We start from the raw sequence: 72,089 nt of genomic DNA, 5'->3' as shown, positions 1-72,089 counted from the left end.
ATTTTTTCATTGTTTCAAAAATATAGCATATATAGTTTTTTATTGACAGATACAAATGTTACACAACTTTTGGTGTGCTCGGCGATTTTCTGCTATAAAAAAATTAATCAAAGAATTTGCATCAAATTTTGTGTAAAAATGAAATTAGAGCTCAAAAACATTTGAAGTGTTGACAGTGGTATCCCGTGAATCTACTCTGAGTAAAAACATATCTATTAATGGTGCAAAATCTTCCAAGATGGCCGAGAAATTGCCAATAACTAACCTCACTCTGGATACCTCAGCACGTCAACAACACATGAAAACGTTGAATCATTGGAGAAAATTGTTTTGAAAAATCCTCAAATCACTATATAGAGAGGTTGCGGCATACTACCTTGATCAAAAATTTCCCGGAATTTATTCAGAAAATTAAAAATACAAGTTTATTCATCTAAATCTATATTGTCCCCTTCAAAGTAATCCCCATCGACTGCAACACACTTATGCCAGCGCTTGATCCAATCCTCGAAACATTTTTTATATTCGGTTTTCGGTATGTCCATCAGTGCTTCCTGCGATTTTTCCATTACTTCCTCTCGGCTGCCAAAACGCGTTCCCCGTAATGGTTTTTTAACTCGATTGAACAGAAAGAAGTCACAGGGAGACAAATCAGGTGAATTCGGCGGCTGTTGGATGGTATTTGTTGCATTTTTCGTCAAAAAATTACGAATAATGATAGCACTGTGCGACGGTGCGTTATCATGGTGCAAAATCCACGAGTTTTCTGCCCACATTTCTGGTCTCTTTCGGCGAATTGCTTCACGCAAACGTCTCATAACGCCCAAATAATACTCTTTGTTTACTGTCTGGCAAAAATTCATGATGCACTACACCGTTGTAATCCATGAAAACCGTCAGCATTGCCTTCTTTTTTGACTGAAAACGACGTGGTTTTTTTGGTCTCGGCTCATTTGGTGAACGCCATTCACTTGCCTGATGTCTGGATTGCGTGTCGTACTCATAAACCCACGTCTCGTCTCCAGTAATGATCCTTTTGATGAATGTGGGATCGGATTCAGCCTCGCAAATCATGTCTTTTGCGACGTCAACACGGTCTCTTTTTTGCATGAAATTGAGGTCTTTTGGCACCAACTTTGCTGCTACACGACGGAAACCCAAATCATTAACCACAATGTCTTGGGCGGATCCATAGGCAATGTTCAAGTCCTCCGCTATTTCTCTGATGGTTAATTTGCGGTTATTGACCAACATTTCTTTTACTTTATCAATTTTTTCACCGACTTTCGATGTCGATGGTCTGCCACTGCGTTCATCATCTTCGATTGACTCACGACCACTTCTGAACCGCTCGTGCCACTGGTAAACGACCGTTTTTTTAGAGAATCGTTGCCGAAACACTTTTCCAACATTTCCAACGTCCGTGCGCCACTAAATCCGTTTTTTACGCAAAATTTAATACAAGTTCGTTGTTGCAAATTTAAATCCATTTCTGCAATTGTAAAAAATCGCCAACACACACAGAGATAGATGTACTCTTGGCTACGTAACTTTTGCAAATGTCAAGTTATGACACTAAGATTTAAAGGGAATATCAACAACAGATGTACCAATTTAACAAAAAAAACAGAACTCAAATCGGAACGATGGGAGCGCCACACGGTGGTTATTCCGGGAACGTTTTGATCAAGGTAGTATATTGACATTACGGTTGGCTAGCGCCATGCAATTTTTTGGATGTTTTGGGCATGAGACGTGTGTCAGCGAAGTTCATTCCGAAACTGCTTAATTTTGACCAGAAGAACCGTCGCATTAGCATCGCTCAGGAGCTGTTGAATGATGTCAATGATGATCCTGATTTGCTCAAAAGGATTATAACTGGTCACAAATCATGGGTATATGGTTATGACGTCGAAACTAAAGCCCAATCGTCCCGATGGAAGAGCCCAAGAGAACCAAAACCGAAAAAAGCACGCCAAGTTCGATCAAATGTCAATATTTTGCTCACAGTTTTCTTTAATTACCGTGGCAAAGTGCATCAGGAGTTCTAATCTCAAGGTTATACGGTAAATAAGGAGTATTAACTTGAAGTTTTGCGCCGTTTCTGAGAAGCAATACGAAAAAAAGTCCAGCTTTTTGGAAAAACCTTTCATGGCTTTATGCATCACGATAATGTAACTGCTTACTAATCGTTGCTTTTGAGAGGTTTTCCTGGCCAAAAACAACTCAAAAATGTTGCCTCAGCCACTATATTCACCGGATTTGCCCCCCTGCGACTTTTTCCTGTTCTCAAAACTGAAGAGACCTATGAAATGACGGAGATTTTCAACGATTGAGGAGATAAAGATTGCATCGCCGGAAGAGCTCGAGGCTATACCGAAAAGTGCTCATCAGAACTGCTTCGAGAAATGGAAAAAGGGTCTGCACAAGTGTATTATCTCTGGGTGGGGGGTTAACTTTAACTTTAACCTTTACACGGGTTAACTTTAATATTGAAGAATAAATGAATATTTGTTCATAAAAATATGAAGTCACCTTATTTTTTGAACACACCTTGTAGAACCTATTTCTAAATACAAGTTAGGCTCCGAATTTTTGCGTCAAAAATTTCATTTTGTTTCTCAAATCCACAAAAATTTTGTTCAGAACACTCCTGAGGTTTTTACTCTCTTTAAACTCACATGTAGGTTAATTTTTTTTCAAACGAGACGAATTTTAAATAATTTTATTTACTCTAAGAAATCATGTCTATTCAATGTTCAATTAATTTAAGGAATTTTTAAAAAGTAGAATGCAAGTAAATTTTCTTCGAAATTTAAACTTCCATATCAACAGCCAAACATGTTTACCAACATTCTAGGTGCGACATTCTTTTACTTTATTACTGGACACTGGTAAAATTTAATTCAAAAATCTAAGAGCCAATTGAAAAGTGATTCATCCCTCAACTTGACTTAAGTGGACCTTTGTCATGTGCATTCACTTCGAAATCATATCTAAATAAAAACACCCCAAAAGCCCTCGGAAAGGCGTGTGGCAGGAGATGTTAAGGTACCAGCCTTACATGTGAAACATTAGAGCATACATGCATTTGAATTCGTATATATTGAATAATGTAGTCAAATATTTGAGCACATGCAAATATGATTATCTACATACATTATGGAGTAATTACTGAGTTCGACTAAATTCTTAAAATTTAGTCTTAAATACAAGTGGGTGCTTGGGTGAATTGTTTGATGATTGCGTATGGTATACTTATTACTTTGCTAAAAGTATTACTTTAATCGTTTTGCTTTTATCATTTACGAATATGCGTACTATCTTTACCATTTCAGTAATTAGAGGGAGTAATATTTTAAGCTTCCTTGCTAATAATCTAGGAAATGTAGAACGGGAATCAAGCAACATTTCGCACATTCAAAGTTAGTAATATGAAACAAAAACCGCCTTAGGCCGAAAAAAACGGATTCGGTGGAAAAGTCAATATCGCTAAAATATAGAAAAGAAAAAATTCTAGAAACGGCCTAAGACTGCCTCGAATTGCGACCATTTCATGGAAAGCATTTGAACCTATTCATCTGGGGAGGTGGAGAGGTGAGGGATGAAGGGTAAATGGAAGACGGGTTGGTTTGGAAGTGTATGATATGTTTGTTTGTTCCACTCTATCTTCTGTTGACTCAGACTTGAAGGAATCGCATTGCCCACTTCACCGAATTCCCGAATGAAACGATTCCAGCTATGCTAGACGTTCCATGTCAGTCTGAGATAATTTTCAAAAGTGTGAGTCGTACTCTCCTTGACATTAGCATAAAATCACAGGAAAAAGGAGTGTTAGTTTTTTTTAGCGCAAACAGCGTTGTAATTAATTCTTAGAGAACATGGAATAAATAATGTCTAAAAACTTTGTAATAACCGTTCAGAATAATTATATTGATAATTAAAATTGTTGTGAAATTTCATTATTGAAATCAAATTTCTTCCAAAAAATCTCCTCCCGCTAATTTGCTAATCCAAACAAGAGCTGGTAAAAGATTTGAAATGTCACATAAAAATTGTCTTTAGAGAGTCTTAGGGTTAAATAATTATTCTTTTAGAAATTCTGCACTACTTCATGAAACCATTCCGAAAAAGGGAACACATCAATCGCAAGAAAGGCTTAGTAACCTTACTTGATTTACTTTTTATGAGGGTAAATACTTCAGGTATCAATGTTACGAATATTTTGGTCAAAGCATTGGGTCAATTGTAAAATAATCGAAGCACTAAAGCTCGCCACTGCATAAGCAACGATTTTTTATTTTAATTAGCCTGTTCCTAAGGAAAACCACAATTGAATCATGAAAAGTACATGATTTGTACTAAGTTAAAATAAATATTGATGACTATTCATTTAACTTGTATTTGACTGAGATAGTTCTTGACTATTTATGCGTGAAATGCAGTCCATTGCACCATTTATATGTTGCTAAAGGGCACTACCTTGTGCCCCCAAAATTTTGAGTATCTTAAACTTTCTTATCAAGTCCAATGCTTGGGACAAATCGAATGTTTTAGGACATATATCCCGGTATCTAAATTTCGCAAGTTGCCCTTGCTTTATCTAGTTCTATCCTGATTTTATTAGCGGAAAAACAATATGCATTAGAGATTTACACCGTCCTTTCATTTACCAAGTAAGAATTTGGGTTTAGGCATGTCAATATTTCTTTAAAATATGTGTGTGTAGAACTAACACATGCATGTAGTGCTACGTAGAAATGAGTAAATATTCATGAAAAATGTCTATGTAGAAAAATTATAAGTGGAAAAGCACACATACATAGACACATACACATATACTTATTTAACAGTCATTGAAGGAAGCATTGCAAGATGCATGTATATCTGAAATATTATATTAAAATCCGCGAGCAAGATCTCAAAAAGAACCGCATAGTTTAAGGCTTAAATTTGTGGAAAATTAACATATTGGAGAGAAATCATATTAAATATTGATTTCCATTTTACCATTTTTATTCACACGACCCAGATTTTGACATTTTGTGTCGAAGATGACAGTATTGAAACTCTTATTAATAAAAATGGCATATTGGATATGACAAGTGTAAAAAACCATTAATCTCCAAGATCTCAACAAATTGTGCGATTGTTTGGGCGATTCATCGTTAGCAAGATTTCTTCATTTAAGGTTCTTTCTAAGTATGCCTGGATCATATATTCATTCTTTTAATATCTCCAACTATCATTTCTCCTAAACAGTACATTTGTTTTCATTGCCTTGTTTTATACTTTCGATAATCAACGGCCAGTGACGGCCTATAGAATAAGCATATCTTAGCATCACAAAAATTTAATTTAATAATTTACGATCCTAGGTCTCTCAGGACGCATTTCACTATCTGCAGTGGAATTGAGTTTCTACACGACAAGCTGTGACTCAAGCTTCAATCCAGCGCTCTTCAGTGAGGAACTTGTAATTAAATTGGAAACCTTTAAATGGCGGCTGCACGGCGACCTCCAATAAGGAAGAACGTGGTCTCCTCATCTAGGGAAGACTCACTTCTTCCAGATAGCAATCCACTCTCATCTCGCACAAGACGCTTTGTAACTAGTTCGTGCTGTACTTGCAACCGGAGATACCTTAACATCGCTATCAACTCCATCCGGGTATCAAAATGCGAGTCGTGTTTATGGGAAGACGGGATGGGTGCGGCGGAGGATATGGAGGGAAGACAGAGAACGCGTAGAGAGGGGGGAGGGGCGGGTGGGATTGCGAACAATCCGGAGAAACTTTGCACACCGTGTCAGCGACCACGTTTTATTTGATCGAATCACGAACTTGAGTTTCGGATGGAATATCAGGGTTCGTCTGCGTCCCACCAAAAGGCAAACACACCCAACGTAGCGTGCGACAATCGGCGCTTCAGAAAGAATCCCGTTATTCACCTTACCTGGGTGGGTGAGGGGGCGGTTTAGGGGAATGCCATGGCGTTTTCCATCGTACTCAACCTCTCTCTCCCTCCCGTCGACGCGCGTATAAGTGAGAGAGAGATGGGGTTTTCTCAAATTTCCAAACCGTGAGCCTTTCTTCTGTCGGAATTAATTCGGTTCGTCGTTGACAAAAACAATGTAGGGATGGATTCTGTTTGTTCTTCTTCAAACCCATCGCTTCTCCTTTCCGCTACCAGCCCACCCAATCTCAAACTACGGCCCCCGCCTGAAACACCCCCTCGCACCCGATCCCTGGTCCTCCCAACGACCCCTCATTCCAACCCGATCCATCCCGAGCCCTCACCCCCGTGACCACCCCTCCTCCCCCCGGGGCCAACCCTACTACTTTTCTCACCCACATCCCTTGCCCCTTCCCCGCTTCCCAGCACTTTCAACCATCCCTCTCACCCCATTTTACGCAACCTTCCCTGCACTCCCCCAGCAACCTATGAGTTTGCGTTCCCAGGGTATTTCCGCTCCCCTACCTCCTCCCCACCTACTTTCCCCTCTCTCCACCTACCCCTACTCCCAAACCTTCTCCTTTCTTATTCCGAAATGATTCATCCAGACAAACGGAGAACCATACTCGCTCCTTGTTTAAAGTTTTCGGGGAGCGGGTAGGATGGGGGGGGGGGGGTGACGGAGTGGGTAGGTAGGGAGGACGGTGGACTTTGGATGGGGTTGGGATGGGTTAAGGGTGCGGTGGAATGGGAGATGCTGGAGAATTTTAAGGGTGGAAACTTTCTTAACTAGTCGTCTCTTTCGTTCATTAGATTTTCACTAATGCGAATATGTCTTCGAGTTTATTCGGCAGCTCCGTTATCCCCCTCTTCGTCATTCTATGTGCATTTCTCTTTCTTAGGACCCCTTCTACCCACCTATGTTCGTAAATCCACGATGAAATTTGATTTTCTAAAAGCTATGAGGGCATTGGGTGGTTCGGAACTTCTTTTTTTTTCCCTCAACGCCACTCACTCCCATCTCCAAGGGGTCTGTGCTCTTGTGTAGCCAGCCAACCAATATATCCCTGTAGACTGATTAGGGTTTATGCCTTTTTTGTTAGGGTGCCTTATTACGCCGCATCCAGGAATTATGGGAAGATGCTTTTTTTAACTCACTCCCCAGCCATCTTGAATATATTATAAGTATGTAGTTTTTATGAACTGCACGTTGTGATGAGTAAAATATCCGTTTTCTTTTAATGGTATCAAAACAGGGTAGAACTTTAGAAATATTTCCATCAAGGGAATGAGGATAGTTAAAGAAGGGTGACTTGAAACATATTGCCATTTGTCATCAAAAAAGACTCTTGAGGCTACGTCGAAAAACAGGTTTGATATTTGGCAGAAGTAATTATTATTACTGATAATCTTCCGGCTAAGTTAGGTTTTGAATGGGCTCTAAGCTACCAAATAGCCGCAAAGGTGCATGCACCATTGGGATGGGTAAGGGATAAGGGAGAGGAAGGAAAACGGAAAATAAATACACCAGGAACCTCAAAAAATCGTTTCAATTCATAAACATGATGGCGGAAAACTAGGTTAAAAAAAAGAAAATTTCACCTAACAAATTATTTTGTTCACTAAAGATAAACCTGAAATTTTTACTGAAATAAATACATTTACGAAAAATTTTAACAAAATTCCTTTACTAATCAGCCATTACTACATAAGATATAAGCATTTGTCATGCAGTAATTGTTCTGCATGACTAATTGATTAGGATTCTAATTTTATTTTGCGGCTCTTAAGCTTGATTTTTTTGATTGCGTATCGTGCGAGGGAAGAACGACAATATAAATCAGTCAGTGAAGGTTTCTATATCTTTTATTTTATTTCGATGGTCAAATCTGCTAAAATAATTCATTGCCTCAATAAATACATCTGTGGCAGGAAAACTCTTTGAAGGAAAGCTTTCCGGTACCTTTCATAAAGATAGGTCTTGCCTACTCTCTTTGAGAATCAAGAGACTCCTAACCTAAATTCTCCTACATATCGTTGGCACTTGCTTCTCGTAGCAAGTTTTTAAAAATTTAATGGATTTTTTTCGTAACCTTATCTAATTCATTAATTAACGTGCCCTCCCATTAATCCAAGACGCCGTATATTCTAAATGTGGCCTAACAAAAGCGAACTACACCTCTCTGATACCTCTTTGTTAAATTTTCCTACAACTTGTGCAATGGTAACGCCTCTTTAGGCTGAATTGCATATTTTTTAATCTTACTGACACCATGTAAGACCTAATATCATTGTAGCATGAGAGCATTTGGCTTGTTATTAAATGGTTCATTCGACCCAATCTACTTTATAATTTTCGTGTTATTTAGTTTTCCTTTTATGGCAAAATTTTATTGCAGTTCGTTTTTGGAAATTTAATTCTAACCATTCGTTACGCTTCTCAGTTCTCAGACAGAAATTCTTAGAGAGTAGTCCGCAATTTTCCGTTATCTTTAATTCTCTATGAATAACTGCGTCGTCTAAAAATAACGTAGGATTGCTGGGAAAGTGAAAGCTTGGAACGTTAATGTACAATAAGGAGAGTTGGGACGTAATAACACTCTCATGTGGCACTCCCGAAGTTACGTCTGCCTCCACTGAAATCAGTGTATCGACGAATACTTTTTGTTTATGGTTATGCTAGAAATATCGAAATCTAGTTGGTCACTTTCTACTTCACTGTTGAATGATGTATACATTCTATATCTTCAAGGGAAATGTGTTCATGCACCCCACTTGTCTATGTGTTAAAATTCATCGTCGTCATTGTACCTGCCTCAGAGATGTAACCTAATTTCACTCATAACTCGAGAACCACAATAGATACCTTACGCATGCATTGTTTTCACGAGTTATCTCCCATGTTATTTAGATTCGTTCATTTTCATTTACCAACCGACGAAGTACTCTGTTTTGGAAAGTAGGAGGGATTATTATTTCCATTCAAAATGGATTAAGAATGTTAACATTGTAATCTGTCATGAGTGTAAGCATGGAAACGGTTAGCTTACTGTAACGATTTCTAAAGCAAAGACTTCTCATGGTGTAACGACAGTAATGCTTACGATTTGGGTCCTTCGTGAGACCGATAAACGTTCGTTGCGACAAAGAAAATATTATCAATTTACGTTGAGAATTGGTGAAAGCGATATTTGGAATAGTATGATTTATGTTCTGTGAGAACTTGCTCTGTAACAATAAATATGCATCCTGAAATTATCCGTTTTTAGAATATATTTTTTCCTTAATGAGTTCAAAACTTGTGTTTTAAAATGCAACTTATCAGTTCCAGTTACAATGAAATCAATCAGGAATTGTTGATACCCCAGTGGATTTTTCTTTAGTTAATATAAGAATTGCTTTTTCGTTTCAAATGCCTTTTGTTTTTTCCAGTTCAGTAATAAGATTTTTTTTAGTTTTGCGTTTGGTTATTCTAACTCTTACCAATGCAATTTGTTGCATCATTTTCTATTGTGTTTTATAATTGTATTAGTTGAAACTGTATTAGGCCTTCTATTGATTTACTATTATGCTATAATGGCACTGAGACGAAAAAGGAGTTTGACTAGTAGAAAATAGTCTGACAGGAAATAAAAGTTTGATAAAGGTCGTGGAAACTGAGTTACCTCTAGGGCGATTTGATAACATGCTGGTGAGTGAAAGAAGACCAATGGAGTCTGAAGTTTGGAGAGGAATGCATGTCTTGCTGTTATGTCGCTAAGAGAAAGTGAAAGTAGATTGAATAAGCTGAAACCCAGGAGGTCCGAGAACTGAAGCCATTAAAAATTGTATTGTGTTAGCGCCGGCCAATGATGGCGTAAGTGTGACATATGAGGTCTTAAGACCACTAGAAAGTGAATTCAGCATATATTGTAGACTCTGTCAATTGTTATTTATGTGAAGTACCCGAGAACAAACTCACAGCGTTTCTTAACTGCCATTATCTAGAACGCTACCAAATCACCTTTCTCTGAATATTGGTGCGAACATTCTTTAAAAAAGTTAAACATTTTAGCCGGCTTCTAAAACAGTTCAAGACATGTGAAAGAGTTCATGTGTGTCAATATATTCCAACTAGTACTTAGTATTTGAAATTAAACAGAGTACTTAATCAACTAAACAGTATGTAAATTAATATCTGGAATCAAACAGGGAATTAATACAAAAAATGTACCTGCAGTCAACGGCCCTCGAGTTCCGTTTTAGTTTATTCTCTGCGATTTGAGAGAGAGGCTGGCTTTCACCATGACAGTTAATAAAACACTAAAATGTGTGGAAACTCTAGTACCCAAGTAAGCCATTACGCATGGTCATTTATAGGTATAAGAATAAGATAACAAATGTTCATGCCAAAAATCTTAAAATTAAGAAACGATTCAAGATGAAGTTTTCACAAAGAATTTTTCCTCATCAAGAAATTTTAATTGAAAAAATCAAAACGCCTTAAGTTCTGAAATGCATAGAGAATTTGTATGAAAATTATTTTATATCATTATTTTTGGTTTTGTTACTTTAGCTTTAATTATTTTCAATTTCTCACTTACTTATGTATAATAACTTTCATTTTGAATCCCTGATGTTCACGTTAAATGAAGTTTCCAGCCAAGAAAAACAAAAGCACAATCCTCAAGAGTGCGACATTTAATCGCTGCCATGTAGTTATATAATTCCTTCTCTTCTGGTATTTTTTTAATTCATTAAAATTTGCCCTGATTGAATATCTAATATAAATGTTAGAACCTTGATTATAAAGTAGAAATTTATCAAAGGGAAGAGCCCCTGGATGGACTCATGAGCTATGGCAGTGGTGAGAAAATGTTTTACATAGGAATGTCTTTCTTGCTCATATTTCATTTCTTTCATAAGATGCTGATTAAAACCTCATTTCATAATTTAAATGAATGTTTTTTATGAGCAGCTCGATTCGAAATGCATAAATGTGTTGAATTAGATCAAATTATGAAGTAAAAAAGGCAATGTTACACCGGAAAGCAGGATCTTCAGAGATTTACGCTATTACTACATTGTCATTATGGAATCAAGGTAGGTAATTTATGTGTGTGGAGTATCCATAAAGATGGAAAATAAGTGAATTCGTTAACAATATTAAAAATGAGGAGAATTTAGGAACTTTCGTTAATTCATAAAACGCAATGCATTCACATTGAGAATATATGTACTTATATGGAGAAATAAATGAACGTGGCCATGATAAACACAACAGTTTCAGGTTTAACTTTATGGGAATCCTTCATGATGAGGGTTAAAAAAGAAACTTTACACTTCCAATTGTGCTAGTGTAACGTTTCTTTTTTTTACCCTCATCGTGGTCATGGTATTATATAGCCATCAAATTAGGGGTGACAATGTTACTTTAACAGCATGATAAACAACTGCATTGCTTGCTTTGGAAGTTTTATTTCGGCGAAAATATTTTTTGCATATTTGAATTTTAAAGTAACAAAAACCTAAAAGGAAAAGCAGTGCATTAAGGTTAGTTAAGAAGAAAGCTAAAACATATTTTAACACTCATAAAGTAAAGAATTTAGGAAACCCTCATATGACTGGAATCATATATTTTGAATGAGTGGTAATAATGGGGTTAAATTTTATTTATGTTATTCAGGAGTGAAAATACAGCGAAGATAAAAAAAATAATATCAATGACAAAATTGATATTAGTACCCAAAAACGACCTCCTAGTACAATTGTAATCACCTGCATCATTCCTTAATCAATCATCAACGTCTGCGTCATCAAAGTGTCAGATCAATTTAAAGAATTTTTAACAACGGTATATTGAGTCTCATCTTAATGTGAAAACGAAATGTAGTGGTTTGAAATGAATGGGAGTGAAATTTTATTCAATGGCTCTGATTGGAACAATACATTGTGAAATGCAAAATAATTGGTAGAGTTGGATAATGAAAACTTGTGTTCTACAGATAGCGCAAACTTTGGCCATCATTAACGGAGAAAATTTACAGAAATTGTGGGGGTGTTGGTAAGGTTCCACAGGGAAATACACCATTCTAAGAAATACGCATCTTGGTTTACTTTAAATACTCTCGGAAGTGTCCTTTCGATAATGTTCTCTGCCATATCCGATAAATACTTTGACTTAAAATTTTATACTTGAATCACATTCAAATGCTTTTGTCAAATACGAGTAACGTTTGAAGTGACCACGTAAAAATTTAAATATGAACTTTTCATCCGATGTTCAGTGATTGGGAGGATATAGAATATTTCGAACCAATTCAATTGGCTACGGAATTAATCGAAAGTTTAATCCACCGTTATTTGGAGAGAGTACGCTCGAGTGTTAATTATTCAAGGCGCAAAGGTATAAATATGCACACAGATGAACTTCACATTGCAAATAAACGAGATTAAAATGTGGTAAAAATTCTGGTTACGCTTAGGAATATTCAAGAACTTGCTACTTCGGTGTTGAATGGTTTTAATGTTCTTCTCAAGCAGAATCTCTGCTTAGGCCATGGCTACTCTTGTTTAAATCCACTAAGTTCAATGTACCTATGTGTGAGTCATATTGTAATTTCACTCATAACTCTGGAAGCACAGCAATCGCTTAAATACGGTTTTCATCATATTTTTCCAAGGTTTGCGTAGATTTTCTCATCCTTCTTGAACGGCAAACAAAAATGATGGATTTAAGAGAAGGTGCAAGTATTTTTTCCATTAAAAATTTATTATGGAGATTAACAATGCAATGTGTCATGAGTTTAAATATGTAAACGGTTTGTTTACAGTTTCGATTTTGCATTGCAAAGATTTTTATAGGTCCTTTACGAGAAATATTATCGTTTAAAGCCATTTATTATTTTCTAAATGCATGGTTAAACTTAAAATTAAACCACTTGGCTTTTCCACCTAGAAAACTGGTTGGTTTAGGCCAAGCGGTTTAATTTTAAGTTCAAAATGAAGAATTACCACCAAGTGGCGCCAGAAACTGTTACATTTTTGGTGACAATGAAAAAGGTATAACGTGTGTTCTTTCAATGCATCTTCATTAAAATGATTATAGTATATCATGGATCTAAAAATTTTGAACCTACGTTACAATTCCAGTCATCCAGTATGTATTTAAAGAAAGAGAGCGTCTGTTTAATAGAAAAATAATAGCACTTTTCTAATTGATAAAAGTTAATTATAGACCAAATTACGATGGACTAAATAATGTTCGGGTATAGAATGATTCAGTCTCTGCATGACCTGCCTTGGCATGTTTGTGGTCCATCGTATAAGTGGTTTTCGTTAATTTTTAATTTCCTCATTTTTTACATACAAAAGAACTGTTAAAGAGGGTGTCGTTAATGCTTGTTTGCAAATAGATTTTCCTCTTGCATGAATATGAATTTTTACCCCTTATTTGGGTATTTAATGAATGTTTTCCTCTTTTATTAAACCATTAACCACCCTTCCTCTCCCTTATACCTTACCCATCCCTTTTGGTGCTTGAATCCCCTGCAACATAACTTTTATGCTAATCACGGGGGATGAATATTGGTTTAGAATGAGTACAGTTGCCGTCTTGTACTCGTGTTATCCGATACGCATGATTAGCAATCACAGCCTATTCCCTTTGCACTTTTTCACAGGACTATTAGAAATGGCTATACATCTATTCTCATAAAAACAGAAAAGGTTATCCTTCACTTTGAAAATATGAAAAGAAATCAGGTCACGGGCTTTTTAAATATACATTGCTATCATTAATTGGCACGCATAATTCCGAATAAATTCGAACTCACCCATAGTAATTTTTTACTGGCTCTCCAACGCAGGAGTTGAGTCAATAACGCTTCAATAGATTTAGTTTTAAAACGGGCATTTTACAGGCGGGGAATAGGTGTATTCTCATGAGTATCTTACCAAAACGACCGTAGGGTACAAATTAACAATACTTGCTTGTTGAAGTTTGGCAACCTCTAAGACATGTTCAACAAAGTTTTGAATTTTCAAATGCTTCTGTATAATGCAGCCTGGCTATGTGATCTGGCGCGGTAACGAACTTCCCCATTGAAAGCTTCGGTAATGTTTGAGTAATGCTCGAAGCTAGGCAAGTGCACCGCGATCGGACGAAGAGTGAGCCATGTGTCATGGAAGTGGAGCGGCGTTTAAGAGTTGGCCAGCACTCACTTCTGCAAATATTGACCATAGTGGCTGACTCGATGACCGCCCGCCGCTCCCCTGTCCTCTTCCATCCCTTCCTTCCCTCACAGCCACTCCTCGTCCATTCCCAAACCTTAGGCCGCTCCCCAATCCTCCCTCTCAAACTCTCCACCCCCTCACTCCCCGGGTATCCTACCCCATATCCTAGCCCAACTCCCACTTCCCCCTGCTTAATTGCACCTCCTTCCTTATCCCCCCGTCCCTTTGCATCACGCCTGTCCAGTTCAAACTCCCCTTCATTGTCGGCGGACCTATTTTTGCCGCAGTCGCATTCCCCCTCCATTGCCATCACATCTTTGGATCATCAGGGGAGTAGTTTAAGCGTCTGGTGACGATGTTTACGGAGCTGTAGTGTAATAACGGATGACAAACCTTTTCCACTATCATGTGATATCATCCCCACGAGTGCGAGACATGCCGTGAACGATCTTGACATTAATACCCTTTTCTGAGGAGGAAAGTAGTAATGGACACGCACATGCAAACACTTTGTTATCATTCCATCTAGTCTTCAGGGACGGAATCGTATGCTTACCTTGCTGTTCCAATGAAACAAACTTATAGATTCATAACGATCTGGGTATATTAATGATAAATTTTGTTTGTGGTAGCTATTCAACCTGGGATGATATTTCCGCAAATTTCGAGTGTGTTATGCTTACCTACCACGAAGTTTTTCTTCCCCTCCTTCTCGTATTTGACTCTTGTCTTCCTCCGTAGTTCTTCCACTCTCTCAAATCTCCTGTATCACCTATTTTGAGGAATATTGAACTTGGCAAGAGTCTCCTTAGTTTTTCTATCCTAACTCTCCCTTCGTGCAATCATTGGCCACGTTTTTGTTTATATTATTTATGCTGCTATGCTATTAAATTTTTTACTTAGCTGATTCAGATACTATCACTCAAAAACTCTTAATTCTAATAATTTAAGTCAAATTCTTCATAAATGATTCCATATAGGATACATGAGGATATACAAATACGCATTTGCTGAATTTATATTATGCCTTTCTTTGGATTCAATTCTTGATCTCCCTTTCTCCCATTCTATCACACCAAAAAAAACTCGTTTTTCTTTAGTATTCATGTATACCTCTGATTTTCATAACGTGTCCAAATATTTAATTCGGGGGTAGATAATTTGATACATATATATTCTCAATGTGTTAACTATCCGTGAAGTGGCGGATCACATTAATGATTCGAACAATCAAAATAATTTTGTGTGCTCTTTCATGTTCTTTTACATCAATGCTTGAACAGATATATTCCCATTGATCATTACTATATTGAAGAAAGAACTAATATTTATTATTCTCATATATGATATTCGAGTTTATTTTAGTTATTTTTACTACTACTCAGGTTAATAAGGGTAACATTCATGCATTAAAATTTTAATGGAGGGAGGTGATCATTAAACACATTGCATTTTCAAATGTGGAGCAACGCACACGATTTGGTATATATTTAAGATTAATTCATACAGGCACATAGTTAACATCTAGTCAAAAGTATTTGCAGTTCGGTTTGCATATTATGAAGATAATCATAAAAATTGCATAATTCATCAATGATTTCACCGACCCAATTAAAATGTGTATGTGGAGCTAAATATTCCCTTTTTAAGTTTGATAATCGAAATATGAAGGTATATATTTTAAGCTGCGAATATTCTTTTAAGTTTTTTCAGATTAAAACTGTGATTAAATTTCATTGTAATAACTGTATATATTCTGGTCAAACAATTGCAATGCAAATTATTATTAGTAATGTAAAGTTTTTATGCAAATTATTTACGGTGACATAGGTATTCATTTTTAATGAGAAACACGGAAGACTAAACCAAACCTCGCAAAATACAATGAATTCTCGTTGTTTGTTGAAAGCTAATTAACACCATGAAATGAATATTCAAGTATTGTTGAATTATGTTTAAAACCTTATTGAATTCGCAAATACAAATATGTATTTTTAAATACGATATGTATCTCAATTCACGGTATTGAAATCTTCATCCTGTCCAGATATCGTTCCCCTTTTTCCTTTCCCATATAATCAAAAGGTTTTTTTTTGTATACAACTGCAATTAGAGCACACTTGTAACTTCTCAATAAAAATCTAATTCCGGTTTTCAAAGCCCTATTTCTTTATGTAACTCTCATGACACTGTTAAAAGTCTAATAACTATGACAGTTTAATTCTGATTGCCAATAATTATTTAAAAAGTCTAATTACTATTATAACTGGTAACCTGGTATGTGTAAGCAAATCTTTCCCCTTTAAATATACCAGGGCAGTCAAGAAAGTAATTTACCTTTGGGCCTTGCGTCGTGGTAGGAAGTGAGGGCTTGAGCCACCAACTAGGTGGCTAAGCGTCATTACACTCAGATGGTATCCTTCTGTGGTCGTATACAGACGGTTGTCCTTCTACTCGTACTTTACTCACTGTAAACTGTTCAAATGTGCACTGCAATGAAAAAAAACCCACGAGTTCTCAACAAATACTGTCCGGAAAGTAACTTACGTGCTGAAATAAAATATGGACCAAATGAAAAGACCAAGTTTTATTGTATACATTCGTTCTACCATTAAAAAAAATTATTTTCAACATAATCACCATAAAAATGGGGGTATTTATCATGCAATATACAAAAGCTTTTCAATTCCGTCTCTGAAAACATCCGCCTTAAATTTGAAAGAATTGTTTACACTAGTTTGCAATTCTGCATCTCTGTGAAATCCCTATGTTGCAAGCCACGTCTAGCGAGATATCCGTAATCTCTAGTAAATTGGCAATTATCAAAAATGATTTCGTCGATTTTCACTGCCAGTTCATCCCCCACAAGGTTAGGCCGACCATTGCGGTCCTCTTCCTGAACATTGGTGCGGCCGTTTTTAAACTTGCATTCACCACTGCCTTTTCTTATTATTCCGCCTCCGCACTCAACAAAAAGTTGCCTATGAATTAAAATGGCATGTGGTTGTAAGCCAGTAAAAACCTAATCACAGATCGCACTTCACAACTCGCGGTATATTCTATTGCAGCGCACACTTTCACAGTGAGCAAATTATAAGAACTACAGTCTGAAAAACAACACAGCAGGATGCACACTGCGTGTAGGGACGTTTAAACATCAAGATAGTGGCTCTAGGCCTTCTCATCGCCATGCTAGGGCGTTTTATTTGCGCCACATTGCACTCCATCGTCCAAACATTCCATGTATTTGCATGGGGGTTTGAGTATTAAGGACAACTCTCTTTAATCATTCAAATGGGAGATTTTTGTTAAGATGGTCAAATAAATAATGGAATATTTTACGGTGATGATTTCAATTGAAGCTTTTTGATACTTATATATGGTTTCTAATGAGAGCAAGCTTTCCAGTGAAATAACTGGCATTCTTTTCCCCAGTACTGACTCAATATCTCTCAGTCCATTTGAATGTTCTCGTCATCCGATATATTTTGACGTCAAATTTCCATTTCAGATGAATATTCTTGTTTCCACTGCCATTATGAAGGCTAATAATTTTGTTCTATTCGCAGGAGTAATTTTATTCAAGAGTTTGTGGAGTTCCATTAATCATTTTAGAACTATAAGGTGTCTATGGGATAAGCAAAAATGATGGGATTTCTCTATGGGGGTTTATTACCGTGCGTTGTTTTATTTTAGCTATTTTAGGGTGGAATAGTCCCTTCTGCAGACTCTATCTGTATTGCCATACATTCAAGATCTTCTTAATTTTCCTCTTCTTCTCAGTTCGTATATCTTTTTTTCTTATAGCCCCTACCAATATTTTTCTTATAATCCTCTCCGTACTAGTCTTTCAAATGCCCTAGTTCTTATTTTTACCTAATTAAGTGGTTGGTTCCAACTTTCTATACTCTCCAAACTTCACATCTGAAATTTCATCAGTTTATCCTAATTTAAAAATCTTCTTGGCACACCATATGCCCAGGGATTTATTGCTACTTGTTTTTGTCATATGGTGCACAATATTTCCAACTATTTTAATAGAGTCGTTATCCCCTTCGATTTTAGATTTATCTTCCCTTCGAATTGTGGAATTATTTCTCCAGAATGCATCTTTAATAATGGCATCTCCCATATTTTGTTCTCCTTATTCTCACTTCCACATTCAGTAATGAAGTAGCCTGCATATCTGATCTTTAATACTTGTTAAATCATCTAACCGTTTATTCTACATTATTATTACATTTCCTGTTTATTCGGAGTTTCATATCAGGTGTGCGAGTAAAAATGAATGCGTAGCTTTTGTCAATGTGCTCGCAATTGTTAGGTTAAAACCTTCGTTCCTTTGATTGTTTCAATTTTATTTTATCAATAATACTGAGTATTCATCTTCAATAGTATCTGTACTTGGAGGAATTCTTATCCATTATCTTGATAAACACTCCGAACAAATATCCTAAATACTTATATTTTAATCAAGGCTGAATCATGAGAAATAATTAGGATTCACGGCGAGCAGACCTTTTCACAATATTTTTCTCCTTTTACTTTAATGGGTCGTACCTATTTGAGGGAGAGCTTTATTTCCCAAACCTTAAATTTATTCAAATTTATCTGTGGAAAATATGAAAAGGAACCTATCTCTGGCAAGTGGTATTAAATTGTTTATATTACTGCGGACATAGTGGTGTTTTTGTGAAAGCAGTGATTAGCAGCATACTTTCATGGCAGAGGTGCATAAATGGAGAGTTTAATAGAATCAAACTTTATCCACTACAAATGATTTAATAATTTTCGAGGAATGAATTGCATCAAAATTAAATTGTGTAATTACAAATAGAAAATATTCTTTGATGCGATCTAGGCTTCGCTGCGGTGCGACATCATCAGGCATAGTTAAATTTTATTTTCCATGTGGAATCAAATAGTTTTATTTTTACGTGATTCAGAATGGAATAAATTCAAAAATTATATGCATTAAGCGATTAGATACATTCTTGAGGAATGCTGATGCATATATTTTTTATCAGCTGCTTACATTTTTTTATTACGTGATGTCATTGTTATTATAAATTTCGAGTGATTTTTTCTCTAGGAACTTTCTGAATGGGTATACTTTCAATTTATTTCATGAAATATACGAATACGTATGCATGCAATAAAGCATTCACATTTTAATAATAGCAGATATTTTATCTCACGGGAATAAAAAGTTACAGGAAAGGAAAATAGTTCCATATACTAAAATATTGTAATTTAATTTCTTTCAATAAATCACCATTAAAAAAATCTGCTTTTCCATTAAATATCACAAAATAGTTCAGAGGAAAACTGTTACTAGCTGAGTTTGTGTAATTTCCATTATCTCTAGCATTCGCGAGAAAAAAATTAAGGCGCTTTGATAAATGAATGCTATTTAAAATAACAAGCAATTTCTACTTAATGCATGAACGCCTTGCTCCTAAAGACGTCCCACCAAATTTCTACGCACAGAGGCAGCATATCTGTCGCCTTCCGTCGATTTGAACGCACTCTTAATCCCCATACGCCTGCGACAATGTGCCTCCGGCTAAAGGACAACGAACTCGATTTGCATTATCGCCACGGGCTTGCAGAACCACTCTCCTCCCTCCCTTCAACCCCCCAAAACCGTACGCTGGCCTCACAGGGTGGATTATCCTGCGACACGATGTGAGCTGCAACGCAGTTCTGGATGAGGAACGTGTGTGAGGGTGTATGGTGAGCATAGGGGGGCGGTGGGCGGGCGGGCGAGGAACGGAGTGGAGCCGAGAGAGTTTCGGGCGACCGTGGCGGCGTCGACAAGGGCGGCCAAAGGCGGGAGACGGCACTGGTCAGGCGACCCTTGTAGCCGGCGGTCGTTGTGGTCCCAGAGGATAATCCGTCATAGTAGTCGTATCTTCCGGGGAGGACTCGGATTGCACAGGTGGAGGGAGCGCGGAGTTCTGGCGGGATTTAGGAAGATTGGGTACGGACGAGGTAGCGGAGGTTATGGAAGGAGAGAAAATAATGGGGGTTGGGTTGGTGAGGTGGGTAGGCGGAGGGGTTTTGTGGAGAACTACAGGGGTCACGGAGGGTTGTGAAAGGGGGGTGGGTTTCCGACTCGCCCTTGAAATACGCCCGGTGAATTCGTCAGAGGGTGGATGGAGAAGGGGGTATGGAAGGGTTTTGGGTGGGAAGATGATCTGGGAGTGAGCTGCCACCGACTTAATGGCCATTCATTACGCTTCCGTGAGACAGGCTGCTGTAAACCATAGGGCCGCCCTTTCAGCTGGTCCTCTTCTCCGGCCAATCTTTCCCTCGTCTGCAGGCCGCAGTGTTCTCCGACTTTGTCTGATCTCACTCACTATTTCAACGGGAGAATATTCTTTTCTACCCGAGGAACCGTGTTTGAGGGCTCTTAGTTTCGAATGAACTTCCTCTCTTTTCGGCTGAGGTGAACAGGGTTATCATTTAATTACCTAAGGCGAAATTCGTATTTTTACTCCCCTCCTGTTTAAGACACCATTCACAAGATATTAACTCCCCTCGCAAGATAACTATTATTCCTATCAATAATATATCAAACCGGAATTTTATTCTATGCTGAGGAAATCTCGTGTAAATATGTTTGATGAAAACGTGTTTCACTGCTATTACCTAATGATAATTTCAGTTACGTGTTTTGCATTGAAATAAGTGCACTAGCCTGAATGAGGTGTTATTTTTTATTATATTGTGCCTAAAATGTATAGGATAAAATAAATATTCTAGAATCCTTTTTAAAGTTTGATAAAGTCTTAAATAGCCCTGAAGCGACTTTCATATTAGTGAAAATTTGTTCAAAATAACTTCGATGGTGATAAAAATTCTTCATTGCAATGGCTTAAATAATGCTGTAATAAAATTTAATTAAGATTCCTAATGAAATTCCTGCCACTACCCTTAAAAAACTCAATGTCATAGAATACCCTTCCACAAAACACTTGCAGGTACCTTTCCTCACAAAAACCTTGCGCAATTTATCCATAGCCGCCGAGGTAAGGCGCGAGAAAAGCTGGGAGAAATATTGCATTTTTCAGGTTGGAAAGAATGTAACTGTGTTTTATATCTCACCAAGAAAATGGGTTTATCTCGGCCATGGTCTCATTTATATCTCTCTTTTATTTTGATCGAAATTTCCGAAAAACGGATCTTAATCAGGCGATTAAGTTATCTATAAAGAGAGAGATTTTAAAAGGTCATATTTTAATTATTTATGTAAATACAAAAAAGGTCATCCCTTAGTATGTACTGGCTTTTGAGCTAAAAAATGTTTTGAGTTAAATCACAGGATAAGAGATTGTTTTATTATTTAATAGCAAATATACAATTCTTTTGACATGTAGTGACAATTTCAAATAGAAGATCAGCTGGTAATTGAAAACTACCAGGTGTAAGTTTATAAATCGTAGTGTAACGATAGAGCCAGTCAGGACGGTTGAAATGAGATTTTTGGTGCTGAATTTAGACTAACAATGGTTAAAGCCCCCGTCTGGTCCTTGGTTTATGCTTTGATCCAGCCGACATAATGGCTTACTTGTTTATTGGTAACATATTGATTGTACATTGCAGTGCTGGGTTTCAAGTAAGAATCCACTTTCTTTGTACCGCAGAATGGGGGAAACTTTTTTGGATAAGTTAAACAAATACTTATTTAATTCAGAAATTACAGGAGGTACTACCTATGCCGAGTAAATGTCTTGCTGATTTACTTGAAATATTTTGAATAAGGGCATCGGTTAATGTCGGCATTCACTTAGCTCCATAGTTGTATTTATATTACACATATATTCGTGCTTGCATTCATATCTATTGTTCCTGAGGAAATAATTTTAGAGTGTAAAACATGATTTTTATCCTCTGAAATTAATGCTTTGAAATGCACATTAGCAGATGACTCCGTTAAAAGTTACTGTTGCGGTATCTCCCGCAGTTTCTTTGGAATCTATTATTGTTCCTTAATTCTGCTTACTGCGCTTCCCCAAACTGATCTCTTGATACTTAAATAGATATTCAAATTATTCCTGAAGGTGATTAATCAACTAGCTCAATTGTCTGCTTCGTCTATTTATTCCATGTTATCCATTCTGTAGCGCGGTATGCCCACCAACTACTGATAAACTCTCCAGAACCCCTCCGCCGATTTTGCCCTTCGATGCATTAAAGCGTGTTAGGGATTACATACCGCCCACGAAAATTAAAGCAAATGGAAATTTATTAGGGAAAATGAAAGAAAATGTGATTAAATATCGTTTATGAATCCATTTCAGTTTAATAAGAGAAATGATATTAAGCTAAAATTTGTCATGCAATGGAAACCAAGAATATATTTTAAAGTACAAGATAAATTGATATTAAACTGAAACCATTTACCTTAAACTAGATATTGACAAAAATTAATCAATCAATTTTTACAATATAATGTTAATTGGGAGGAAGATTGTTTTGAGAAGTACGGTAGCTGGTAAAATTTGAGTAAAATTTTGAATATTAGAGAACGAAAATTGATCGCTTTGAAAAGTAATACAGGTTATCCTGTAGGCTACAGGCTACAGTTTAACCTATAGGTTAAAAAGAATGTACCATCTGATTGGTCTTGCACTGAGGCATCAGTTCTTAGTAAATGCAAGAAAAGTGGAGAACATGCCGGTACTAGAAGCAATGAATGGCCAAATATTTGAGCTAAAAGGAAAAAAAGTTATGATATTCTTTAAGAGGCAAGAAAGTGAGGGCAATTACTAAAATAGGAGAATGTGAAGCAGTATACAAAGCAGTATACACATCTTTTTGTCAAGTATTTTGCAAGGAAATGGGCATGGGTGTTAGTAGAAGAACAGTTTTGGGGAAACACGGATTTTCCATAAAAATGGTCCTAATGACGATTTTTCTCAATAGAGAAGTACTAAGAGGTCTAATAAAATTTACAAATAGACCTTATATTTGTATATATCCGAAACAGCTTTGAAGTATGATGATAAATAGGAAGGTTATTAGATGGATGTACGGAAAATAATGAATTCACTATATAAACACTAAGAAGAAGAATAATGACGAAATTTTGGCGATGGTGAGAAAAGAGAGAAAGTTGCCCGGTGAAATGCGAGGACAGCAGAATGTGTGCGCAAACACTGCTGAGAAATACTAGAACCAAAAGTCCACTTTGGTAGGGAGGAGTTTTTTTAAGCTGGGGATATAAAGGAAAAAAAATTGGCGTTTAAGGATGCTTAAGGCAGCGAGGAGGCATGGACAACTTAAGACGGAAATGATCCATAGAAAGATAGAGAATTCTATGCAAAATATAGCGCATGTAATGATGGGAGCTGCCCACGATTGAGAAACAGGAATGTAGTGGTTGATTTACAAAGGTGGTTCTCTATGTGTAATGCTACTCCATTGAACATGTAATCCTTAAGTCAGTTTAGTACCAATACTTTGCCTGATATAAAAGCAATGATCTTAATTGTATTATATTATTCAGAAAACTCACTGTTTTATTGCAAAGCGCTATCAGCGAATTTGAGGAGCTCATTCGCTGAAAATAAGAATTTTGGTGCCGGAAGCAGGAGTACAATGTGAAATCCTGTTAAATAAACTTCTGCCTCTTTAAAGGCGATAGCAGAGATGATGTACATATAGATAGAGGAAAATAGATCATGAATTTCCACAAAATATATACAAACATAAAAATTTAGCAAAATACGGCATTTGACGTCCTTGCTCTATGGCGAATGTCCTGTCCTATCTTTTCTTGCAATACTAATCTTATGTGAAGGATAACTTAGCCGCAATTTGTAATGAATGGTAAAGAAAGAACCAACACAGGGACGATCTTGAGATCTGATTATCATACTCTGTAATCGTTATGTAAATATTCATCTAACACATTCACTGTCTCATTTAGTATTTCATGCTATCCCTTATTCTTTCATCCTTGCAAGATGTGAAAACAGTTCATTTTGAAATTAGCGTTTCCAGCTTTAACAAAATGAACTTTGCTATAATTAAGAGATATCCATAGAGATGAAATAAATCGCAGGCAATGAAATTTATTTTTACTCACGTTGAGTCAGAGTTTCAAGACTTTATTTTCGTGATAGTGATCGCGAAGCGATTTATTTTTGCGATAGGAATTTCAAAGGAATCATTGGTAAGGAATTGGTATAGTCCCGTTTTTCTACGACGTCGGTGATTATTTTAAGAAGCTGGGAAGAAAAGTAACCTCAACTTACCTGGATGAAATTTTTAAGGAAGTCCCGCATGGCAAAGCTTATGACGGCAATAAAATTAGCCATTGGACTTTTTTCCATCCAGCCTAAATCTTTTCACTCTTGAGATTAATTAACCAGGAAAATAGCTCCTAGTGAAAAGAAAATAATGTTACGGCCTCGAGTAACGAAGGTAGGTGGTCTCGTGATAAATAACCGATTTAATCCCTTCAAAAAGTTATGCAGCCATATATTAAAGAAACTTCTGCCTCTCAAAAAATTTTGCGAGGGGATCTAGGTAACTTCCTACCTGGCAAAAAAAAGAGGAATGAGGAAACGGAACGAGTGCCTTTACAATGGGGTTCATCATACATACAACGCGTTTGCATAATTACCGAAACATTCCACGCAAACAGCTTCCCAATTAGCTGATTTTTCACCCGAATTGCACCCCCGAGGTGGGTATCTCCTATTCCCTATCCCACCCTCCCCACATCACCTTCCTCCTCGCATTTCCCCGCACCCCTTCATCCACAACCCCTCCCCCCAATTAATAAGCGGACTCCCGTGATTTGCTAATTTTAATTAAACTACCCGCCGCGGTCGGAGTGGTAGCGCTGGTAGCCTCATGTTCCGGCCCGGAGGCGGCCAACCGGGAACCCCGACCTCCTCCCCCCCTTCCGGAATCTCGCCCTCCGCGCACGTATAACTCACCACCTCCGACCTCTCTCTCTCTCGTCCTCTTTCCCTTTCCCTCCCTGTACAGTCGCCTCTCCCACAAGCGAAGTTCTCCTTGCTCCCTCACCCTCTCCCTCCTTCCTCTTTCTCTCACCTCACGTGCTCTCGCTCCTTTTGCTCGATCCCTTCTTCCTCGAGGTCCCCTTCGATTCCTTCCCTTTTTACCTTCTCCATTTCTTTCTCTCTCGATCTCTCTATCGCTCCCTCATCCTTTTCATCCTACTCCTCCTCTCTCTTCCTCAAACATACGCCCACGCACATATCTCGACTCACTTTCCTTGGCAGAAATGCTCAAAACGCGGTAGTGGTCCCCACTCCACTTGCCGGGGGTAACATTCATCATCCCACGGAGCACTTCATCTGGGGCCCTGGTTCCCTTTTCTCACCTTGTTCCGGAGCCCGCCCTTACCCCCTCCGAACCGAAAACCCCTTCTCTCACGCATCTCCGGACTCGTCTCAACCCTCCTCACCCCCACCGACGTCGTCCCTCCACTCTCTTGCCCTTACCCTCTCGTTTCCCGCCAAGACTTTTTTTCCTCCGGTCCGTTCCCTTCCTCCCTCAGTTCCCGTGTGTGAGTTTCCCACTTTCACCCCTTCGGTTTGCCCCTCGTAATCCTCCTAATGCCACGCTCCTAGTCTGCTTTTCGTCATCCATTGCTTCCCAAAGGCGGTTCGATAGTATTCCACCATCAGCAGCTTTTCGAGCCCGTTTGAATTTGGGAACTTAACAAAAGGGTCAGTGATAGAATCAGTAGCCGTTTCTGTTCGCCCAATAAAAATAATAAGGAAATTATTATCTAGCTTTATCACAAGACGGTAAGTACAATGGCTTCAGCAGAAGGGAAAAAAGACTAGAAATTGGTGTTCATTGTATTGCGATGCTTTTGATCAAATGGACGAATTTCGCTGCATAGGTTTGGCTGATTTGCCAACGTAGGTAGAGAATAGATGTGAAACGGAAAAATGGAAATGAAGAATGGGAGAGTGAAACATCGCAGAAAATGACATTAGCGAATAATAAAGTCAGTATATCACGATTATGTTAATAAAACCTATGTATAGGTCCGATTTGTGGATGATTATTATAATGAATGAAATGAGTTGCGCAGTAGAAAATGTTTTATTTCGAGCCGTAATTTGGAGCTGAGTGGGGTTGGAATCAAAAGTAGTCTGAATATATAAGTTCATCGTGTAGCAGGAGCAGATATAAGCAATAGATTCCAAAAAGTGGAAAACTATTCAATCGTAATCGTTGTCCCTGAATGTTTCGTAATTAGAAATTTGTCAGAGTTACATAAATTGTTATTTTGACGAAAAAAGGTTTAAACAGACAAATGTGAATACAATATCTGGTAGAAGATTATGATAAAGAACATGCATTCCATGCTTGACTGATATTTGAATCTCACAATGAAACTATAACTATTTAGTGTGCTATGCATGTTTATGTTAATTAAAAAATTCCTCATGACTTACTTGAAACATATTTTATAGTAACTCTAAAGCAAATTTTTAAAATGGTCATAAAATCTCTTCTCTTAATAGAGTTTACTACTCCAATCATTTTTAAAATAGTATGTGTATTTTATGAATTCTGTCTATTTATTGTGCTTTTAAATTAAGTAAAGTGCATTAAAGTATCTAACTCTAAAGAGGTTTAAAGGTATTGGACAGAATAGTTTAATTAACATAAATTGAAGGGAAGATATTAAAAATTAAAAAAAAACTAGAAGTGAGGACGACGAAATTCTTTCCCAAGCCATTTTATAACAAATTTGTTTAAAATCTTACTTCAAAAGAAGTGAACGGTTTATTAAAATAAAAAAAATCGATGCACCTTTTCCGGTAACTTTATTTCTCCGCTTTCACTCTCAAAGTCAGGTATCAAGCACAAACCTCTCCTTTCTTAAGGTTACCGCGTAAAAACTATCTCGAGGAAACAAAAATAAATAATGTATTGGAGAATTTTTGAAAAAGTTTCATTCACTATGAATTTATTTGTCGGGCATTGCCGATGGAAGATAATGAATAAAAATAAAATTAGGCTAATGTAACTTAAAATTTAATTTATATATATATATATATATATATATATATATATATATATATATATATATATATATACATATATATATATATATAACGTGAAAAAAAATTTACTCGAACGATCATTAAAAATGGCACTCCACGAGCCGCCGCCAAAAAGGAGAGGTCATAACGAAATACGTAAATTAACCTGTAAATAAAAAAATCATTTACTGATATTACAGAAAGTTGTGTCAAAGTTGTGAATATTATATTGCTGTTGGTTTGATCAGCATTTTCTTGTCATCCACTTTCCGCTCTGATCACCGGTTCATTTCGTTTTGCTCATACAAGAAAGCTTACCATCTATGCATTGGTTTTCATTGGTAGAGTGCATACATTCTCTCACTCAAACTCAATAATATTATAGATTTTTTTAAAAATAGTGATAATATTTTTTAAAAATTTCTTAACTTTTTTCTTTCTTTTAATTTTAAAGAACTTCTACCCTTGTGTGTAAAGGCAATTAATTAAGATACCGCACCGATTCTCTTGCCTACTTAGGATCAATCTTTGGGTGGGGCTCATTGATTTCCGATTTCGATGCATCCGATGTTTCTTTCCCCATAGATCCTACTCTAGCTGCTCTGAATACTCCGTTCCCTTTTGCGTTTTCTTTCCCGGCTGGGACTTCCGCTTTTGCTGGACTCAACTCTCCGAAGTCTCCACATACCCACTCCCCTCCATCTCGGACTCCTCCCCCCCCATCCCATGCCACCTTCCGCTCTCGGTCGGCTCCCCCTTTTGCGGCCAATATCATATATTCACAAACCGCCGCCTGCCATTCCCACCCTATCCAAGCCACCCCCCCCCCATCACTACAAAAACTCTCCGGCGAGCGAAACCCGCAAAAACCTCATTTCCCCCTCACCCCCACCGTTTGCCCCCATCTGCTCCCTCCATTTCCTTTTCTACCCCTCCTCCCCCTTCGATGAAGACGTATTCTCGCCTTGACGTTCTCATTCCTTTGCATTTATTCCTTCACGTCAAGAAGGAGAGGCGCCCGAAGCGACGTCCGAATATGACGCCGCACACTTGGGGATGAGAGAAAATTTTGGCCGCCATCATGCTTCGTTATGGTTAAAGATGGCGGGATTTGACTGATCGAAACGTCATGATAGTTGCTTATGCTAAATGAATAAATTTAAAATCTTATTAATATTTCAATACCACAGTGAAAATGTTGCGTACATTTTAATTTACTGGTAAAGGAGATGAGGTCAAGAATTGATGGAACACCTCTTTAAAAATACATTTTGCGATAGCACATACAAATGGTGGATTAATTAAAAGTTCATATATTCTCTTCTGCTATCAAATTTGTTGAAACGTTTTCATTGTGAAATTATTATTTCAAGTATATTGCTCTGTCGTCGAGACCTAGACTCGTCGTTACGTCATCTACTAGCAGATAATATGGTTACTCTGGACCAGCAGTCAAAAATCAGATTGACTTGAGATCAATCTTTGTATTCACCGCCCTTTTCCTCTAATGTTACTCAAGATTGAGAAATATCGAGTTTTCCTTTAATAAGCAACCGTCGGTCAATGTTGAGCAAAAGCAAATGAGGTGGTTTTCAAATTTAGGGCAAAAGTTATATGTAGCTTGTGGATAGTAAAGGAAATTAAGCGTCGTTCTTGAGTGCTTGAAATACGTCCTTAAAGCGCACTTACAAATAACGACAAATATGATGTAATATTTTGGATTTCATTTAAGTTTGGAAAGTTGGGTAAAAAGGAAATCTAAAAGCTGATTGAGGCGTTATAGGTTGGTTTTCACATTACGGTAGTGAATATGTATTTAGTGGAAATAAAAAAGGAATACATATTAGATGGTTATGATTGGTGAATGGAAATGCTAGGTAAAAAGAGATAGATTAAGTGTAGTTGTGTAGGAAGTAAACGAATGACCAACTTAAAAGACAAAGTGTTGTTAATAATATTTCCTTTATTTTACTAAGGAGTTAAATTATAAGAATTAGATATTAAGAATAAAAATACTAGTATTAGAACTTTATTTTTACACAATATTGTGTGTTTCTATACATTTCATTTTATCTTTGTCGTTGTAAGATTGTGGTGTATTTTTTGCGATTTTTTTCATACAGTTGATGATCAGTTTATCATATAAGGATCGTATCCATTTACGATGGGAGTGTGTTTCATGTTTTAATTTTTAGTCGTATCGCGGTTTTTCAGAGGGACAGTGAGCACGCGGTCAATTAAAAAATTATATGCTGACATCTTTTGTTGATCCACTTAACCACGGGCAATACTTCGCAATTGTTGCCAACGTTTCCACTCCAGTTGATGGTCACCTAGTTGACCGAAATATCGGTAAAGAGTTTTTCTTAAATATTCAATATTGGTTATAGGTGAAAGTGTTTGGTTTGAAAACAATAATTGACCCCAGGGAGAGCTCATTAGTGTTGAAAGTGAAAGTCTAGTATTTTCACCAACGACAGCATAGTAAAATAAGCCACCAGCATAATAAAATAAGAGTAGATAAATTATTCCATGATGTCCGCTGTATCATTTTCTGGATAAATATAAATTTAAGAAAAGCATGACGAAATCCAATCCCAAATTCGAAGGGATTAGAGAGAAAAATCATGGGAATAATATTTGCCTGGAGCGCATTGGAAGAAAAAGAGTTGACAGTGTTTTCAGCCAGTATAGAGGAACAAAAGGTATGGCAGGAAATTGGTTGGGTCCAGGAGTATTAAATTATTATTTTTATTTTGAATGGTATTTTTGATTGTAGATTTTGATTGGACATAAATTTAACGTCCTTACATATCTTAGCCTTGCCCCAGGCAAATCCTGACCCTAGATTGCAATAAACCTTTCTTCAAATCCGCATACATGTAAATCTGCCCCCCTTTATTCCATTCTATATGCATGCTCTTTTCTTCCCTCTTCATCGCTTGCCAAAAGTTTTCCCCTGTATCACAGTCTTCTCCATCCCATCGGCAATCAAAATTCTCTTCATTTACCTACCTTCATTCATTCATATTTTCCAAAGGAGATACGAAAGGTAAGTAAAAGTACAATTCTCTCCTCTCTACCTTTCACTTTGTTTGTTTTCCCATTCGATCATTTTACTTTTTCTATCCTTCTCCACAATCACATAAAAAAATCCTGGGTATTATGTAGTAATATTGAAGGATCACGGGATATTTAGCCGACCATTGCAAATTGTTGTGGATAAAATCCTCTAAAACTCAAATTATTAGGGTGAGCAGATAGAGAATTCCTATGCTCATTGGGAAAACTATCATGAATTATGGAGTGATGTGGTCGTAGAACTTTGAAATTTTGATTAAAAATCAAGAAAATAACAGCATAATTTTAGCAATGCTTTAGAAAGACCATCATTTATTTCCAAACTGAGGTAGTACTAAGGAGCATCGACCGAGGAAGGTACAAATGGCTACTTAAGGAAAGAATATTTTTGACTGATAAGGAATGAGGAATGGTATACAGCGTTGTAATGACGAAAATATTGGTGAAAAAGATTTTACAATGACACACTAATGTTTTTAATTTTTCCGAAAATTACGAGATGTTCGTAATACTACCTTGATCAAAAAGTTCCCGGAATAACCACCGTGTGGCGCTCCCATCGTTCCGATTTGAGTTCTGTTTTTTTTGTTAAATTGGTACATCTGTTGTTGATATTCCCTTTAAATCTTAGTGTCATAACTTGACATTTGCAAAAGTTACGTAGCCAAGAGTACATCTATCTCTGTGTGTGTTGGCGATTTTTTACAATTGCAGAAATGGATTTAAATTTGCAACAACGAACTTGTATTAAATTTTGCGTAAAAAACGGATTTAGTGGCGCACGGACGTTGGAAATGTTGGAAAAGTGTTTCGGCAACGATTCTCTAAAAAAACGGTCGTTTACCAGTGGCACGAGCGGTTCAGAAGTGGTCGTGAGTCAATCGAAGATGATGAACGCAGTGGCAGACCATCGACATCGAAAGTCGGTGAAAAAATTGATAAAGTAAAAGAAATGTTGGTCAATAACCGCAAATTAACCATCAGAGAAATAGCGGAGGACTTGAACATTGCCTATGGATCCGCCCAAGACATTGTGGTTAATGATTTGGGTTTCCGTCGTGTAGCAGCAAAGTTGGTGCCAAAAGACCTCAATTTCATGCAAAAAAGAGACCGTGTTGACGTCGCAAAAGACATGATTTGCGAGGCTGAATCCGATCCCACATTCATCAAAAGGATCATTACTGGAGACGAGACGTGGGTTTATGAGTACGACACGCAATCCAGACATCAGGCAAGTGAATGGCGTTCACCAAATGAGCCGAGACCAAAAAAACCACGTCGTTTTCAGTCAAAAAAGAAGGCAATGCTGACGGTTTTCATGGATTACAACGGTGTAGTGCATCATGAATTTTTGCCAGACAGTAAACAAAGAGTATTATTTGGGCGTTATGAGACGTTTGCGTGAAGCAATTCGCCGAAAGAGACCAGAAATGTGGGCAGAAAACTCGTGGATTTTGCACCATGATAACGCACCGTCGCACAGTGCTATCATTATTCGTAATTTTTTGACGAAAAATGCAACAAATACCATCCAACAGCCACCGAATTCACCTGATTTGGCTCCCTGTGACTTCTTTCTGTTCAATCGAGTTAAAAAACCATTACGGGGAACGCGTTTTAGCAGCCGAGAGGAAGTAATGGAAAAATCGCAGGAAGCACTGATGGACATACCGAAAACCGAATATAAAAAATGTTTCGAGGATTGGATCAAGCGCTGGCATAAGTGTGTTGCAGTCGATGGGGATTACTTTGAAGGGGACAATATAGATTTAGATGAATAAACTTGTATTTTTAATTTTCTGAATAAATTCCGGGAAATTTTTGATCAAGGTAGTAATACACTAACCCAAGGAAAGTTTGTGCTTTCGCCCCCGTAAAATTTGCCTGTCACGTGGTCTAATAGATCGTTAGTTATAGTAATAATTATTATTGATATAATAAATTATTCTGCATGAAGAGATTCTGAATTTGTAAATATATATCTTTTTTATTTTACAGCTGCGATGGGTTCCGACAGTGGAAGTGAAGTGGATTCCATCAGTATTGTGTAAGAAACCAGAATGATTCCTCAGGCCGAGGAGCAGGTAAATGAAAAAGCTATTGTTTTCTCTCTATTAATCTGTCGTATTTGAAAGTTCGTAAACGTATTTGTAAGATTAATATATGTGAGACAGGGCTCATAAATTTTATCATAAATAACAAATATCCACATTTTTCCTTCGTATATTAGTACTGGGCTAGATTTCAGGATTGAAGACGCAATTGAAAAAAAATTTGCCTTGAATAAGATTTTTGATCACGCAAACACTGCTGGTTTCCACATGTTCAGGAAAGATTTAATATTTCCCATGACAGTTTTACTTTTATTCATGGTAAGACTCTCGTAGATTACAGTTAGAAAGGTTCCACTAGTGCCACTACACACGCATACTCAAGTATTCATAGTTTGAATATTACAACAGTGTTCATATTTTTTATCATTTTTATATTGAAAAAAGATATTAATACTATTAAAGTAAGGGTTTTAAACGTAATTCATGTTTGAAATACCAGTATCACCGGTGGAAAACTTTTTCCTAGTTTAAACATTACCAGTTTTTCGTTTAGTTTTAGTGATTTTTTCCTTGTATGAACTGCGCCACTCTTCATAATTCGTCTCGTGTGTGGAATCGAACGCTTGTTTGAATCTCTTTATTTTATTTTCAATTTTCATAAAATGAACCCCTCTTCGTACCTCCCAGCACTGTACATGCATGGATATAATAAGCTAGTTTTAATTACTCTATTCTATTATCCATTGTTTAAATTGATACGCTCTTCAAAATTTTTCAAAACTTTCTAAAAATATGCGTTTGAATCTCTTTATTCTATTACCCAATATGGGGTGTAAAGTCATATTCATCGGGTTACTCTTTTATTGAAAGCAATTAAGAATTAATTAATTATGATGAGTTATGAAAATTACTCGTGAATGATAACAAGCTGACCGCTAATTGTACTGTTTTAGATTGTGATGGGATGAATTTGAAAATTTAGAAAGACCATTTTGGATGTTCCTAGAAGAAATAAGGCTAACAGTAATGCTAAAAACTTAAATTATTGGTGGTAGACGAGAGGCTTGAGTTAATCTTATGCACGTATTGTGATGTTACGTGTTTTTATCGTCTAACTATTATGTATTTTACACCTAGTTTATAGTACCTTATCTACATTGTAAGATATGGCATTTTATTTTGTAGCTATGGTATTAAGGTATTGACAAAATGACACACAATCCATGGAAAATCAATTGCATTTGATTGTATCCCCAAGATCAATGTATTTCAAGAGTGCCTATCATACGAAACAACTTTCCATATAAATTTTCCATCGGTCACCCGAGATACCAGTTTCATTTAAGGTAAATATCTTATATATCACCATCTAATATTCTATAGTACATGCATTTGTAAATATGCTGCCCATAAAGTGTTTGCATTCAATGCGAATGAGAAGACATGTATGTAGTGACTATAAGATCATTTTCTGGCTGAACATATGTATATGCAGAAGTCAATCCAATTTTCTTAACTCCGATTCAATATGGGCGAGAAATTTTGCCCGGTCTGAAATCTTGGTACAATTTCATTAAGCCTTAGACACTCGCTATAGGTTTGGGAGTAAATGCCAGAAGCAGTTGGAATTTAGACTTTCCCCTAGCTGAAAATACGTAAAACTCCGCCATATTTGAGTATTAGTTAAGACGCCGGATGCAGAACAATTGAAATATATAGCTTGCTATATTGCATACTCATTATTATTAATTTTCTCCTAAAAGTCGGAAACAATGATGAAAATATACGAAAAGCTCATTTACGGACTTAATGGACGCTGTGTTTATTTAAATTTTGATTTCAAAGTGTGCAATGCATCCATGCCAGTGAGGTAATGATACTGGCTGGAAAAGATTGGCGAAGCGAAATATAAAGTTCTACTTTGTAAACTTGTTTTACTATTATTACTGATCGGCGGTGGTGTGAAATTTTCAAGACTTTGTGGTTATTTTGAAAAGTGTGCTCGAGAAAAATGGGAGAAGGTATCGCCAAGTTTTAATTATTCCTAAAAAATAACCGAGATAGCCTTAATTTTTATTTGTTAGTCTTAAGCCATATCTGCGTAGCCACCTTTTACAGTTATACATTTCTCCGAGCGTTTCTAGACCTTTCCAAGACTTTCACTGCAGAAGTTGGCAGAATAACGTCAAAATAAACTTTCTAACAGCATATATAAGAAACACTTTGGATTAATATCAAGCCTGCTGGTGCTGCACCACAGTGAAACCTAGCTTGCATTACATTATATTTTATATTTGGATTTACAAAGTTTTCTTTTGACATTATTCATCATGGAATAATTCCACAAAGTTAGGACTGAAACGATTAGTTAGAACTCAGCAGGCAGCATCAACAACCATTATCACACCTTTTGAATGACGTCATTTTTGCCGTCAAATCTCCGACCCCGCAATGAGTGTGCGACTTCTAGGAATAAGAAAAACTCACTTGGATGGAACCGAGAAAATAGATTGGATGTAGCAAACATTCAAAGCCACATCTCTAAGACTCCGGGTCGCGCCGTGACTGCGATTGCAGGTCGCACCATGTTTGCTTCTAAAAATGAGCCAGTGGTGGATCTCAGCATGCTGACTCCTTTGGCAAGTTCATTTCTTGATGAATAATGTTACAATTACTGTCGCTGCTAAAATCAGGCTCATTCACGATCATTTGATTAGAATTGTTCATCTTGATAATTCAATGACTGCTCTTCGGTCTAACAGGATAAAGTCCTCCACTTTCTTCACTGAGGCAGTATCGTCCGTTAGTGGTGGTATTCCACATCTTTATTCCTCCTTGAGGGACTTGAGACCAATTTAAAATTTTCATTTACACCTCTCAACTGTGTCATATGACGGGCATTCATTTTCATATATTGTCATCATCTCATTCATCTCATTGTGGACTTGACGGGCACGGTAATCTTTTAAATGAAGAAGCTTAATCGCACTGCGAGCCTCTATCTTCTCCATACTACGAGGTATTTCACTATACGGCTTCCTGAAACAAAAAGATTCCTCAGGAATAGCAGTAATTTACAGAGTTATGTAGATAAGGATCAATTAATATGCAGGATAATTTTCATCCGGATATCTCAGTAATTTCTTAGCATTAATTACTTTAAACATTAGCCGCACGTACATTAAACGTAGGTACAGAGATATTTAAATTATATTTAATTTTATCTACGTTTTCGCAGTAAAGCTCATTCACTTTTAAATTTAGTGGGGCGTGATAGGAAAGCAATAAGTTAATTGTGCTATAAGAAAAATATTAATAAGAGAAACGAACCATATTTAGGTTAATTATGTTTATCCACTACTACAACCTGTACCAAGGAAAAATATCTCGTTTTAAATAGAATAGGTGGCTTTAAATAGAATAATTATGGAAATTTTTATCATACTATGCACTGCTTGACTTCTCGAAAAGCAATGTGATGTAATTATCAATTTATTTTTTTGATTATAATTCTGTGAATATATCTTGATACACTGACATCTCCAGGAAAAACTAATTACGGAGTATTAACAAAGAATAATAACGCTACGAAAAGGGCATTTTTCATTGCTATCCCTGATGTCAATCGAGGTTTCTTTAATTATGTTGAAATTAGGAAAGTGAGCTAATTTATATCCTGATTTAATTTTATAATCAATTAATATATTTAATAGAAGTATATTATGAGTGTATTCTCTTAATTAGTCATATATTTTTTCAAAATTTAATTAAAGTGCCTTGTCCAATATTATATCACTTTTACGTGTAATGTATATTTTTGAGAAGATTTAAAGAGGGAGTAGGTACGTTAATTTTCAAGAGATACTACAGGCTACGACCACCACAAAAATATCCCCCAAAGGATGCCCAGTCAAAAATATACGTTAAACGCAAAACGTACATTACACGTCACCCCCAATCGTTTTAATATTATATCTAAAACTTGTTTAGTAACCACTTACAAGATCTGAGTTCAGTTAAGCGAGTGATTGTTTTCAGGTAGTCTACTATTTCTTCCATCAGCATTGGAAATAATTTCATTTGAAATCCAATCTTTTGATTATGTTCCATCACATGTTCAAATGAATTTGCAAATGTTACCGTTACTTATATTTCTAACTCCGAGCATAATTACGCTAGTTAGTTTAAAAAATAATTCCACTTGAAAGAAGCTTAAAATTACTAACGGTAACACGTGATAATTCAATAATCAGAAGTGATTAATGATAACTCATCACGGTTTCTGAAAATATCCTGCGAGACACAACTTGCGCTTTTGTTCATAATATTCAGCCTTCGACAAAGTACCTCAAAAAAAAAGTAAAGGTTAAAAGAGTAGTGATAGATGAAGTTAGCTTCAATGCAGTAGAAGTTACTTCAGGTGTTTCCCAGGTAAGTGTCATCGGACTTCTTTTATACCTACTTTACGTTAACGACATTGACTCCGTAGTCACTTGGAGGATACGATTATTTGTCGACGATGCAGGGGTTTACCGTCATATCCGTGAGTCTGAGGGCACAGCAGCGCTGTCAGATGACCTCAATGCTATATAAAGCTGGTGCGACACTTGGCAATTAGAATTAAACTTAAAACAGTGCGTAGTCATAATTTTTTGGAAAAAGAGCAATTCCCACCCGAACGCCTACTGCAATGGAAACACCGAATTGGAATGTGCTAACTTAACTAAATACCAAGGCATGACCCTCTCTCACGATCTACCTGGGGTGAAGCAGGGGAATATGTGGACAAGTTAACAAAAAATTAGGATGTATTAGAGGAGTACTAGGTAAATGTGATTAAAAGGTGAAAGAGAAGAGTTATTTGTCGGTGGTTAGGACTCATTTAGAACATGATGCAAGTGTATGGGATCCTCACGAAGTTCGACTAATTGCCGAATTGGATCGCGTCCAGCGTAGAATACCTAGATTTCTAAACCGTTGTCATCATAAACTTAGCAGCGTATCCAAAATATTAGAGCAGCTAGGCTGGGAATCACTTACGGAGCGAAGGTTGAATTACAGATTGAAGCTCTTGCACAAATTGGAAGGAGGTCTCTTCCGCAGTGATGTTGAAAATATGTCATTGACCATCCGTACTACAGTAGGAGAGCTCATGCTAATCAAATCAGAGACATTAAGTGTAGAACAGATAGATTAAAGATGTCATTGTTTCCACGAACCATAGGAGATCATAATAACATTGTTTGACCGTGGTAGGGTCATATTCGGGTAAAAATATTCTGGTGTTTATTCACCCTCTGCCACAAATCCTGGCGGTGGCTTGCAGGGTATATATAAATAAATAAATAAATAAATTCGAAGCGTAGCTAACACTTGTCTAATTTTTTGTATGGAAGTTTCCCCTATTAGGAAACAGTATTAGTGAAAGTACTGCATTCATGAAAACATCGATACTTGGATGTCAGTTAAGATAGGAGCAACTTTAAACTTCACTTGGACACGTTTTTATCCTAATTCGTCGGTAGCGTTCGAGTTACAACAGGAAATAAACAGAGCTTTCATAAACAACGGCGACCTCAAGCAATATCAGTTTGTATATATCATTGTTAACGGACTTTCTTGATTGTCACCGGTGGCTGTGAGAATATTCAGGTATTAATTAATAAGTAATCAACCATTAATTGAAGAATACAACGTATTTTTCCACTGTTCTTTATTTAGTACCATAATGAAAAAGAGTGGAAAAAACATTGTGTTCTTCATTTACCGAACATGAACTTCCCCAAAGTTGAGCCGAAAATCATTGAATACAAAGTAATCTACCGGTTAAGGTAGTTTTGGATGGACCCACCCACCAAATAAATGAAATTACTGACTTTGTAATTCCAAACAAACGCAACCCAGGTTTCGACGTTGAACGTAATCATCGGGAAGTATAGGGAATCACAAAGTCAATAATTTCATTTAATTTTAATACGTTACGCAAATTAAAAAGTTACGCCGGATATAAAATATTATACCAAATATTTTTTTTTCTCCTTTCAAAGGATAATCTGACATCCTACTTTACAAGTCTCTCTTCGTCTCTGAGTACTTCCTTCCTCTCCTCATCCCGTCCAACATCCCAATCCTGTTCCTGTCCTTCCTACATTGCCTAATATTATCCCCTCTATTACTGTCTTAAGCATCCCACCGCTTATCAAAATGCTTTTCATCCAGTTTTTCTGCCGCCATAGGATTTTTCCTAACAAACCCCTCTCTTCGCCCACCTTACCAAGTACTTCCTCATTTGTTTTCCTTTCGGTCCATTTCACCTTCTCCATTCTTCTCCACACCCACATTTCAAAAGCCTCCAATCTACGTCTATCCTCCTGATACAATGACCACGTTTCCACGCCGTACATAGCTACGTTCAAAATTAAAGGTTTTACGAGTCTTTTCTTAACAGCCTTACTCAACGTCCCTGTCATCAACTCCCTCCTCCTTGTGAAAGCCTCTTTGCTTAGCGCAGTACTTCTCCTTACGTCCCTACTACTTTGACCGTGTTGGTCCAAAACACTTCCGATGTATGTAGAATGTTCCATCTGTTCTAGTTTTTACCCTCCTATGTTAGTGTTCACCTCGGTATTCCTCTTTCTGGTAAATCGCATAACCTTTGTCATATTTATATTGATTTTCATCCCATATTTATCGCACTAAATTTCCAATTCACTCAGCTATGCTTGCATCCCCTTGGCTGACTGACAAATTAGAGCTTGTTCATCAGGAAATTGAAGTAATTTTACGAATTCTCCATCGACTCCCATTCTCATCTTCAGTTGGTTATTTTAATTCCCTTCACATCTACGTTGAAGTTCACCGGTGATCATGGGCAACCCTGCCTACCTCATCTTCCTAACACTGCCCATCCTGACTCTCCGTTGTCCAATCGTATCTGAGCAGTTTGAGATATGTACAAGTTGCGGATTAGCCTCCTGTCCCTCCAACTTGTTTCTATTTTCTGCAATGTACTTATTATTTTTACGCAATTTACTCAATCAAACGCCTTTTCGGAAGCAAGAAAATTCGTCCTGATTTTATTTTCCTCTTCATTAGCAATCTGAACTGCAATGGCATCGCGCGTGCCCTGCCCTGCTCCCTATTATTTTGCTAATGATCCTGAGATCCATTTTAGCTGAGTGGGAAACCCAGGTATATTCACTTCAAATTCAATTTCGAAGGGAAGAGTCAATCACTAAAGTGGTAGCGTACCCAGACAGTACAGTCGACTTTCGGTCCCATCATAGCGTAAACATCAATATGAAGGAACTAGCCAGGCTAGATTGACGTAATTTTAAAATAACGTATTTTTCTATCAAAGGAATTACAAATATCTGAATTCCTTTATGTTTAAGTTTAGTGAAGCTTGCTAGATCCTTTATTTACCTCCTATAAAATTAAAAAGTATATACGGAGTCATCGGCCCGTCGAGGATTGTGAGGCACTGTAAAGCTCGCTATGTTGGCATCTCATGGCTGTTAGATCCTCGGTTAGGATTATATCCTAGATTCCATGGCTGTTAGATTCGGAGCATGTAAAACGGTCGCAACGCAGGTGACTTGAACGTCACTTAGTACCAAATTGACGAGCGTATTCACCTCTATCCAATTCCCAGAGTGCCAATGGCTACCTAGCGAGTTTTGTGAGTGATACTCACTAATGCCATTAAAGAATTTTATTGCATGAAGTAAATTCTAAATTTAATACTATGTAAATAAGAGCCTAATTAAAACTCGGGAAACATGCTAAGCGACTTCTTGATTTACAAAGGTTTTTTTTAATCGCTATTATCCATTGATATGTAGAAAACATAGAGGGAATTCGATATTCCACTAAGCTCCATTTTTCCAATCTTTCTTCCTGAATGATTAAGAATGGGAAGTGGATTTGAAGGTAGACTTTTCGTCAGAAATTTAGTCAAGCGAACTAAAATTGCGCGCATGGTGATTTCTGCAGGAAAGCAAGCTGGTTTCTTGGAAGAAAATGACTATTGAATAATTTGTCAAGAGAGGTTTTTGTAGGAAAAATTGACTACCTGGCAAGGTTAACGATGGTTTATTCTTCTCCGATAGACAAAGCAGTAATAAAGCATTCTCACTTTGAAATATCTCCAAAATGTCGACGATTTATTCAAATATTTTACGGCTACCAGCATGCTGAGTGCCCTTTGCCCTGGGCTATGATTTTCATCGGCTTGGGAATATAAGGGATACATCAGGCCCGTCCGTAAATCCAAAATACTCGTAAAGCCCTTGCGAACCGTTCAACCCGTAACAGCCGCACAGTACCCTGAAAATCTGGATGAATCATCTTGAGCGAAAGATCCGAGTCGACACTCAGGGTTACCGGTTGAAAGGTTTCACCAAAGTGCTACTTGTTAACCCGCATCATCAATAAAATCAGACTGTATTCCTGCTGAGACCAACTTTCTGCTGACCTCCATACCAGTGCTTAGCCGTCTTTTGGAAGGCGTAACTGAAACAATTGGAAATGAGGTGTTTCCACTCTTGTAATGGCCTCGTAATGCACACATATGAAAATGAATGGAAAATTTAAAGAAAATTACACTCTTATGAGAAAATTATCCCCTTCTTCCCTTTCGGTGTCATTTCAAGTTCATCATCGGCCATTTAAACTCGAGATGGAACCATGACACAAAAGTGGGTCGTAAAAAGTCAATGTTCATCCATCTTTTTAGTGACAATGAGGTAATTATTGCCTCTTTCTGCCCTTTGATTATTGTGAAAATGTCGAAGATATTTTAAAATACTTCCATTGGAGAAGTAGTCAAAAGCTCCTTGTTTCCAGTGACACGAACACCGGCCATGGAAAATATTTCTACAAACTTTCGGGAGGAACTGGTCCACCGTAACACCCCTCTCATTTACTTGTTTCCACGAAGAACCGTCAAATTAATATGAGAGACCAGGCACTCGAGCGGGTTAATTTTTTTTTTGTTGGCAGATTAGATCTGGAGTTTAAATATTCCCCTTTGCCACTGAATTAGTGAATTGCAGTCGTATTTCAGTGGAAATAAAAAAGGAATAGGTATTAGATGGTTATGATTGGATTGCAAGAAATCCAATTGCAATACTCGGGGGTGGAGATGGCTTAGTGGCTACCGTACTAGCTTACCATCCAGAGGGCCAGGGTTCAAATCCAGGCAGTTTTGAATATTTTTCAGAGGTATCTCGATCCCTAATTGAGGTGCTTTGTGGAGGGCACTTTGAGTGAGTACGCCGTCCGTCAGATGGGACATTAAACTGCGGACTCCTTGGCGCTTTTCGTAAAGAGTAGGCTAATGCCGACACTGGGTTTCTCTCCACCCTTCATCCTTTCCTATCCATCCCCTATGGCGCAAATTACCTCAGCTGTTGGTCGCCTCCCCTAAATATTACTACTACTACTTGCATTATTCAAGCATTCTTCACATTTTTCATAAATACTTTAAGTATTTTGCGAATTGATGTAATCCATGTTACACTGTGTCGATTAGGTGGTCGATCAGATCCTTTTGAGTCTGAATCGACTCTCGCTCCTTTTCCATGCCCCTTCGTACTACGTATAAAAACGATCAATAGCGCTGCCAGACATTCGGGAATTGAATCAATACCTCTCGAATCAGATTAGAAAACAAAATAATCTAGTATCCCATCATCATCATCGATGATCATCAATCATAGCAAAGGGCGGACATACATCTCTAATCAATTCTTTTATCCACTAGCTTCTTCATACCTAAATATATATTTCTGTGGTGTCTGTCATTACCTACTCTATAGATATCATCCGAGTGTTCTTTCCGTTCACTGTCCCCTCGACGACGGTTCCCATCAAACCATAGTGTCTCAAATGTGTCCGATTAGGTTATGTCTTCCTCTTTGAAGATTTTCTGGGCATAGACTTCCCTTTTTCTTCCCAAGGCCCCTTTCTTGGACATACGTTCTGTCCGTTTCATTTTCATCGTTCCCCTGTGTAACCATATTTTTAATGCTCCCTATGTCCCCCTTCCTGTTTAAGCTGTCATATCCAATTGTTTATAACCACAGAGGCTGGTGGTTATAAACAATTGGATATGCATGCATACTTGGTTTGCCTGGCAAATTTGTCCTTGGCAATTTTCCAGAGCCATTCTACTGAGTATTTCCTTCTTCCATGCTTTCTAATTCTGTTTCCCAGTATGCATTTATTGATTTTAGATTTTAATATTTCTGATTTTTCTATGTTGCCTTCTACTTTTCCACCGTATATTTTTGTTTTTTTTTCCTAGCGACGCCATTTCGAAGTCTGCAGGCGTTTTTTATAAATCTCCTCCCTCTCTTTCTGCCACAGCGTCAACGGAAAAATACAATATATTGACTGTTTCTTTGTGAATACGTGCCCCGGTAGCATTTCCTCCAAGATTTATGTACCACTTTGCATTCATAAAGGATAATATATGAGAATGCTTAAACAATATAATGCTTTTACATTTTATTTCCTTATTTTTTATTCTTCGCTACTGGGCCCAGGTATGATTATAGCAACCTGTTCTTTGAATAGGTTGTGTTATACCATGTAGTCGTTGAAACCAATTCCTTTAGAACTAGAGGCATTTTTTACCAGATGATATTATCAATTACTATTCCCATATCCTAAAATTCAATTAAAGTATGCCCTATTCCATTCTATTTCATCATTAAACCTAAAGGTAGATATATTTACAAAGTTTTTCCTTCACTACGTTTCTGAGCAGGTTTAAACCGAGCATTTTGTTTGTTTCTCAACGATGCTACTAGAGCTTTTACGATATGAATTATGCTTTTCTTATGTTCGAATACTTGTGTAATTGTATGGTTAGTGTGTTCTTTGCAAAAAAATAGGCAAATATGATTTACTGGCAAAAATGACCAAACAGTCTATTTAAAATACATTATGCAAATTTGGTAATAAATGCGTGTCTCTGTTACGAATTGTATTTTATGTTGTGGACATTTTTTTCTTTAAGCTGCTCTGCTACAGAGAATTAATGAATATTATGATTAGAATTATTATTATTGTTTGACGTTTCATTCTTTGTTGAGTGATTTTTTTTCAAGACTTCCCATTCTTATCATTTGCTTGCATAGAAAAGAAATATTTTTATCTTAAATTGCTCACTTTTTATGGATATGGAGGTAACTTGTTCTCCTGCATGGTAATCGTTATTTTTACAGTTGAGTAAATGTCACAGATTGTCTGTTCTTTAAGTATCCTCTCCAGTATTTTAATTGATCACGGAAATAAAAGTATTCTGAGATGTTTTGCATACCCAAGCCCTCCAGAACTACATCTTAACCTCAGAAGTGTGTTTAATTTGTTGCAACCAACAAATTCCTCTCCTCTTGCATGATAGCCCTTTTACATATCTTAACTGTGACGCCTCGGGGATTCTTCCTACTTCACATTCTCATCTTTCTCAATAAATATATCATTGTATTTAATGTCACACTGAGGTTTATGAAGTGATTTCCGACTATCCTCTTGGCATTTTTGGCAATTCCCTGCTCCAGTTTGTTCTCCCTTATTTGCATAACGTATTCATCTTCATTTCTCTCTTTTCTTTCATTCTGGCAATTTAATTTACTATTCATTACTAGCACAATTTTTCCTCTTCATTTTTCGCGATCTTAAACTGCCATCTCTTTACAATCTGTTTCAGGACCTTAACAGAGATCTTGGATACAGACGGTTTTTTTTCACCAACTACCATTTTTTAACGAATTAGTTTTATTTTAACGTTTCCTTTTGTTGTCTACTGTTCCATTGTCAATAGAATTTTTTCAAATTGTGTACCAAAATTATTTAGTGGCTTTCTTAGGTTAGTTTTCTCATAGGGCTTCTATTTTACTCGAGATTTTAGAAATAGTTTTTTATGCCTAATCCAATGCCTATTTTTTTTAATTTAAGGAAGTATTTCATGTTGGGTTGGTCATGATCAATGTTAATATTCCTATATGAGTATCCTTGTTAGTGTTTGATTTGGATCTTGAATCTCCTCTTTAGTTAAATTTAATCGGTTGGAAATTAAATTCTGTCTCCAGGATTTTCCCAAGCAACTTTCTTTTCGACGGTAAACATGATATTGGTCACATTTATTAAACATGATATTTGCCACAGCTAATTTGTGTTCAGGATTCCATTGACGCCTCTCTTATTTATTTCTGTTACATCAGTTTGTATTTACAAAACTTTTTGCCCTCTAGCTCTTCCGTGACGCTTGCCTTCCAATCTCCTAGACTTATTTAATTATCTCATCGAATTCTGTTTTTTACTCTAGTTATACGGCGTCTAGTCCTCTACCACTATTAAGACCATGGGATTTGTTTTCATTTTCTCTATAACTTTCTGTTTTTTAAATCGTAGATGAGTTTTTGCACGCATTTGGGTCCCCTTCCCGAGCATTTTGCCCACTCCTGAATATTTGTTCATTTTTCCCGTGTGTATGTTTCTCTAGGTATTGTTCCAAAACACTTCGCGGCATTTCATTTCACCGATTCCCACAAAGCCTATCCTCATTCTTCACAATTCTAATTAAATTTTGCAGCATTCTTTGTATTATAGGTGATCTGACATTCAGGTTCCATATTCTAATTGTTCATCACGCTTGATTGGAAACACAAATTTAGAGCCTGTCTGGTTACACGAACGAATGATTAGTTAAGTTGCGGAGTATTTTACTGTAGAAGATTCCGAAACGTCTTCAATTATTAAGAATTCAAACTTATACCTTCTTCCTGGGGTATTTTTTATTCTCTGGCCCGCAATATTACAGGCGTAAAAATAAATTATATTACGTCTAGCTAGAGGAGGGTGAATGTACCGGTTCCTTCATTTGGTCGGTTTTCCTTTGCCAGAGTTTCGTGAGATAACGACCGCGGAAGCCTTGCCTCTCCCGCTGCCGGGCACGACACATGGCTGACTGGGCCGAGTCCCGTAATTGCCAGGACTCATATTCTCTCTACTGCCCATCATGAAATTCTTTGGAATGATAATTGAGGTGGTTTCCCGTTGCCTTCCTCTATAGTGTATTTAACGTGACCCCGTCACTCAATGATCACCTCACTGGGGTCGGACGCCTTTGCAGCCGTCTCAATGAGGAACAGACGCTGCGTGGACTACCTTTCGTCTGGCTCCTATCCTTCGACCTATCTGGTATGGGTGACCCTACCAGAAGCAATTATCATTGCTCCCGCCACCCCAGCTCTAGGGGTTATCGGAATGCATTCCATCACGCCAAGGTTATAGTCTACGGGAGGGTTAGTTTTAAGATGGAAACTTAATCCATTAAAGAAAACATATTTATCTCTAAATCCTATTGTGAATTAAAATAAGGACATTGTTTTGCTTCCGAGTACTATCAGAAAAAACCTATTAAAACTTGATAAGTCGATACTATCATCAATTATCATTACTAAAACAAATTCTTAGCTTCTACAAAACAAGAATACATTCTAATAAGATATGAAAATTTGATAAACTACGCCGTTAAATAGTTCTTCAGAATTATTTTCAACTGAGAAATTTACGTATTTATTCTCTAGCGCTAGGCTGTAATTCTAATGAATTTTTAAGTGGACATATAAATTTAGGATATTTTTCTATTGAAAAATTCTGTTTAAGAGATGCATTCCGCACTATATTATACATAATTTTCTGCCCTCCACTTCAAGGCAAATTTGAGAAATTACAAATGATTTTTCTAAGTTTACCTTTTTCGTTTTTCACAATATATGGTGTGTAGCTATCATGTAGAAGTACCCATGTAGACGCTGGGAAGGTGGTGATAAGAATGTCGTACTTAAACAATAATTTTTACGGCCAATAAACGTAAGGAATATATTTGACGACCTTTATCCTTTGGCGAAGAAATCGGAGGGGTGGGGGAATAAATGGTACCCGAGAAAGCGGGAAAAGACGATTCTGTTTCTTTTTCACGGGAGGAACGGATGGGTGGATGATGGAGCAGGAAACGAAAACAAAATTTACCAATCTAGATTCAGCCAGTCAACAGACCGGTCGGTCGACGTGGAGAGGGAGCCGAAAATAAGAGACAGACCGAGAATAGAAGTCTATGGTAGGATAGGAAAATGTCTGAAGTTTTTCGTGAAATCATAAAAAAAAACGATGGCCGTATAAAAAGGGAGTGAGAGACACTCCATACGCTGAGAGGCATACGTTTTTATTGCAACCACTTACGAATGAAAAGAAGAGGACATGCTCTCGCACGAGAGGATGTGAATAGGGAGTTTTTTTTACAATGCTTCGTCTTTTCCCAACCCCTCTCACTGTCTTCCCCACCTCTGTGCCCACTCACTTATGGGCAAAAATTCGACGTCGCCGGAAAACGAAAAAAAAAACAAATAAAATGAAAATAAAAGCAGGAGCTAACTTATTTGCCTTGACTATCCGGGCGCGGCAATTTCCTTGGCCCATAAAAAGCTATGATATATGAGGAATATAGAAAATTTTCGATGGAGAGGATCCCGGAGAGAAACTCTTAAAAGGTTGCGAGGGTCTCAGGCCCAGCTTTGGGATTAGGGGAAAGAGGGAGGTAGAGGGATTTCCGTAAAGCGATGAGTGTCAGAGCGATTTGCATTCATAAGGAAGTTCCTATAGTTGACAAAGGTCCCTCCACGGTCTTCCGTCCCCCCCCCACCTCCAACCCTCATCTGCCTTCTCCGGCCGCCCTTTATTTCTTTGCGCGAGTCCTCTTTTCCTTCAGATCTCTTTAGATAGCCCCGTGAACCTCTCCCGTCGCTACCGCCGCCTTCAGCCATTTTGCAGACGCCCACATTTTCTTCAGAGCTATTAAAAATTCCCATTACGATGGCATCATTATATGCAGATGAAATAGAGCGGGGGGAGAGAGGAGGAGGGTGCTGGAGTGTTTTTTTCCGAGGGGTAAATGTTGGAGTGGGGCGGGGGGGGATTGGGATACGAGAGAGATGGAGGCCCATAATTTTGGGCCGTGAGGAGACCAGAGGGGAGGATGGCGAAGTGGAGAGGTCTTCTGGTCTCGACGCATCAGGGAGGGAGGCGGAGGGAGGGGGTAAGAAATAATCTTGAATATCGTCGCGCCCTTTTTACGACAAGTTTATCTTTTACCCCTCCTCTTCATTTTTTTAATATCTTCTTTACACCCACCCCTTCCCCGGCGGACCTCAAAACACCACACAGGCCTCACTCTCCTCCACGGCGTCCCATCCCTTTCTCTCCTCCCCATCTTCCTTCCGTCCACCACGACGTCAATTTCCCGGTGGATTCCACATCTTTCCATCCTCGACGAAATTCACCTCACTCCTCCCTCAGCGCCACTCCGGACGTTCCTCCGCCCGCCCACCACGCCCAACCAACTTAAAACAGCCCGCTTCCCGCCCAACCCATGCCCGGACGTAACCGTCCCGGCTTCTAATCATCATATTCAAGGGGTATGAAAGGAGGGAGGCTGGGGATGAGGGAGGTAGGATGAGGGTAGGAGTCTGAGGAGGTTAGGACGAATGAGGCGAGGCTTCTAAGGTGATGATGCTCATTTAGTTAGTGTTTTGTTTCGTCTTGTTCTTTTATGCGTGCACGATGGCAAGGAATATCGCGCCTCCACCGGCTCGGGAGTGGAAACTCTGCGAAAAAAAATGACAGGCGGACGGGAGCGAAGAAGCCTCGAGCAGCCTTGTCATTTTATCAAAAGACGGCGGGTTTCCAAGTTTCAACTCAGTTTTTTTTACGGATTGCAGGCGTTCGGCACGTCCGAAGTGGGATTAGATAGAGGAACGGCTCGGTGGAATAATATTCTCGTCAAATGCTTCTCGCACTTGCCCCGAGCTAAAGGCCCTGATAGGTAACCTGCAGTAACAAGCTCTTGAAGCAAATGTTTGCTACGCCATTTTGGCCAATATTTTTAACGATCGATATTTTTTGTTTTCTTTTTTGCAATTTTTCCCGATAGCCGATCATGTTTAAAAGGAAACCATATAATGTTACGACCTTCCGTGGTCCATAAAAAACCCCACAAAATGCGCCATCTGTGAATCATTATTATCTCGGTTGTTTTTTGATACTAATTTTACCCTCGTGGTTTTGAATAAAGATTGATGAGGCTCTAATACTCTTCTTTTTGGCTCAACTTTAGCACTCAATGATTTTTAACTAGCTAAATAAAATAGCAGGTTAAAAATTAGCTGCTGAGTCAAAAATTGGTAAATGAATTTACCATTGAATCTTGAGCTAATTAAAATAAGGGAATCTGAATGTAACTTTCAGATCACCTTCTTTTAATGTACAGGCTTCCTACCCTAAGGCCTCGGGTCCGAATCCCGTAGCTGGCAGGATTTTTAAATGGAAGTCCGAACCCTGTTTTGGATTTTATGTGGAGAGGACATCAAGGAGAGAGTACGCCGTCGCTCGGATGGACATTTAATTGTGGACCCCTCGGCGTCTTACGTGCAGAGAATTCGCTTCGTGTAGGCTGATGTCAAGGTCGAGTCCGGGGTTTTCTCCACCCTACCATCATTCTTTGAATAACTTACTTCTACCAAATGACCCACCTACTCTTGATGAAGCAAACGACCTTATCTGTCGGTCACCCCCACGAAGAAACACTACTCACTTAAAGCATTGAAATTCAGTCTCTTGATCACATATTGTCGGCAATTAATTCCCTTAATAGTAAGACTAATGAAACATAAATATTAAAATTGAATTCAATTTAAATAAACTGAATTGGAAATCCAAAGAAACTAAATGGAATAATTCATGTTTCCTGAGTTTAATGTTTTTTGTAAGAAGGATGACTTCATTTGAAATAATTAATTGAATGATAAATAATTTTATAAATATGCCAAAAATTATATTACTAATATTATGTCGAAATACGAGTTTTGTATTTCACCATCCTTCAACATAATAAATTGTTAATTATTTACATTAGTCAGTAGTAAGTAATTACAAATTATGCATCACATTTGTAGGGATTCTGACGTTAAAAGAATAATTAGAATCCAAGATTAAGCCGGGTATCACTCCAAATTGGTACTGGAAATATTAAGACCACAATCTAATAACTGATTTTTTTTCTTTTAAAGATGCGAGTAGAAATGGACCAACTTCCACCGAGTAAAACTACAGTAGAAAATCATCACGAGTACGTCTTTGAACCTCCAAACATGAAGTGCACAACTTATTACTTCAGCATTATATATGAAATTGGTGCGCTGTATAGTAAAGTTAAATCTTTATCGGGAAGTAAGAAAGGGAGATCTATGGTAACAGTTAGAGATAAGGCGGGTAAGGTAATAGTTGACGCAGAAAAGATCCAAGAGAGATGGAAGGAGTATATAGAAGAACTGTATAGTAAAGAACTTAGACCAGTAAAATTAGACATTGAAAAGAAACATGACGTAGAGGAAGATAGCTTAGGTCCAGGCATACTCGACGATGAGATAGAAAGGGCATTAAGGGAGATGAAACTAAATAAGGCCGTGGGAGTGGATAACATTCCCGCGGATCTATTGAAATGTTTAGGAAAATGTGTGAGGAAGAGGCTATATGGGCTGATCCGTAGTATTTATGAGGAGGGAATCTCGCCGGAAGACTTTGTGAGATCAGTTTTAGTTCCTATTCCGAAAAAGGCAAAGGCTACATCATGTGAGGACTATAGGACAATAAGTTTGATATCCCACGCAGCTAAAGTTGTTCTCAGGATCATAAACAAAAGGATATAGAGTAGGGCAAATGATTACTTAGGGGATGATCAGTTTGGGTTTAGGAAGGGGAGAGGTACGCGTGATGCCATTGCAGTAATGAGATTATTAATCGAGAGGAATATAGAACACAACCAGGAGGTATTTGCCTGTTTCGTAGATTTAGAAAAAGCTTCTCGAAAAGAAAAGGTCTAAGTTCTTTACTATACAGTTCTTCTATATACTCCTTCCATCTCTCTTGGATCTTTCCTGTCTCAACTATTATCTTACCCGCCGTATCTCTAACTATTAGCGTATCTATCTCTATCTATATCAGAGTTAACTATTTGCCTCTTTCGTAGATTTCAAAAAAGCTTTTGATAGTGTGAACTGGTAAAAACTAATGAGTATATTGCAGAAAAAGGAATAGATTGGAGGGAAAGTAGGCTAATCCGCAACCTGTGCATGTCTCAGACTGCTCGAGTGCGGGTGGGGAACGGGGAGTCCGGATGGACAGTGTTAGGAAGACGTGTAAGGCAGGGTTGCCCATTATCGTTTTCTTCCATCGCAAGATACGCCTTCTGGAAGCCTACGCAAGGCACGGATTCCTTCATCAAATATTCGCATCTTTGATTTGGTAACAGAACGTATAGGGAGAGCGTATAGGGATATTTCTAGCAACTATTATATTAGAGACATTATATTATATTTTAATCTAATTTTCATCTAATATTTTTATACTGCTAGAATTAGCCTATAATCATACCATAATCCATTTTTTTAGCCCTGAAACAGCTATTAATCCGAAAAATCTCCATCGTTCCTCGGGTTTTCATGGGAATGAATGGTGGAACAAGTTTTGTATAGTGAATTTTTAAAATAATAATGAAAGTTCACCCTGGCATGTTGAACTCTTGCTGTTATATCCTACTATAACTGGTTCTTACTACCAAGCTAATTATTTAGTTTTACTTTTGTAATCTCATTAAATACAATATTAATTTCCTTTGAAATTTACTGATTATCCTGGACATTATGCATACGTAAAGGGTTTGTACATGTGCTACTAATTAGGAAGAATATAGTTCAAACTTAAAATAGAAATTGAGCGTTTGTTCACGTTGTTGAATTAATGGGTTTTAGCAGTTAATATTTTTGGATTTCTCTCCCTTGCGTCAGTGGCAGAACAGGTTTCCTATTTCGTCTGTTGCAGCGCTTTAAACCGGCGAAAGGGAGAGCTGCCCAGGTTGGGAATAATGAACGGCGGTGACCGCAGACAGATGCGGCGGACGTAAGCTCATTTCCCTGCGGGAAAAACACGTCCGTCCTTTTGGGGAAAGAGAAGTAAAACTTTTTGAATGTTACGCTCTGGGTTGACACTCTTTGCTGCTTGGAGCAATACCATCAGCGATATCTTTGTAACCATTTTACTGCAAGTGACGGCGTAGATAGTACGTGCGTTTGAACGAACGGGGGTCGTTGTTAAAATTCTATATGCACAGTACATCGGCTTCTGAAATAAATTTGTGCCAAAAATAATGTACATTTTCAACATTTATATCCATTAATTAGATAGGTGAAAGGAAAAACTTGAAAGTAAATGCCGCAGTAGTGCATATCCTCGAGGAGAAAAAGTAGAATGCTTCATCTCCATGATGGAGTAACATAAGTGTCCAGGGAGAATATTCATGAATTTTGTACAATAAAAAATCCATCACAACTTTGAGAATTGAATAAATAATGCAAACTGAACATGAAGCAAAAAATTAATTACTGGCCTTTATAAAATTCTAGGTGGCTCTAACTTAATCCGACGTAGCCTTGATTGAATCAAGAGGTATGTGTAATGCGCCAAAATAAATTTCAATATAAAGCGGTTTTAAAAAGATTACTTAAAAGGAAGAATTTTTATTTCAAAGGAACCATCGAAGTCAATTATCGTAGGAAAAGTCATTTCACTGAGGAATAGTCTTCTGACAGTGGTAACTGCTGCTTAGTACAAAGTAGGATAGCCTTTGTTGAGACTTATTTAAAGGTAATTGTATCACTAATGTTTCAACCTTCACAAATTTTGCCTTGTATAATACAATTTATATAAATTTAATAGAATTGAAAAGTTAAACGAAATCTCTAGCAAAGAGTGGTGGTTGAAACATTTTACCCAGTATATTTAACGTGCCCGGGTTATGTTGTGAGGACTTGCGTTGAATATGGTGAAGGACAGGGAGATGATTGTTCGATAGGTTTACGGGTGATCAAACACTCCTAGTAGTTTAGATAGCCTATGAACTACAAATACTGACAAATTACCCTACGGGATCACGCGAGAAGTATGGGATGATGTTAAATCCAGGAGAACCAAAATAATAACATTTAAAATTACTAAGAAGGCTTTAAATACCAATGCCTGATATGGTTCACTGGAATATGTAAAAAAATATAAGAAAACTAAAAATTCATGCTAATTTACACCCACAGATATGAATTCGATATTCATGCGAAAACTTTTTTAACTTCAACGCATGCAAATACATATACAATCTACTAATATACACATGCACCTACGAATATACCTTATGCCTACAATGTTTAATCTTGTCTTGACTTGTTAATTGGAAGTCTTTAATATTTCTATTGTGGCTTTGACTTCTTAGTATTATGATTCCTGATTTTCCGGGGGAAGAACGAGTATTTTTATTTATTTGGAGCCGAGTGGAAGGCATCAGTCAGGGGTTGCGTTCTTTCTGTAAGAATATCGTGGCGTCTTCGTCGACCTTCATCCGGCGATTCAATCGTGTACGAAACCCCTGAATCGTTCTGGTGTTTACTATACTTATGAGGGTGCCAGGTGTGTAGCGGGTAGGATATTCGAGCACTGCAGGGCTTTTAGAGATTAAATCCTAAGTCAGCGTGTAAGTCAATCAATGGGTTTTTAAAGCCTTCTTTGCCAAAAGATGTAGCTTTAAATAAAGTGAGGTTCAGTCCCAGCAGTAGTTCATTTAAAACGAATCGGATGCATCGGACGGAAAATTTTATAGGGGATTCAAAATTAATAAATAGACGATCCTCATTCAAAAAACCATAATATCAAAGGAGCATTCGTAGTAAATTGCCGAAGTTTAAAACACAAAGTCGCAGAATATCATCGCCTTATTCATAGAACAGGCGCAGATATAATTATTGGGAGAGAAATCTGGTTATCCACTGATATTGCCGGTGGTGAAACTTTCACGAAATCCTTTTCCATTAACAGAAATACCAGAACAAATAGAAACGGGGGTGGTGTCTTTATTTTAATTAAAAATTCTTGCGTCAGCAGGGCTGAGGTAATTTCTAGTAATGGTTTAGAAAGCGTTTGGTGCTCAATTAAAGGTCCTCCTTATTTTGGGAGAAAGCAATGCTCCAGTGGACGCGATTTTCTAAATTTTAAATAGCCTTTGACAAAATAACTCATAGTAAACTATTCGCAACGCTATAATCATATGTCATACTTAAAAATATCCGGGGTTGGATTGAAGACTTTTGGAATGGTCAGGTTCAACGAGTAGCAATAGAAGGAGTCTCAAATGCAGTAAAAGTTACTTCAGGTGTTCCCAAGGTAAGTGTCATCGGACCTTTTTTATTCTAGTTTACGTTGACGACATTGGCTCCGTAGTTACTAGTAAGATATGTTTATTTGCCAACAATCCAGTAGATTACCGTGATAGCCATGATTTTGAGAACACAGCAGCGCTGTCTGATTACCTTAATACTATACAACGCTGATGCCACCCTTGGCAATGGGAATAAAATTTAAACAGGTGCGTAGTCATAAATTTTTGGAAAAAGACCAATTCCCACCCGAATTTCTACTGTATTGGGAACACCGAAATGGAATGTGTAGACTCAATATAATACGTTACCTTCACTCACAATCTCTCCTGGGCTGACAAACAAATAGGATTCATTAGAAGAGTACTATGTTAATGTAATGAAAATGTCAAAGAGAAGTGGTATATGTCGTTGGCTAGGCCTCATTTAGAATATGTTGTAAGTATATTTGATCTGTAGCTGGCTCAATAAATGGATAGTAAACCTCATTGATGTCTTTTTTCCAATTTTAAACGTTATTTGAACAGCCATTAGCGCCTTGTGTCTTAATTACTCTGTGATAAGCTTCAGTTTTTCCTATGAATAATACTTTTTTTACATTTTCCGTATAATCAAGTGCTAACTCTAATAATAATAGGCAATACAAGACCATGTACATTTATATGTGAAATTTTCATAAAAAGAGGTATCGACTACATTTTTATAGTCTAACTGCGAATATCTTTCTGTTGATGTTCCAACTATTCATAAATGGCATTGGAAATTGAATCAGAAACTGAAAATATACCTTCAGAGCTATTCGTAGAAAAAAGAAAAGATTCACCAGCCCTAATATTGAATGGTCGGCAGAGTGCGAAAGTGTTGCTAGGTACTCAGAGTAATCTGATATCACCTTAACATCAGATTAGTATTTTGAAAGCACTTCGTAATGCGCTTTTTTATTTTCAACATATTTTTATACGCAAATTTGAACTAAAAAGAGCGATTATAAATTTGAATTGACGTACCTGGTATGTGGTAGGCATATGAATTGAATACTGATAGATTTATTCCGCCAAACCATAAAATTCAAAATGAGGAGAAAACGGAAAAACTGCTTAGATCGTCAGAGCATGAAAAAGTGAATGATTGATATGCTTTCAAGTGTTTCAAATATTCTGGCTAGGAACCTCTTCGGCTCTGGAAGGGAGTAGCGGTAGATTAAACATTTTGCTCACCAAAAAATTTATTAATTTTTTGCGATAACCCGTGTCTCTTCTTCCCCCGATAACAATTAAGCTAAGATAAATTTCCTGGGAGTTTTTAAGTTTCATTTAATTGGCTGATATATTTTTGCCTTCTTGGAAAGCAAGAAATGAATATGCTTATTTGTTGCCTCAAAAGTGGCTAGACAAACATATTTTAAGTGTAAGCAAATTGATCCTCAAATTTATAAAACAATAACCAAATTGGCCCTTTCAGAGTCTATTTTTTTACTCTGATATGAATGATAATGGAAAACATTCTTCAACTATGTAAATGTTAGATTGGTATTTTATCTCGATTAAATGGCTGCAGCATCTGCGTTCGAATGAAAGGTGGTATTCGAAGAACTACTGAAGCTCATAAAATAGGAGAGGATTGCGATGGTGAAAGCGTGAAAAAAGAGACATGAGGAAGTATGAGAGAGATTTAGAATGATTTTTACCCTGGCGAAGGAATTAATGCTAGAAATGTGAAATACTGGGTTCATATGAAAAGGAGTTCCTCTTTAAAAGTGGGGGGGCAATTTTTTAACCTTGAGTGAACTATAATGGAGAAGCCTTTCTTGACAAAATACATGCAAAAATAATGCATGAAGGTATTATAGATATAAGCCTATTTGATTTTTCAGAAGTTGGGACATAAGCTGATTACTATCAGCATTTGATTGCCACTCCTCGGAGTCTAGTTAAACATTATGCACACAGGATGAACTTAAAGGAAAAAAGTTTATTTCGTTCATGTTTCTGTTTCTTGAAGCTTATAAAGCAGCAACTGGTCAATTATTATTTGGAAAATAATTCGTAGGCTTACTGTTAGAAAATATCTCTCCTCTGTACATGCTAGCCGATTTGCATTGACACAATCAAGCACATGTTGATGATCTTAAATGTAGTGCCTAAACTCATGAGATTTGCTCGTACGTATTGTGTCATTTAGCTAGATAAGAGTTGTGCATATTAATTTGGTGCAATGATAGTTTTTCATGAGAAAATAGTTCGATTTTTAACTATTTGCGTGAACGATCTATTTAGTATATCTAGTATTATCCCATCATATTTCGAGGATTCAAAAATTGTTTTTGAGGATTTGGAAAAGTTCATCATTAAATTCAATTATATGAATTCACTTGCTGCTATAATATTGGTGGTTTATTTCATTGGTGGTATAATACATAATGAAGGGTAAATACCAAAACCGCAAAACTATTCCGCTTACAGTAACTAAAGGCACTAAAAGGCCTCAAATAGTTAATTCAGAATGTGTCATTTTCAAGTAAAATGTTTTCATGCAAACTATTGTTTTTGACGACGCCAAAATAGTTCCTAGGCCATAATTTCTAATTTTTTTCTCTCTCACTTATTTATTTATTCTACTCAATCCATTCACTGTTGTTAGCCTATCATAATTTTTACAGATAAAATTAACGTTTAAGCATCCCATTTCGAGTTTAACGTTTTTTAAAGCTTTTTTCCATCTGCTGTAAATATACCATTGCAAAATTAAATTTTAATAGCTAAATATTAGCGATTTTCTCATAGTTACATTTTGATTAAGCCTTGACAGATAATGTATATTTTGCCACTTAATAATCTGTGAACATTGTTCCACCCTGTTACCTTCATCAGCTCAGAATGGGATAATTACGTCATCATACAGAAACTATCTATATCCAGGCTGCGAATTGATAAAATAATTTAACTTCCTATTATCTTTTAATAGACTTGCTATTAGCTTCCCTCTAATATTAAAACAATTTTCTTTCAATAATTTCGGTCATTCTTAGTGGGCGAACAACGGAATAAAAGAAACAAATTTCATCAACGGTGAATAAAGTAGGGGAGGTCATTTTCGACTCCAACCCCTTTCCAAAAGAAGAAATATTATTTTAGCCCTGCAAAAATAGTACAAAACGTTGAATAACATTTTAAATTGGTCATCAATTACTATTCATTCTAGCCATTATTTTCCTGAAGGTTAAGAAATACAAGAGGATACACACGTTTAGACTAAGTACAGCTCAGAAATCGAACCTCGAGCCACGCCTCCAGTCCCAGCTGCATTTGTGATTGTCGCTACCTTCTGCTTAATTTCTTTTTTTTTTGCTTCTTAACCATGACATGCCGAAGCACTGAGTCTCCCTTTATTTTTTCCCTTCGCCCTCTCGAGAGTTCAACCGGCGTAGCTGCCCACTGCAGGCACTCTAGAATCCAGTTGGGATAAGCGCAGTGCACAGGAAGAGCGAAGTCTACCTACCCACCCTAATTCCCTCGCTCCTCCGCTCTTTCTCCAATCCTCCTGGTGCCCTAGGGCATGCTGCCTTCGGAGACTGTGTCCGTTGTTCCTCGGAGCAAATGTCTCACTGTACACGTCCCCATTCTCTTGATTTCCCGCTCCTCTGTCCTGGCAACTTGAAAGTTGTCTTCTTATTTATCGTTGCTAAACCATATTCTTCATTATTTCATTTTTCTCTCCCGCATATTCCTACTTCCATGACTGAGTTTTTCGAGCTCATAAAGAAAGTTATTCACTGCCTCATGTGGTGGATATTCTCAATAAGGCTCACAGTTTGTGTAATTAAAACTTCGTCAATCTGCACAATTAAAATGCTGTGCATACAAATTCTTAGTCTAAACATTCGATTCAGCCACGGTCTCAGGGATTAGAGGGCAACTGATTTTTGTCTCCAAATTTTTAATTTAATTTAAAAAGTGTGAATCATGATCTTCTTAATGACTTTTAAGTGCCAGATAACCGCTATTTGGGGAATTCAATGATTTTTTCTATACTTCCAAGTGAAATTGGTATTCAACAACTTTTCCAGCGTTGTAAGTTGCACAAAAAGGACTTGTACATTTATAACTTCCTTGATATTACCTTAGTTTGGTTTATAAAAATTTCTTAATAATCTAATTATAATGTCTAATTTAATTTAATTATTAAATTTAGTTTTCCAACTAAATGGTTAGCTAAAATATGAGTTCTGATGCCATTTATATCAGATTTGTTAAGCTCAGGTTACTAATACGCCCTCAAAATTCACAATTTAAAGATTTGAATAGGATTAATTAAGAAAATGATTGTTGCTGGAAAAGAAAATATTTTGATCCTCCACATGCGTGTAAGAAGCACGATGCACTCCTTCCACAAAGTCATACCTCCAACCATCCTATAAAATGATTGCAATTAGCAGTACTGTAATGGATTGAGGTAAACATTTGATAACTCCTGGTACTCCTAAGCTTTGAATAACACGAGTATGTAAGAAAATATCCTGACACTACATTCAACAGAATACTGGAACTCATTATTTTGCTATGCGTACTTTCTAAGTAATTAGGAAAATATTAGCAATTATTTTTCTATGCATGTATTACCCTCTATTAAGATTGGGAATAAAAATATTCCTAAATTTTCCTAATTCCTAACGTTTCGATTTTCTTTCTTTCCAAAAATTATAATTGTATCCAATATTTTGTATTTTAAAAATTTTCAAATTCTAACAATTCAAAATCACTACACTATAGTTCTTAATCTCAACCTTTCTTCCCAAAACAATATTTCAAAGGATACCTTAACAATTAGCGTCAGTGTATTCTATTGGAACTGTTGACCTAATTTAACAAGATTTTGTTGAAACATAAAAGTTTCTTGTAATCTAATAACTTGTGTGACCAAATTCCTGCGTAATATTCTTCACTTCTTGATTTAAAAGAAGTTCTAATTATAGTCTCACTCTAAGTTTCCTAATCCAAGTTAAAATTGGCGTGAAATCACAGACCTCATTGAGATTCAGCAATGCCAACCAAATCGCACAGGATATCTTGCATTAACAAACTCTTAAATACTTTTGCGGTTGAACTCTACACAATCTTAGTATACACTCTGCCAATAGATACTTTTCAGGGCAGGCTTCCGAAAAACCAATGTTTTTGCATGCAAACAAAAAGGAAATCAAAGACCAACCTCTTTGCCCACCGTCTTCATTATTAAGATCAGGTATACATGTATCAGCTCGTAAGTGCAGGTTCTTGCTTTTTAAATTTTAGAATGTATTTCTCCTGGATTGGAGTGAGTCTATTATTTTCTAATGCAGTTCAATTTCAATCTAAACTTATCATCATTTATCTGTGCGTAGGCAGACAGTGCAAAATTCAACGAGCGTTTCTTCATTATAATTAGCGCAAAAATATCATTGCTAATAAGATACCTTGTATCCTACTATCACATATATTTTGTGATATTTTGTGATATATTATGAATAATCAAATTTGGATAGTATTCATAAAACCGAAATATTTGCTAGAATAAATATTTTACCATTTTTAAAGGTATTTAAAGCAAGAAAGTCGATATTTGGGTTGAACTTAAATGAAAATAAGATAAGAGGTTTCCAAGATAGAATAATAATTTAGGCGTACAGATAGGAGAGCAAAAACTGAAATAAGTGTGTTATCTAACTTCGAAGTATTTTAGACCCATATGGCTAAGGGAACAGAGACATCAAAAGAAGAGTTATGTTAGGCAAAAAGACTTTCAAAAGGAGGAGGTAGTTAACGATAGGTCTTTTGAGTAAGGAAATGTTCAAACTTTAATTGTATCATGGTTTTGAACGACACGTAAATATGATTGTCCAAATTAGGTGATAGGCGTGCATCGTAGACTTTTGAAAAGTAGGTAAGTAGAATTATTTGAAATGGTAAAATGAGCTTAAAGGGCACCCATCGGAGAAATGCTTGAGATTGTTGGGAGAAATCCAAAGAAGGCAGGTAAGGCGGCTGCGGAACATTTGAATTGGCGATGGAATGATGGAGAGACTGATAACGGAGAACTTTCTGCTTCCGAGGTCAGAGGAGGAAAATGATTGGCATGTTGGACAGAGTGGAGGTGGAAATTATTCGGAAATAAAGAGAAGTTTTACGCTGTAAGGAGAACCAAGTTATGTCTCGTTCAGACAAGTGAACGAATGTAGCGCTGATCAGTCCTTGTTCATCCAAGAGCCGGTAAACGGCGACTTGTGTTAAGAATAAATTATATCAAATACTTCACCATATCTGGTAACTCAATTATAATAGTTATTGATTACTTATGATCCCCATATGTTACCCTTTTTGCTGCCTACTCCATCGTGTCTGATACTTGTACTGTCCGAGTTCCCCTTTTACAAAGTCTACTTATGGATCCCTCATCCTACCTCTCGATACATTTAATTACTCCATCTATTATGATTCTGAAAAAAATACTTACCATCTAAAGGTATGACTAGCACGTTTGATTCTATGTATTTATATCTACGTAAAATCATCTATTCTGTCCAAAATCAAACTTAAGAGAATAAAATTACTAAATAATAAAAAACTCTTATTCCAAGATATCGTGGTTTTGGAAAATAGCGATAAAAGAATTTTTCATGTACCCTAAGAGTGACACATATTCTAAAAACATTAAAACTTTTTGAAATGTGAAATAAATAGGCAGAAATAACTCGAGAAGAATTAAGAATATTTTATATTTGTAATGTAGAAACAGTAAATTTATCGGATGAAAAAATAACATGAAGATAAACTCTCAAAGTTTTACTCTAATTTGTAAATAAAATTACTAACTCCGTGTTACATTAAGTGGTGGAGTTTACTTCCTTCATGAATTAAATTTGTACAAATATTGAGTTTCATGGTCGAACCGCACTTAATTTAAGTAATTCAACTTGACATTCCCGTTTGATCAATTGCCAATTTTTATAGATAAACGAATTTACCTCATAAAACACTTGATTTACACACGACTTTTAATAAAATGTGGGTGAATTATTATTGGTAGTCTAATGTTCAAGTTATTTTATTGGATGGACACAAAATAAACACCCTTGCCTTTTAAAGTCTCGCCTAAGAAGATACTATCTGACACGACATTCTTGAGATCAGCATATTTTCTACCTCTCTTCATCCTGCCCGACTGGCCCAACTCTTTCTTTTCATCCTCACCTGCCTAAATGTCTCTCCCTCTATCATTATTTTTCACTTTTCATCACCTGTCAAAATCTTTTCATCCATTTTTCGTGATTACTTTTGATTTTTCCAAAACATCTCTCTCCTACCCCGCCAAGTGTAAACCTCTTTGTTTGTTTTACTTTCCTTTCGTTTTACATGTCCATCTTTCTCCACAATTATATCCCTGCCAACGTACTGCCTACATAATTTTTATTGCATGGTCAAATTTCCGTGCCTAACGCAATTTTTGTTCTGATGGTTTTACAACTTTGCCCATCGTCGTCCAAAACCCTTCTAAGATAGATATTCAGTTCAACCTGCTATAGTTTTCGCTCACTAAGTTTAATCTCAGTATTTTCCATTTCCTTTACTCTATTTACTCAATCATCTTGCCTGTAATCCATGGTTTTCTGGTCCCATTAACTATTACTATAAGTTATTTTTTAACTTTCGATTTCCTATTTTTTTATATTTTCCCGTTTTTATTCTGTTGCAATTACGTTTCTGTCATTCATAACTTCCTCTACTGCCTCCTGGTATTCCTTTAACCATTTATGTCTCTACAATCAATTGCTTCGTTCCCCTTCCCGTGTTATTATCTTGAATCTGACTACACGTCATTAGCACTCATACAAAATCTGAATTTGTATCATCTCCAAGGAAACTGTGTGATTGGTTAATCTATTCTTTCAATTGCGCTTAACCGTAACCATGTAGTTTAAGTGATATCCGAGTCCCCTTGCACACACAACGCAAATGTGGCGTTTAAACCGAGCGTTCGTTATGCCTAAAACAATTCTCCTGATAACCACGTAGTTCGATCGCTCCGCTCTAGTTCCTGAAATGCAGTTTCCTACTGCTCTCCCATATCATTATTATATTATTACTGATATTCTAGCGTGCAAGGTAGCCTTGAGATAGACAGAGGTCATAAAAAGATTTCTTTAACTCTCCAAAAAGAACGTAACTTTCAGCACCATAATAAAACCTTTTCGATTTCACACATTATTTCCGCATGATGATATTTTTAATCACATACATGCAAATTATTAACTTTAAATATTTGAGGTTACCATGCCGTTAAATTGTTTTATTTCGTATACATAATAAGTCTAATTATGATTACTTAAGAATAGACACTTCTCTCCTATTACTGCATAAAAAGTAAGTTGAACGACAATGCGTGTAACAATTAAGGACACCCCGAACTACCGTCGTCACGTAAAATTATTTTTTACAAAATCTTTTTTTATTTATCATTAAGGGCCGAATTTTATGCATGAAATTGCTAATTTAAGTGATCATTTCACATGGTGATGATTACATCCATTCTAAATGAGTGAAATATTTTATTAAATGATGTTCAGTTAAATAAATACAATAAAAAAGAAAATGATTGAAACAGAGTGTTGTGTCTAACGAGAATACTGATTTTTTTAATACAAAATATAAAGCGGAAGGCTACAAAATGAAATGAAACAAATGTGTATATACTTATTCCATTTATATGCAAAAAATTAAGTACCAAACATTTTCAATTAACATTTAAATTGTTGGTAGTTTAATATAGAAAATATATGAAATAGCGTTATAGGAATAAATACGTCTGCGCATATATAATTTTGTAATTATCTCCATGCAAGCGTAAACAGACCCTTGAGAAAAAAATAATATAGTTTCAGTGCATTTGCATCAGTTCTGCTAGAAATAAGACCTTAGTAACAAAAGCGGAACATAAAAAATATCCTATTAAATGTCCCATATTTTACGTCCAATTAAGGAAGCATGTATCAAAAGTCTTTGTGTTTTGTAAAAAATCAATGAGCATAAGAAGCCATGAAAATTTTGACTTTAGTGTTCAGCAAATTCTATTTATATGTTGCCACTGATTGTGAATTCCAGTTAAGAAAATTTATTTCCCAGCCTGGGAAACTAAGAATATATGTTTTTCCTGGAAGAATCTGGTTATAGCTAGATCTTCAAAGCACATCTGTTTATAATGAGTCGGTTAGAATTAAAATTGCTGCATCTATGAATATGCATATCCATACACCTTATTGCCTAAATGGGAGTTAGAGGTACGTAGACTGCTGCCCCCCCCATCTTAATGTGAGAATTTCACACATCAGGGTAGGGGCGGGGAAGTGCCTTTCCCTGTGCCGGTTATGGTTTCCCAGGAAGATCTGGTATCCAAAAATCATAAAGCTTTGCTAGAACTGTAGGTACCCTGGGAGACTTGCAATCGAACCTGGGCCCTCCTGTCGGCAGTCAAACGCTCTACCCCTCCTGGACTGCCGTGACCGCCCCCCACACATACATATATATATATACACACACCCACGTATTTCCGTATTTATCTATATGCCTATTTTTTAAGTATTCTACGGCGTGGAAACGTTGTCACTGAGGCAGGAGAATAGACGTAGATTGAAGGCTTTTGAAATATGGCTGTGAAGGATGGAGAAGGTGGAGTGGACCGAAAGGAAAACAAATGAGGAAGTATTAGGCATGGTGAGTGAGGAGAGGGGTTTGTTGGAAAAAATCCTATGGAGGCAGGAAAAGTGGATGAAGGGGGTATTGACGGGCAGTAGGATGTTGAAGACTGTAATATAGGGGAGAATGTTAGGCAAGCGAGGAAAGGGAAGGAACAGAATAGGGATGTTGGATTGGATGAAGGGAGGAAGAAAGTACTCAGACATGAAGCTGGACCTGATGTAGAGTAGGTTGCTGGATTGTGTTTATTTAGGAGTCACAAAATATTTTTTTGGTAGTTGTGTCCATGCAAAACCTACCTTAACCGGTAGATTACTTAATTATTATAATAGCAACGCGAAAATCAGGTCATAGAAAATATCGGTGCAAGTTTAGCGGCGGAAATAAAAGGTAAGAGGGACTAAGACATTTAGAGGAGCTGCTTTAAGCCAATTTTCAGTTTGATAACTCATTATGATAATGAACAAAGTTTTGAAAACGTTTTTTTCCTACTTCCTTACCTACGGTCTTATATAAAATGACTATGACTTATTAATTGCCAGACTTGTGAGTGTCCATTGAGCTATATTTCCTTGCTACATGAGTATTTTTTAGAAATATTTTTTTCCCGTTTTCTTTTTCGTCACTTGGCACGTAGATCCTCGCTATCCATTCTGGTAAAAACAAATCTAGGAATAGGGTTTATAAATCATAGATGTTGCAATGTGTAAAAGTGAAGGAGGATGTTGACTTTACTGCCACTGCTCAAAGTAATTTGCTGGATTCAACGGCTGAAAACTATTCAAAGGAAATCGAAATATGATTACCGTGTGTTGGGGGGTACCGTTATTCGGTATTAAGTTAGTCAAAGGAAAGTAATAAGGGAGCGTGCATATGGACCGTCTCGAAGAATCGTGCTCAACAAAAAAAGAGAAAGGAGGGTTGGATAGGTTTTCTTGTCCTTTTCCCTTAACCGCCAGCCCCTTCCTCCACTCAGGCGCCCTCCTTTCCTTAGGACTCGGCGGCGGGAGGAGAGGAAAATGGCTCCGTGAAGGGTGTGAGTCGGCAGGTGCATCTTCCCCGCCTTTCGCAGCATCAACTCTCCCAAATCCCCGAGACCACCTTAGCCCCGCCTGTTTTCCTACATTCCGATTTCAAATCCACGCCTCCCCACTTTTCCTTGGTCTTTTTTCCTGCGAAGGGGTAGCACGCAAGGGGAAAACCTTCTTCTGATCCTCTCTCTCACCCCTTCTTTCTCCCTCTGTACTTATATCCCCTCCCCTACCCCCTTCTCTTTCTCTATCTTAACTCACCCCTTATTCTCAGGCACGTGAAATTATTTTTTCTCGGAAAGCCTTCCGGCTGTCATTTTTCCTTGTGTTTTCTTTTCCTCAATGCCTATTCCCCTGCCTAATCCCTCTTCGCTCCCACTCCACCGAACCCTTCCACCGTCGTCTGGAGATCCGCAGTTCTTTTCTGCTGAGTCACTAATGATATTCAGCACCACCTGAAAAGTGCTACTTTGCTTTGGAGGAGCAATTGTTGCAGCAGATGAAGGAGGAGAAGTTCTGCGTGATTGTTATGTAATTACTAGAACACTCTTCTCGGATTATTACGCTCTTTATGGACCGTTAGCGATAAACTTCTTAAAGGATTCCCGTACTTGGAGTGAATTTCTTCAAAGTGACATTGGTTCGTTTGGGAACAACTTTTTTAGAACCCATGATTATTCTCCGTGGTTAATTAGTTGTGTAATTGTGAATCTAGCAAAAGCATAATTTTTTAATCATAGTTCCTGGAGAAAATGTATTTAAAAATGAATTACTGCTCTGAATATATATGTACCACATTATTCAATACCTCGGCTTAAGTTTATATTCCATTAAAATTAATTGGCTGAAATTATCGTGTGCGGTGAATATTTTCTGTAATTGCTGCTTGTTGTGCACTCTTTTGTTTTGTGATGTGGAGAAATGTTTCTCTTAACATGCCTCTTCCTGTGTGAAGCACTCGTATGCTTTGTTCTTCCCTCGGTTTATCACTTAATAGTTTATGCATGCGATGATCTATGTAAATAGTATTCCAGATTCCTATTTCGATTGCATATGAATTTTTGAGGAGCTATATGCATGTATCTAACACATTACGAAAGAACATTCTTCTAACAAACTTCAATTTCTAGTCAGTTTTGGGTGAAAAATTTTTCTTTTTTTCATGCATGCATTGTATGACTCGTAACAATTATTAAAAATCATCAATACTAAATGAATTGCTTTATATTCACTGAAGGATTACGAGTTGGCTTGGAGTTTAGGAAGCTTTTATAAAATACATTTATTTTCTTATTTTTATCATATAAATCTCTTTGCAATTAGGCAAATGTCCTGGTGACAACGGTCGCTCTTACAATACACATATCTACATACACAAGAAGAACAGATGCAGTTGTTCATATTCATTTGTTGAAATTTAAAAGACCAAGTGAAGATTAGCAAAACATTATGCATAAGATACACGATTTCTTAATTCTATTAAAAAAGTATTAGGGTGATATATCTGTTTTCATAAACGTTGGCCTTTCACAGTCAAGATTTCGTCACTGTCTTATGGAAGAGAACGATTGAGATTACTTCTAATGCAATCTCTGTCATTAATTCTATCTCTCAGTTATTCCTTTGCCTGAACAAAATAATTAACATACCTAGGAGTTAATGTATGATAAAACTCAGTGAAGGTTCAAAATCACGAAACCTATCAAAGGTTTACTCTTTGCTTCATTGCAGCGCATCTTTGCATTGATATATCCTCCTTCAGATGCCTTTGCCCTCATTTTCGATAATACAAGTTATTCTACAATTCCACCACAAGATCTCTAAATACCTATTGTATTACCCAATGGAAGTTGTGTCACCTATGTACATGTAATACATCTCCAAAATATATACTGAACATGGACTCCTTAAAGAGGGAATCTATCTACATCTACATCTACACCTTTTGAATATATCATAGCCTATGTAAATATTTCATTATGTTGCTGACGTTCCCACAGCACCAACACGATAGTCGTTATGTTCTTAATAATCTAACAACAGAGAAGTCTTCGGTAGGACCGCAATTTTTCCATGACTTAACCACCCGTGAATGCTTTTGCTTAAATTCAAAACATCTCGGGTTTATTATTCGACAAAAAGGTCCTTTTTCCTCCCACGTAATGAACCATACCATCCTTTCTCATTTTCCTCCATCGTGCTTAACCTCTACTTAACCTCCGGGTGAAGCGAGGCGTTTTTCTAGACAGTCTCTTTTTGCCGAACAGCAGGTGCCGCCAGGTACCATACGATTAATCCACCTTATTGCCTTTACTTTCCCTTCTGCTTACCTCGCGGAGGGAGCAGTAGCACTTGGAGTAATTCGGAATCACTGGCAGGAGAAGGTTCCGCACGAAAGTTCAGCCGCGGGAGAAAGTCGCTCGTAAAAATTGCTCCTGCGAAAATTGGCTCAGGGCTCGACTTTCGGACTCCTCTATTGTGCCTTCCCCTCCTCAGTCAACATCCGCGGGAATGCTTCCCCTCGCCACCAGTTACACTTAGCTCCAGGCCCTGCGATACAAAACGGAGGCTCGTATTTACCATCTCGGTAAAGCGTACCTACGTCGTCATTTCCTTAAAAATGTTGGCGGGCCTTGCGTGTGGAAGCCTCATGTATAGTATGTCGAACGCCGCACCGCGCAGAAAATTTCCCCCCGCTTGATTATACCTTGTTCACTCAACTTTCACAAGGAACGCTTACATGCTTTAAGCTGGAGCACTGCACTCAATAACTTAATCTTAATTTCACCATGTTCATGGTTACCCTTGTCCTTTTATTTGCTTTGTAAGCGATCATTTTGTGATAAATTCTAGCGACGGCTAGCAATTTACCTCGTGATTCCCCCATTTTCGTGTCTCATCAAATGATTTTTAACGACCCAACGAATGTAATTTAAATATATGAGAACACTACATATACGTCTGTATTTGTTTTTTATTAATTCATGTATTAAATTTTCCTACATCGACCGACATTTGCCTAAAACCCTTCCTACAAAATGAAGTTATCGCTGTGGATCCGTCGCATATGGGCAGCCTAGTGGGTCTCATATGCCCCAAGGGACGCATTTTTGAGTCGACTCTTGTAAAAGCAATGTGACCAAAATGCTAACATGTAGCCTGCAGGCAGAAACACGGCGAGCAAATAAACGTGGGACGCTTTGGAAATCCCACAGAGGGGATAGGGTCATCAGGAGAGCAAACTTTTCTGTAACCGTCATTGTGCTCCGTGGCTACACCGTCGCACTCATTTGGCATAGCTATCAGCCACCTTTAACTTGTGTGCTTGATGCGTCATCAGCGTGGAGTTAGCGAAGATAATGGTCAATCGGATGCATCACTTTTATTAGGGAGTGAAATTCGTTACGATCGTGCGCGCACCACTCCCCATCCTCAGAATCTTTTGTCGACCGTAATTAATCGCCCCTGTTAATTCGTATTCTTACGGTTAGCGTAGTGTCCTTTTTATTATGTGGGCGGGGACCTGGTTTACATCAAAGGTATCTGTGCCCGAGGTGGGGTTCACTCTCTCACAAATTATTGCGAGTGTGCCGGAATATTTCTTCACTTCCTCTGTGCGTCCCCGTGAGAATCCCTTGAAATCCGTGTCTCATGCTTACAAAATGGACCACCACCGGGAGGTATTTAAAGCGTGGCTCGATTTTGGAGTGAGGGCAAAGTACTCTTTTAAGTTTTGGGGCACAGTCCAAGTTGGGGTCATTCGATCTACATTACCTGCAGTCAAGCGACAAATTCTGTGTAATTAGTCGATTTGTGAGATTACAATTGCATTTGATAGCATTTGTTTTTAGTCATTTGCGTTTTGAATGTATATTAATGAATTAATAAAAAAAAATAATCATTAGATTCTGATTCCACTGGTGTTGAGTGCTCTGAGCTTAGTAGATGAAATCTCAAATGAATGTTACATATATTAACATCTAATTAATAGAAGGAAATTAGATGCTAATCACGTGTTGTCGTCATTGTACATTAGTAATGCTGCCCCTGCTATCATTACAAACCTTGGACGTCCTCGGAGTTATTCTCAGCTGACAGACCCCACGAAATTTAAGTAAACAGCACATAGTAAAGCATACTTAATATTAAAATTAAAATGTTATTTGAGTGATCCTTTCATTAACACAGAGAAATTAGAGGCTATTCATCTGTGTTAATCACCCAATTGACTATATTATTGTTACTGACACAAATCCCTAAAGTTTCTAGATGTTCTCCTGTTCATATTATATCAATTTCTTTATTATAAAGTGAATTCAGGTTCGTATGAAACGAAGATAGGTGTCTCTACAAGCATGTCATTTTCACTTTCGAACGATACTTTTTTTCACAATGTAAGTTTTACAAAAATCAACAACATGATATTAGGCCCTATGTGTGTGTGCGTGCGTGCGTACATTTCATTTCCCTTATTTCATTTAACTTCAACTTTATATTTGTTTTCAATGTATGTATTAGTTATCAAATATATCAAAGTATCAATAAGGAAATATATCGAATGGTTTTTAAAATTGTGTGTTAAAAATTATTCATTTAATATTTTATTATAACTTTAGCTTATGCATGTCAGGTTAATTTCAATAGTTCCTTCATTCCGAAAACTTTGTCACCAGAGTTTGAAAGTGATGTTGCTAATTGTTGAAATTGTATCATAAAATATTTTTGCGAGGAGTTGGTGTCGTAAAAGAATCAACTTGCCTAAAATAATGTGTCTTAGTCACAAGTGCGTGCAATACATAGTAGTATATGATTCCTGTTTAAACTAACTTAAAGGAGGCAAACGTTTTTTAATTGTCAATATATACTATCACAATAACATAACGTCAGTTTTGAAACATTCATAGGAAAATAGAATGTTTATTAGAAATGAAATCAGGAATAATACGATTTTATAGGAATAGAAAATCATCCCGGAATTGAATAAAATTTATGAAACTGTAAGTTATTTAAGTACCTATAAAGACAGTGCTGACCCTTATTATGTGCCCTTGCCAAAGGAACATCCGATTAAAGTAAGATACCCATGCTATGAATAATTCAGAATACTATTCAGAATATAATTCAGAATTACCGAGGTGTGAAAGGGGACTGTCTACCAAAGTAGTTGGCGAAACCACGATGGATAAGTCAAGAACACGCCCAGGGATGGGCCAGGTGAAACTCAAGTTTTATCATGGACTGAACATGAAATTACGTAAATAAGAGGATAGTGTTTTTCGTGAATTATATGATGTACATTATTCGTAAGAGTTTCTTATGAAGCACTGCCGCGTGACAAAATCATCTAATTTACATTTCAGTGAAAATAGCGATAATATCAGCCAATTGACAGTACCTGTCCTGCAGATCGACGAAAAACAATTTCGATACGATGCCTTGATTTCTGTTTATCTCGGTTTAATTGAGGGCGAAGGAGATAACTTATTTTCTTCATGAACAAAATACAGTCATGTTTGGTCAACCCAAAGCAGTAGATCAAATCACGCCAAACCGTTTTGATGATCATCGATATGCAAGAGATCTTGAATTCAATGAAAATAGCTACCAGTTTTCGTTTTTTTAAAGGTTTCCAAACTTAGCTTTTTCGGAATATCTAGTTCTAAGTGGTATTTTCATGACATTAAAATACAGGCAATTAATGCACTCTTATAAAACAATTATCACCGGTACTATTTTCACGGCTTCAAATTGAAACTGGTATATTGATTGAATAAATATTTTTGAGCATACTGAAATATGTGCATTGTACTTGATAGATAACGGTAAAAAGGACATTCATCGCTCTTCATTTATCTTAATGTTGAATATAAACATAATCAAAGTAAATTAATGGTTACAGTGAATGTGTCACGACAACATTGATCTGCAATGTTGCTCTATTAAGGGAATAAAAATATACCTAACAAACCGCATTAAAATACATTCTATCCTCAACCCGGCATATGCATACAGGGTCCACTATAAAAGTAATGCGTATTCTCTGGGAAAAAAAGATTTATTGATCGTAGTTGTACAAATGCTAAAAATTCTTCAAAATATTCTCCCCTGCATCAAAACAATTGCGGAGACATGTCTGCCACGTCTGGAAGGCACCCTGAAATTCCTCGATGAGGATGTCTCTGAGGAATATTGTAATATGCTTTTGGATGTTATCCACGTTCTCCCAATGCTTTCCTTTCAGCTCTCTCTTTAGTCGGCGAAACAAGGAAAAAAGTCGCCCGGAGCCAAGTCGGGACTGTAAACAGGGCTAGGGGACCATGGGTGCTCCGGGCCAGGAAGCATTCCCATTGGTAATTGTGAAGGACGTGTGGCTGGGGCCATTGTCATGGTGGAGCTTGACCGTGTATTTCATTTAGCCCTCACGCCCGCGAACCGGCGTTTAATTCTCTTGAGCACCTCCAGATAAAAAGCTGAGTTGACAGTTACTTCCTGCAGTACAAACTCAAAATGAACGATTTCTCGGCCGTCAAAGAAGACAAAGTGTATCGTTATGATGCAAGATTTGCTCATACGTGCTTTCTTAGGGCGGGGGGATGATTTTGTGAGACACTCGCTGCTCTGCCTTTTCGAATCTGGGTCGTACTTGAACATCCAGTATTCGTCTCCGGTTACGACAGAGTTAAGAAAGTCCGGTTCATTTTGAATGAAATTCAATAATTCTTGGCTTTGCAAAACTCGAAGCTCTTTCTGGTCTTCCGTCAGGACTATCGGCACAAGCTTCTCGCAGACCTTGCGCATTTCCAGATCCTTGGTCATTATCCCATATACCGCAAATGTGGGCATTTGTTGGGTGTCAGTAATTTGCTGGATGTTCAATCGACGGTCGGAATGCAAAACTTCACGTACACGATTCACCTTTCCGTCGGTTCTGGCCGTTGTTGGACGTCGAGAACGGGGTTCGTCGGTTACCTCCTCCTGGCTCTCCTTAAAAGCCTTGTGCCTCCTCCCGGAATATGACCTTGAAATGCAGTCGTCCTTGAAGGCCTGTTGAAATATCTGGAATATTTTGGTTGCATTTTTCACAGCTGCACGCAAAACTTGATGGCATATCGCTGTTCATGCGGACGCTCCATCACGCCGTGTTACGAAGTCGAAAACCAAACTTCACGTGGTAGCACGTTCTTAGGATCAGGCTGCTCGGAGCAAACTGGCCACCGACTGCGTTGGATGGGCAGACCCTCCACATTTCCTGACCGGTTTTACCGCGGTGGATAGTCGCGTCACAATAAAGCCATGTGCATTACTTTCATAATGGACCAGGCGTATATAGATACTTATTGTATTGATTTATCTAACTTAATGAGACCCAGGGAGCTTTTGTGTGTGCTAAGCAAATATGCACGTCAACTTGATATTTATTATTTACCTTCAGCTTACAATAGGATGATAGGTTGGCAATCTTTCTATTCTACCTGTATGAGTTATCGCATGGCTACTCTATTTGAACTTAAGTTAATTGGAACATTTACCTCTTGAATGTTATCCCTCTATACTCATTTCGCATATTTATGATAATCTTGCATTCCTTAAATACATCACCCCGGGAAAGTTTCAACGGGGAAACACTTTTAAAGGTCACCTGAAAGCTATTCGCC

This window comes from Hetaerina americana, unplaced genomic scaffold (assembly GCF_022747635.1).
Source record: "Hetaerina americana unplaced genomic scaffold, ioHetAmer1.1.p SCAF_6, whole genome shotgun sequence".
Taxonomy (NCBI): Eukaryota; Metazoa; Arthropoda; class Insecta; order Odonata; family Calopterygidae; genus Hetaerina; species Hetaerina americana.
Note: the sequence above shows the minus strand (reverse complement) of the source record.